Here is a 71,127-nt window from a genome sequence, read left to right as displayed (position 1 = left end):
ATATTCCCACTTTGATTTAAGCTGGAGTTATTAAATTTTGGTTGAGTTTGATTCGATTTAGTTCGAGTTTAAAGTAAATTAAAACCCCCAATGTAAAATTAAATTTACCACCCGTAAATTAAAACAAAGAGAGATTTTTCAATGCATTTGCTTTAGCAAGTTATCTGGTGGAGGGTGAGATGGTGCTGAGGCCCTGATATCCATACTGTGTGTGTTTCTGGGGAGTTGTTTCAGATTAATTTGGACCGGGGGCGTTATTGCAGCTCATCTAGTGGTTGAGTTTCACCCAAGAGAAATCCAGAGCATGTGCCCCCAGATCCCTTTGTGGGCATCACCCATAGGGAAATGGGGCTGGTCAGTACTGTTGGTTTGAAAGGACATGTCTGACCTGGACTAAGGTGTGGATGCTGTTGCCTCCTGGCCACTTCAATGGCATTTGGTGAGCAGGTCTGTGTGTCAGAAGGACCTGTGAGAGCTCCTGGTCCCTCTTTGCCCCCCAGTCTGGGAAATGGCCGGTACTGGCACTCCCACATGAGCAGGTGTTGAGATCCTGGGAGCTCCCAGAGCAGCCCATTCCGTTTCTTTCCTTGAGGAGAAACTTTTCAAAGTTCCTGATATTTCTTCTGTGAATTGAGAACACATTGTTTTGCTTTCCAAACGTGCCAGTTGGCTTAATTTTTCTCTCAAAGTTAAACTGGCCTGTTGAAGTTCAACTGGGTGACCCATGATAGGAAAGGGCTGCTTACAACCCAAACCACCTCAAAATAATGCAGCCTGTAAAAGCCGTGGTTCTCAGCTTAGAAATGCACTTTTCACCATTACAGAAATGCGGGCACCTCGCTTTTTGTCATGTGTCAGAGGCAAGGAAAAATTCCCACTTCCCAGGTTTTGCTGACAAACTTTCTGCACCTATTCAGATAAAGTGATTTGAGAGCTGTCTTGAGATGCCCCAGCAATTGCAGGCTGTGAATAGCAGCTCTATTAATATGCAAGTCAGGACTGCCATTATGGCACAAATCATGGAGAGAGCTGAAAAAAAGTTTGAAGAGTTGACTTGTGAGCATTGAGGGGCAATCACTGCCCACCCCTGCCCCAGCACAGGTCCTTCCACAATAGGATCTTCCCTATATCTGTTGACAAACTTTGGCTAATGTTTCTGCCCGCTAAAAGGTTTCCTGCCAATACAGCAACATATTGCAGATAAAACCTAATGAGCTGAGTTTAACAAAAAAAATGCCATGTGGCTTCCTTGCAGTGATGCCCATCTGTCGGCTCAGTGAAGCAGCAGCGTGCTGCAGCTGCACTCCTGTGCTTTTTATCAAATCAGAATAAAGCTGTGCACCCCAGAGTCAGGTGTGATAAACAGGCCAGCAAATTGCCTTACATGGGTGTCACACAGCTCCTTATCTGCCTCACTTTTCAGAGCAGCACAACCAGATGGCTCCTAACGGTGGGTGAAATTTGCTCCGTTATGTTTCTGGCATTGAGCGAGAGGGATGCAGTCCAGAAGTCCACCACCAAAACAACAGATATTTAAATTGGACTGGGACTGAGATTACAGCCTGCAAGCAGAACTTTTGAAATTGAAGCAGATTTCATTAATAGCAAACAAAATGCCTATTTAGAGTGGGTCTGGTGGAACAAAGAGGACACAAAACAATAATAAAAAAAGAGCCTTTGGGAGCAGCCTGGCAGAACAGTGAGGGGTTTGGCCTTGCTCCAGCCTCCCTCCCGCCTGGTGCAAAGCCCAGTGCAAGGCAACTGCCCTTCCCACACCTCCCTTATTTATCACAGGGGCAATGGGAATAGGGAAGGCTCTTGGGTGGGGGCTGGAGGCACCATTTCCCACCAGTCCTCCCTGCCAAGGGTGCAGAGCACATCATTGCTGCTGCCCTCGGAAGGAGGGTCAGTAAGAGGGCTTGGGGATGTGGAGCATCTGTCTGTGATGGCAATCCCTGCTGAGAGCAGGATGTCACAGGCTCAAGGCTTCAGTTTCTCCCATCTCATCTTTTTCCCAGTACATTTGTCAGAGCAATCCGAAGTTTAAGAGTTTGCTCTTCCTTTAACTGGCTGCTAAACAAGTATTGGTGCTTTTGTCTCATCTGTGGTTTTGGCATCAGTTCCAGATTTGAGGAATAATCAGAAAGTGTCTAGATTCAGGGTAGAGGCAGTTCTTGATTGGAAAATTAGGAATTAAGACTTTGTCAGTGTGTGGTCTGTGCTTTTGTAGGTGAGTTTTAAGTTCGGTTCATTTAAGTCTCAGAGCCAATTGTGAAGCTCATTATTTGCTGCCAGCATGTATGTGAGCCCCTTCTATTGCTGGGAACACGCAGCAGATTTGCATGAGGTTTTGCTGTCACCAAGGGAAGTGTATGAAATAAAGGAGATTAAATTGTTTAAAAATGTGGCTACTGATGAAGTTCTTCAGCCACATGTTGTTTTGGTGAATTTGGGCTTATCTGAACGTTTGTTTTGTGAGCACGTGCCTGTGCTGGTGTCTGCTTCCTGAGCTGTCACCCCCACAGCTGCACTAACATTTCAAAGTCTAAACCAGGAGCTTCTCAGTTGTCTGCATGCTGGTTAAACAGAAAAAAAAAATGTCATGTGTAGAAACCCAGCTGAATAGAGACAGAATTGGCACCTTTGTCCCCAGGTTGTTAAAAATTACCTGAGCCTACCATAGTTCTGAAGATCAGATTATTTGTACTCATGGGCATTTGCATGGAGGTAGATGGTTCATTTTAGGCACAGACATCTGGAAAAGCTGGTCTCTCTTGCCCCAGTGCACTCTCTATAGGCCTCAGGAAAAGAAGCCTCTGCTGAACATGAGCTAAGCAGCATTAAATAAACTGTAGAGATGTTGAAGATTGGTACTGAGACGAAACCCAAAGATACCCAATTCTTGTGCATAAGACATTTCAGGGTTGTGCTTCTTGTGAATTGAGGCTGTTGTTTGTTTTGTGGATGAGATGGTGAAGGCTGTATCCACATCATACAGCTGAGGCAGGACAACCACTGCTCAGTGTGAGAGCCAGGCAGCCCTAACTCACCTTCTTCTTCTTCTTCACTGTGCTGTGGCTGCGTCCTGTGGATAGAACAAAATGAGAGTGTGCTTGCCTTGGAAAGGGTGCCAGAACTACCAGGGAAAACTTTCTTTCTGGTGTTTTATTCATGGCTGCAATTTCTTCCTTTTAGCCAAGCTGTGGATGAGAGGAAGAATGAACAAGGTGGTTAAATATAGCACAGGGGCTAAAGCATAACAGACTGTCCAGGGCTCCAGTCATAAAGGAAGAAAGAAATGACTTCAGAGAGGTTTAAGCACTTTCTTGCTATAGAAGTTGTACATGATGTCAAAGAGTGGAGAGTACTGAACAGCATGCTAGGAAAGGGAAAATCCCGGGATGCTGACCCAGAAAATTATCACACTGCTCAGTGGTTAGCTCAAAATGGAAGAGGAGTTTCACAGCTCTTTTTCCTGAACTGGTGACAGCTGTGACAAAGCCATAGGATGGAGTTACAACTCCAGCTCCATCCTGAGCGTGTGCATGTGTGTGTGCCTGGGGGTGAGGGAAAGGCACATCTTTGTGCAGCCCCAGGGGTGTCCTGGAGGGAGAAATCTGCAGGTGAGCACACGGGGTGGGTGGCACTAAAGCCAGAAATTGGGCCAGGTCTTGTCCCACCCTGTAAATCTCTGCTCAGACTTCCAGGGTTAATTTTCTCATGTCAGCTCTGTGCCTCCTAATATCAGGAGGCATGAGAAAATCACTCCTGGAAATGCATATGTAACCCTCAAATGGAGGGAAGGTGTCTGGATGCTGTTCCAGGGCTGTTGTGGAGGGACAGGTCTGTGGGATGTCTGGCTGTGGACAGCTTGTGTGGCTGCCTCAGGTTCTGCAGCTCCTGATCCACCTGTGCAGCTCCCAGACCTGGCCAGCAGCTCCCTAGAGATGCTGGCAGCATTAAACCTTCCAAATGCAAAAAGAAAAGCTGAGCTGCACCCAGACAAGGAGCTTCTTCCAGGGCAAAGGGAGAGGCGGGCAGAGGAGGCTGAGCTGGGTGTGAGAGCTGGCAGTGGGAGGTGCAGGGGCTGTGTCTGTTGATGCTACATCTCCCTCCCCTGAGCATCCCCTCACTTGCTGCCTTCAGGACATTGGCACAGGACTTGGGACCACTGCAGCTCTGCTAAACCCTGTTGTTGTGCAGGGGATTTATGTCCTGAGTGATCAGAAAAATCCCCAGAGCAGTGGCTGCCTGTGCTGGGAGCTGTGTGGCCAGGAGGGGGGAGCAGGAGGTGCTCGGGATTGCTGGGTTAGCTGTCCTGGAGGAGAACTTCCAGAGCAGCCAACTGTGAGAAAACAGTGGAAATAGCTTCCAAACCCTTGAAATGAAGCATGCCCTGGGTTTTGGAGAGGGGAGAGGAACTCGGTCACCTTGTTTGGTCAAACAAAGGCCGTGGGCTGAAGCAGGAGAGGAGTGACTTCTCTCTTTCCCTGTGTGCTGAAAAGCTTTACTTCATCTTTGGTGTCACTATTAAACAGTTCTGTGATGAATGCAGGAGGGTCCCTGTGGTGAAAATCAGACTGTCCCCTCCCCACTGTGCTGATTGGTGCTGTGTAAAGACCCAGACTTTTCTTATTGCAGAGACGTGGTGGGAACTGAGTGACTACAGAGGAGAAAATGCCAGAGCAGCAAGGAACCTGCTCACCCTGCTGCCTTCCTCTCTCTCTGCAGGAAAGTAAGTGTCCTCCTGTGAACAGAGGATTTCTAGAAAATTGGACATTGAGAGTGAACCCATTCATCTGCTCTCACCTGTTTATTAAACCAACCCCATAGCAGTGATGATTAGCGAAATGTTTAATTGAAATATGTCCAGTACCATTCTCTGTAAAGAAACTGCTGTGATAGAATGCTACTTTTGCTGAACACATAGCAAAGCCATCATAAGACCTACTGAACAATTTAACCCACATCCATTAACTTCTACAAAACAATTCCCCTTCAATATCCGTCCTTTATAGAGAGAAAGAAATGCTGGACACCAGTTTAATTTCAATTTGTATGTCTCCAGATCTCCACAAAAGCCATTTGTGCCCTGAGTTTTGTGCCTTTTATTAAGAATGACTTAGTGAAAAGGAATGTGTTTCACATTTAGTGACCCTGAGCATTAGAAATGGGTCAAGAATTGATTTTTTGGTTACCTGACTGAACTAGGGACGTGTGAGGAAAATGCTTGTGCATTGATACCCCCAACTTTTTCATCTTCCCACAGAAGCGTAAAATAAAAAATCTAAAAAGGATTGCATTGGCCTAAGCATTTCTTGGACATAGAACAGAGTGTGTTGTTCTGAAAATGGGAAAATGAATGGCCTAGAAGAAAAAACCCATGTCATCTCCTGCTTCTGGGAGTGAGCAAGGTCTGATCCCCTGCTCACTTAACTCCTGAGCCTCTTGGGTTGGTGAAAACCAGCAGGGCCTTGAAACAAGAGACTAATGTACAGTGCAATAAAGAGACCATTAATTGCTTGTCTCTAGTGATTCACCTGAATTTTACAAAGGAGTAGAAGTGCCAGCAACAGCAAAACATCTTTGCCAGAGCTTTCGCTGGCAAAAGCTTTGACAAAAATGGAAATTGCACTCATAATACCATTTTTGCAGATTGCTTCAGTTTTTATTTGAGAAAAAATATGGAAAAGAATGTAATTCAGCTGCTAAAACCTAAGCTTTTCTGATTTTACGTAATAATTCAAAAAATCAATTTTTGAGTTTTCCAGCACAGCTTCAAAAATGTACAAACTTTTTTAAACATAGCAAAGACATTGGCTTGATTTGTTCCCAAGAATTTCTCTAAACCAAGTCATAGCTCTGTAGGTTCTTATGTGCACTGTGGCCAGAGTGCTCCTGGGTTTGTACTCATGGAATCCACCACAAGGCTTTTAATCGTTTTCAGCTTAGAAAGAGTGATAGAACTGCACATGAAGCTTTTGTGCTTGCTCTCAGATGAGCTGGAACTTTTCATAACACTTTCTGCTCTGTTTTCCAGTCCTGCCAAATGTAAATAAACTCTTTGATGTTGCCACATGAAAGCCCAATAGTTTACATAATGATTCTTTGTTGTTGCCTCTTTGCTGGTTGCCTGTGAAGATGTTTCCCATTGCCTGAGTTCAGGATGTCCTCTGAAAGGCCGTTATGGGGTACAATTATGTGATACATTTCAGGAGATTTTCCCTAAAAGACTTTGGAAACTTTGAATCTTGGTTATTGAGAGAGGAGGTGTCACAAACAAGTGTCTTGAAAGCCAAGAGAGGTGACCTTGAGAGTGTCACAAGGATTGAACTGTCCTGTTTTAAGAGCCCTGTGTCTCCCTTTGAACTGCTCTTGTGTACTGATGGCTCTGGTAATTTTGGGAAGAGGGCTGATGTTAATTGGAGGTACATGAACAGAGAATGACTTTCTTTGCAGGAGTAAAGCACTGAAAAGGGGAAGCCTTGTTTGCTGCTCTCTTACACAGTCCAGCACATTGCTGGATGGCACCAACCTGGGCCCTGCCCAGCTTCTGAACCTTGGTCCTTCTCCCAGAGCCACACGGCCCTAAAACCAGCCCTTGTTTGCTTAGAGGCAAGTCATGAACTCTTCCAGTGCATTTTCCCTCTGCAGGGCAGAGACAGCATAACTTCCAGATCTAATTTACCAGGACTACCTGGTGGGTTCTACCATGTAATTCCAAGAACACTGAATTTGCCTATTTGTCTCTTTCCAGCAACTGAGTTTCTTTTTGCCAAGTCTTCCTTACTCCCCAAAGCCTGTTCTCCAGCTGTGTTTGTTTAGCCACACTGATACAGCTCTGACACAGAAGTGGCCATTGTATGAGATTATTAATGCTGTTCCATTTGCATGGAGAATCTTGTTTCATTTCAGCCTCACAGGTCCATTTTTCTGGTGCCTCTTTGTTTATTTATTATGTAGAAAGCTGCAGTGTTCAGCTGTGGGCTATTCCCTACCTTTTTGCCCATCCCTCCCTGATTGTTTTAAGCTGTAAGATCCTTCCTGCTGCTCTGGAATATGTTCTCCTGTGTTTGCAGTTCCTTTTGGCTGTGTTGGAGCATGAAGGAACACAGTGAAACACTAAATAATGTGAGGTCAAGGAGTCAGTCAATGGAATTGATAGGAGGTAGACAGAGAAAATCAGTATAAACCAGCTGCAAAAGGAGCAGAGGCTGGGATTGACAGAGAGCTTTTAGGCATTAGGGGAGTATGGCCTTACAACAGTTACAACAGGATTAATTAGTTTAAGCAGAGATTTTGATCAATTTATGTGCACTTTTACACGGAATACCTCTCTGGCAGGAGAGAGTCTTAGCAACCTAGAAGGTCTCTCCCAGCCCTAACAGTCAGTTATTCCTTAGGGAGGAAACATCAGATTTCCTGCCTGACCCACTCGTGCTTGCTTTCACTGCCTCAGTTGATCAGAAACACCGATCTCCACGCTGTGGGAGGAGGGGCCAGCAGGATAGGTGAACACATCTGTCTCTGTGGAAGCGACTGCTTGGTGAGATGGTCTGTGCAGTTGCTTGAGGTACCACGGGATTCCTATTCTGGTGGCATCTACTGGAAAAGACTGGCTAGTCTGGAAGGAAAGTCTGTGAGATGGGAGTCTGAGTGGGCAGGTGGAGTTACACCCTTCAGGTTTAGGATCTGTGTTGAACAATGGACCAGGCTGCTGATGAAAATAATCCATTCCCTACAGGTTATTCTTTGCAAGCAAACATCCAGCTTGGTTTGTCACCAGCACACAGTGCCTAAGGGAGGGCACAGCAGTTCAGTCCTCTGAAGGGAATGAAGAGCAGGATCGAGTGCAGGATATTCATCAGCTAGGTTAGATGTAGAACACTGTGAGTGAAAAGGGAATAAATGCCAAGGGGTTAGTTAGCAGGCAGGGTCAGCTCGGTCAGCTTGGCCTGTCTGGTTGTGCTGCTTGTGCCCTCAGCCCATTTTCAGTGCCTGCACCTCAGGACTGAGGGGAGCACGCTGGGGAGGGGCCAGATGTCCCTGGCACTGACCAGCCCTGCCTTTTGTTATGATTCCAGCTGAAGAAGAAAAGCAACTGGTGAAGCAAGACAAAGATGTAATCCTTGGTGAAAGACAAACCCACCATCTCACAGAAAAAACGTGGCATCGCATGCTCTGGTGGAGACTTCAGGTTGGCCTAATTTAATCAAATATTCATGTTGTGGTTTTCCCTGCTCCTGCTGTGATGGCAGCTGACATCGATCACCAGAAGCCTTTGACAGAGATAATTGTCCTTGTTGAGATTTGCTTCTGTTTCAGCAGCCCCCTTTTCACACCTTCACAGATCTGCACATTTACTCCCATGACTTGGTTTCAGGAGCCTTCATCTGCCCGGGTTCTGGTGCGGCACGAGAGGTCTGTGCAGGCACATGTTGATGTGGACACGGAGCACATCCCCACGGAGCCAGCCTGCAGCATCCTCTGGTGAGTTGGATGTGACAGGCATTAACATGTCACGGCATCTTTTGCACAGCTGACAAGTGTGGCACTTTTTGAGAGCTGAAAAAAGGCATTCACGAAATCCTGCATCGTATTACTGGCTCTCTGCTGCCTTGTCAGGGTTGTCCTCTCTCGTTATTCAGAATCAAACTGTGTGCCTGCAGAATGTGATAAACTGTAGCACTTCACACATCTGCAACAGACTAACTTGATTACAATAGTTTAATTCTGTTTGATATCAATCAGCTCTGTACACAGTAAGATTAATTATTGCTGTCACTTTGTCAGCTCTGTAATAAGAAAACATAGATTCTGAATGACAGATGCAAATTTGTTGGGAGGAGCGAGTTTGCCTCCCCTGCTCCCCAGGGAGGGAGAAAACCTGCAGAAGGTGAGCTGACCTGGGAAGGGATGGCAGGCTGGAGCGGGGTTATCACCTGCTCTGTGCCACAGATGGGTGCTTGTTAGCATCTAAACCAATCCCTCTCTCCTGTCAGCCCACCGGAGCATCTCACAATTACGTTTGCCCAGGCAGACTAATTTTGTTTGCAGGTTTGTGATGGTGAGGATGTAAACTAGATGCTGCCAAATGTTTGTCTAAAGGGGACTCTGCTATTATATTTGCCTCTCTATACATCCTTACAGTGGTTGCCTCTGATCTGGAGTGGGTGTAAAATGCCACCAGATCAGAACAGCAATGATTTCCACCTGCTCTGTGATGCTATAAATGACTACCCAGGAAAGCTGGACTGAAAAGCTGCCTGCTGCAGCAGAGGTGACAGACGTGGCTCTTATTTTTGCTTTGTTTTTGTGCACTGGTGCTCTACTGCAAAAGCTATGTCGAGTTATAGACTAGTATTTAATACTCCTCCTTCTCTAGTGGTACAAGGTGCTTCAGTTCTCTTACTGCAGGGAGTGAGCTGGAGCACCCACAACCTGCTCCAACCAGCACAGGGTGTGGAAGGCCCTGAGTCAGAGTAGTGGCCACCTCTTGACTGTTCCAGCTTCCTCCCTGGGGCAGGGAGGGAAGGTGCTTGTTTTGGTGGGTGGCTTTGACAAAGGCAGCCTTCAGGGAGTACAGGTGGGAAAGGATCAGGCTGTTATTTCACGACATGAAGTGTGGCTTTCTAAATGCATCTTGTCTCTCTGGCTTTGTGTCTTCTCCTAGCTTGGCCTGTTGCCCCTGCACGAAGCTGAGCTGGATGATGATTGCAGGTCCTTTCCAGTGAAATGTTCTGTTCTACTCTAGATCCATCCAGCACTAAGACTCCTGTTTTATCTTGAAGCAACAGCGTGCTGCAGTCTTCCCTGCCCAGTGACACTAGCAAGAGGAATGATGAATTGTGCATAATTCCTGTTTCATTTCCTTAATATACAGTGCATATATCACTGTGGTGGCAGGTGGGCCATTAAGGACTACCCGAGAGCTGCCTCCAATACATCACAGACATGAAAGGATGGTATTATGAGGACTTTAATGTCGTTTGATGAGCCCCTGGAATTGTTTGTCAGACTCTTGTTTTGGATTGGTTTGATGTTCAAGCCCGCTGCTGATGGTTCTATCTGCCACACCACTTAATTCACACTGTCCTTCTCCTCAGCCTTTCCTACCTGATGTCATGCATTTAGGGAAAGTGAACGATGATAAACTGCAGCAATAGATTTAACCTTAACTGTTATTAAATGATTGCTCTTCTCACTGTTTCAGCTGTCGGTGATCAAATAGATGCTTGCTAACGATATCTGCTTTTAAATTATGTGTTGAATCTCCTGAAATTCATCGGGGGCAGTGGTGCTAACATTTTTATAGCAGTAAAAAAGGACAGCTAGGTGGGAGGAGGGGAATAAGCACTTGCAAATCATATAGCAGAACAGCACCAGCTCAGTAAAAAGCCCCCATTCCTGCCAGAGAACTGAGCTATGGGCCATGAGCCCCAGGGCTCAAACAGGGCTCAGGTTTACAGGGGTTTCTTTTCTCCTGCTGTGCCTCTGAAGTCACTCAGCAGTGCACTCAGGGCATGGGGCTCAGCTCAGCAATGTCTCTTTGCTGCATCCACTTTGAACATGCACTGTCTTGTCTGGGGGACAGGCAAGACCTGGAGCTGTCAGCACCTCTGCTCTGAGATGGCATGGTGTTTGGGATGCAGACTTTTCTCGGTATTTCTCATATGTTTAACTTAATTTTGGCCTTAGATAGACTGAGAACAGGTGGCATTGATGAATCTCATACAATCCTATGTGCCTGCAAGCCCTCAAGAAAATGGTGCTTCCCTGGAGGTGGCTGGTGTAGGAAAGCAGGAGATGGCACTTCTGCTGGTAGCTGATAATCCTGCACAGTTGAGACCCTCACCACGAGGTTTTGAGGGCTCAGAGCCCTCAGACACTGCCTGGGCTTTGTGCCTCACTCTTATCCATTCACGAGCCAGCAGCTAACAAACCCAATTTGCATGTTTTTGCTGTGTTTTTATGGTTTGGTGGCAAAAATATTCTTCTGGTGTAGGTTTTTATTCAAAAAAATAGCATAATATTGTTTTTTATTACAAATAACTTGAATTAGCCAGACCTACAACCTTGCATTGTCCTTAGCTAAAATTGACAGCAGCTGTTTTTGTGATGGGGCTGTCTGTCAAACGTGAACCCAGTAGAGAGACCCTTCATCTCATTATTCCAAAGCTACAGAAGACTCATTTTCGCTTTTGATTCAGGTTGGACTTGAATAGGTGACCTGTCTGAATGGGAAGGACTTCCAATTGCTTCGGTTGCTCACTTAATAGTAATTTTGATCTTGCTTCCTTTGACGTATTTCTGCTGCTAACCTTTTGTTAATGACACTTAATTCAGTGTTTTTCTCAAAAGCCTTCCCTGCCTTTGCTGAGAAGCACCTTGATACAAATCAGCCATTGTTGTAACGGGGAGATGTTGAAAGCAATGCTTGATACTGCGGGGCAGGCTAATGGCTCAAACCCAGAATCACTACAAAGTGTGGGTGTCTTTTTTCGCAATCCTTTTCTTTTCCTCCCCGCTCAGAAAATCACACAGAGCGTATTCTCAGCAGTCAGGCGTGCAGGAGGGGGAGGAGGTATTTATCACAGCAGCCTGAAGTGCTGGAAAGGGACCATTTCAAAAGGACAGGGGATAAAGAGCCGTGAATCGATATTTTCTGCGCGCCTTCTGCCGCTGTTTGTTTGGATCCATTTGTTCTGCTGACATATTTCCCATGTGGCTGGGAATGCTATTTCCCCTGATAGCATCGGCAGTGACGTGCTGTGCTCTCTGCACAGAGAGGGGCAGCGCAGGCTGAGGGTGCTGCTTTGGCAGTGAGGGGAAGGCCTCGCTTCCATCTCCCAGCTCTGCCCCAGGGGTGATGATTTCTGCTGGGTGAGAGCCCTGGGATTGCACGTGGCTCGAGGTCTCTTCAGTGAGTGCCATCAAGGCCTGGCAGGGCTCCTGCTGACACTTTGTGCCAGACAGGGGTGGGGAGATGACACGATCACTGAAAGGAACTTCTACACGTTTTTAAAGCTGGACAGGACATCATAAGCCAGAAAGCATCACTAATTTACTGGGTGACTGTGCTTGTAACAGAGCCCACTGCTTCCTTCACTGCCCACATCTCCTGGCTACTTACTCTTACTGCAGAAAATATATTCCTTAAGCTTAATACAGCTCTCCACCTGTTGATTGCAGTGGTGTAACAAATGGTATCTATTTATTCTATCTATTCTATCTATTTATTGTAAGTATTTAATTATAATTATTTAGATATTTATTCTATTGTATTTATTTATTATATTATTTATTCTATTTTATTTATTTGTTATATTTATTGTATTTAATATAGGATTATTTAATATGATTATAATTATTTAGTATTATGCACTTAGAATGCAAAGGACTATAAAAGATTAAATGTTTCACTATGGACTGATTTGGTCACACTTGCAATAATGGAGGGTTAATTTTTTTAATGTTATATTCATATGGATATATCTACATAGATACATGTACATACCAGCTTTGGGCTGGTGCTTTAACAAACCCACAGCTCCCATGAGAACATGCAGACAGGTTTTGTTATGCTGCAAACTAGAGTTTGATGTGTTGTGTTAAACTTCTGTTTATCTGACTTCCTTTCAGTGCATGTTCTGAGAAGATGACACTTCTGCTAGAAACTTCCCACTCAGCCAGTAATTTTAATGAATGACATACCATTTTATGTCAAAAATGCATCTTGGTCTCTGTCATCATTACTGGCGTATGGAAAAAGCAATTATATTCTCTTTCAAGGCTCAACAGGAGCAGCCTTGCAATGAATCACAGAACTATTTACGTTTGTGGGGAGCACAGGAGAGAGTGGAGTGGCTATAGAAAACATTTTCTCTGTTTTGTCTGCTTTCAGTGACCTAGAAAACTATTTTTGTAGCCTCTCCATAGTTACCAGAATATCCATTTTTCTTTTTATCTTTTTTTTTTTTTTTTTTTTTTTCTCAAAGCCTGGCACCTGCAGGAGGTGATTTCTGAGCTCTCTGAGCATGGGATCAGTAAATGGAGAAGAGCACATCCTCTCTTTGTAAAAATGTGCAGTTTCCTGTAGTTTTTCCTATTCAGGGCCTGCTCAAAGGAACATGCCTTTCAATCATAATTCTTGCTATTCAGGAGGTGGTGCTGAACAAAGCTGAGGTTGGATACCGACCTCTTAAAGGGAATTCTTCCCTTTCCAACACAAAGCTGGTTGCATTCCAGTTCAGACCAGCTGCTGCTTCTACTTCTTGAAAGATGAAGGAGCAGATACCAACATAAAAGGATTCAAACTGCCACGTGCCATTTGCCATTTGCTTGAATCTTGCTGTGCACGTTCACACAGGAATTGTGGATCTGGGCCTGCAGAGCTGCGAGGGTGTGGAAACAGATAAAGAACCTGGCATGGGGAGGTTCAGCTTCAGGAGACTTCTCCCTTTGTCTGGATTGTTGTTTTTATCCTGTCCAGCATCTGCTCAGTAAACTGTGCAGAGCAGAGATTCGTTGCTAAATTACCCTCTTCTCTTGTGCTTGGTGCAGCAGAGCCCTGGGACTGGGCGTTGTTTCAGGTAAGTGTCCCAGACCGGCTGCAGTGCAGGGCGTGTGGGAAAAGAACCTGGAAGCTCTCAGCATTTACTGAGGTGGAAAGTTGTAATGTTTGGGTCCAAGGCAACTGCAGATTTTACAAATTTTAAAATTACCAGCCAGTTTTCTCTGGCACCCAGCCCATAAATTAGCAGTGTCAGTTCACTGCAATGAGCTGAAGTTCTGCAGGCTTTCCAAGGCACTTCCCAAACACGCTGAATTCCAAGCACAGGATGAGCCTCCTGTTTGTAGCATTTCTTGGCATTATCTGAAGCTTGTTCTCCTAAACCATTTTTGACAAGTGAATGCAATAGAAAAAATGTAGTTCCAGTGTGTATATCGAAAGCAGATGCAGCAAACTGAGTTCAGTGGCTCAGAAGGGGGCAGCTGTTGCAAAGCTTGACATTAGAAGATGAATTATGAGGAGCTATTTCTGGCCTCTGGCTAAAAGAAAGGTGGGTGATGGAAGATTGACTTGAAAACAATCACTTTAAATGATTTTGGAATTGTATGAGCTGGAGATGTGCTGCATTTACACTGATGGATGAGTTCAGAAGCTGACCTAATTCCCCTTATTATTGTCATGTGGGCTTTTCTTTACCTATTTCACTTACAGAAGAAACATTGAAAGAGAAACTAAAGAATTCCAGTCTGTGAAAGTAACACATATAATAGGATACCTGCTACCTATTTTATTTAAGTACCTTAGTTGTTTAAGATTACTAAGTATTTAATTTATTTTGTCTAATTCAACTCGTTCCACCGTAGCACTTTGTTTATTTTTAATTTATTTTTTTCACATAGAAGTTAACTTCTTTTATAAAGCAGCACATAAAAGTTCACTTACAACACGGTCATTCTCACTGCACTTCAGCAGAAAATGTTTGAAGAAAACCGTGTGATAGGTGGTTAGATTCAGCTGAGATTTTTTGCTGTAACAGTAAGTAGTCCCTCTGCTTTTCCTAATTATGCATTGCAGCAGTGAGTTTTGGAGTAACATTTCCACACGCCTTAAGCCACACTAATGAATACACATAAAGAGACGTGATTTGTTTATTATTGTCCCCGTGTCCTTTTATTTACAGTAAACAAAGCTTATTTCGTTGATGTTTCCTCCTGCATTGTTTTCCATTCACTGTGTTGTTTTGTAGCATCTGCGTGATGATTTTGATCCTGGGTGACATTTTCAGCTGATATATATCAAAGAAATTGCAGCAACGAATAAAGCTATTTAAAAGCTTAGTCCCTCTGTTCTAGACTTAGGCATATGTCAGACTGGTAGTGTTTGAAATTAGGAATGCTATGCTAGCTCTGCTGCCGCTATAATTCTGCCAGCAAAATTTATCCTAGTGAAGATTTATGGCTTAGGAATTGTTGTTTAACAGGAAAAGAGAATGGTTCTGACCACATAAATATAGAAGAGTATGTTCTTTGGGTTCTGCTTTCACTTCAAGAGAAACATCTCTGAAGCCAAGTGGATAGGTCTCTGATTTAGGAATAAAATCTGCCCTGCTGAATCAGTCTTGCAACAGGGAAGGAGCAGCTTGCAAGATGGAGTGGCAAGAGCAGAGGAACTAATTGACCTGAAATATAATCTGTTAATGCTACTTATTACCATGGAACTACTACAAAGCTGGACGGGATTTGATATTTTTTTTGTAATGTCAGAAGACGACATTTAAAAGGTGCTTGAGTTCTAGAATCCTTTTAAAAGCCTCCTGCTTGTGTTCTCATCTCCTGATAAGTTCTACCAGTGGTTAGATACAAATGGTTGATAGAAGCAAAGGTGTGAATTTAAAATATGCTCCATATAAAAGCCTCCTTGGAATGCTTTTGCCTGTTGTTATCACTTTTCTGCTGATGTGCTGCCAGGAACTTCCATACTTATTTTTTCTTTCATTCTGGTATGAAGTCAGGATTAGTCTTCAATAATGCCCATCAGTGTTCTTGCTAGCTCACTGCTTCCTTTTATTGTGCAACGTGATATGCGTCATCTGCATCTAAATTCCTGCCGTCCGTGGTGAGCTTGGGATGAGCACGCCGTTAGGAGAAATGTTCGAGGCGTGATTTCGATGGGAAAGGGCCGTGGATTGCTTTAGTCCCCTCCTGTTTAGGACAGCAGCTGGTGACGGAGCAGGACCCCGCTGCGGCGGGGCTGGGATGGAGAAGGGCGATGTCTGTCCCTCAGAGCCCTGGATCCCACTGCCAGACAGGACTAATGAATGGACACAGGGAGGGAGGGAGGCAGAAGGACATCCGAGCCACTCTTAGAGCGTTCAGCAAACCCACAGCCTAACACTTAGAGGATTTCATTGACGTAATGTCAGAGGTGAATTATAAGGATAACGAGGATAGCTTCACAGGTACTTACAGCTGCTCGGGAAACAGCACAAAGGTGCCTAAGTGAGTGTTTTAACGAGTGGGACTTAAGGACTTTTATCCTGAATGGATTATTGGATGGAGTTGGTTTCCTGACACTTAATGAAAGACAAGAAATGGATCATAAAGAACCTTGAAAGTGAAGCTTCTGTTTGATGCGATAGAAAAGGGGGTCCAGAAACTCAAGAGGAGTCTGAGATGTTTTTGTAGCACGGTTGATTTGATGGATGAGGGGGGACATAACCAGGTCTGTTAAGGGGAAGTGAAAAAAAGGTCACTGTAACTGAGGAAAGGGGAAAGAACCCACTCAGGAAACTCACACCTTTGGATGAGTAAGAGAGGGTGTCTGCCAAAATGTTACCTGAACCAGTTTAAGAATGGCAGGATGTGGGACACAAAGGCCAGGGCAGCACCCGGGTGGGATGATAGGACTGTGCCCAAGAGAAGAGGTAAGGGAAGGAGATAAGGCAGCAAGTCTGGAGGGAGAGTAAAAGCTGTCTTTGAAGTTGAGCTTACAGTTTTTGCTGTGTTGAGGTTGTCTTAGTGCCAGAAAGGAAGGGAGGAGAGAAGGTTAAGCCAGGGATACAAACACAACATGGGTGGGGGAAGAAGGGTTGAAGGGGGGAAATAACTGAAGAAGTAGGAAGAAAATTAGAGAGTAGTGAGCAGAGAAGCCAAGCAAGATAAGACTGTGGGTGGTGAATGATGCCAAAAATCTGGGCAGACTGAAGAGGATGAGACTGGAGCTCTGATTGTGAAGTTTGATTTAGATAAGGCCACTTGCTGTGCTGGTAAGAGCAGTAATCATGAGGGCTAGAGGCTGGTATCTCTGTGCCTTTGGCCCTCGAATAACAACACTTAAAAATCTCTTTCATTTTTTATTTCTGTGCTTAACTTTATCTCTAAAACCTCCTGCATTTGTGTAATTCCTTTCACCCTAAAATATTTTACAGAGGGGACTTTAGTTTGGCCAGCTGAGATTTTGGACTGAACCAAAGCAGGTGTCAACTTCTGGACACTTTGACAATGCAGAAGAGAAAGTGGGAAGTGGCACCAGGTCCTGCAGAACACAGGGGTGGACCTTCCTGTGAGTATTGAACTGAAAGCAGATGAAGAAACCATGTGACAGAATCTCATTAAAGCCTTCCCCACCGTGCCAGCTTATGGGGGGAAAGAAGCTTTAATGGACAGTATTTCCCCTCCTGTAGCCTTGGAAACATAATGATCCACTTTAAAACTCGAGATGTGATGAATTCATGCATTACCTTCCAACTGTGGATGCTATTTTTCCGTTTTCTGAGAAAACACAAAGAATGAGGAAGTCGATATCCAGCATCCAGCACCAAACAAAGCCTGGGCACCCACTCCTGTTGCTGCATGCTGGCAGCTCACCCCAGCCCAGATAAGTGCTGTGCAGATTATTTTCCAGAGTGTCTTAGATGTGAAAGCCAATGAAAGACGTAGTGGAGAAAGCTTTCCTACTATCTGATTAAATAGTGCTAGAAAGACCTATTTTTGAAACAGCAAGAGAGCTGCTGCTCAACACCTGAAAACACTGTGCAAGACAGGAATCGGGAGCAGGGCTCTGTAGGGTAGGGCAGCAAAGCATTACTCTGTAAGAGAGGTGCTCCTTGTTCTCTTCCCCTTTATAGCTGATTTTCTTTTGTGCAACGCTTCTTCCTTCCCAGATTTTCCCCCGAAAAATTCTCTTGTGGTTATACCACAAATGTATTCTAAACCTTCCAGTAGCCTGCTGCTCACTCCTGGTGAGGATGTGTCAGACTCACATGGCCATTATTAAAGCAAGTTCACGACTTTCACCATTCCTGTTTTTCAGTTCTCCTGCATTATTGCTCAGGAAACGCCGTTCCTCTGTGTTCAGCCCTGCAGATGACTGGCTCCACCTCTAGGCCAACTGCAGTTGGCTCTGCAGGGTGATCTGCCCGATGCTGCTTGTGAGGTTTGTCTTTTCATTTTGGAAAAATCAAACTGGAATGTTTTGTTGCAGGGATGGCTCTCGGTTACCTGCACAGTGCTGCTGTTACACTTGTGGAGAGTCTAGGGAGTGAAAGCTTTCACTCTATTCATTCTATTATGAAAAACTCCCAAATGCTTTCTAAATGTTATACCTAAATATATTGGTAATGTCCCTTTAAAAAATGTTCCTCACTACTGAGAGAATCCTTCTGGCATCAGTTAATATCAAAATACTTTTCATTTTGTTTGGTTTGGTTTGGTTTGTTGGTTTTTTTTAATGACTAAAGTTCTTGTGCTTTTGTACCCAACACAGCTTTGTATTTGCATTCTCAGCTGAAAAAGGGGAAAGGGAAACCTGGGTTTAAGATTAAAGCACAAAAGCTTTGGCAGATTCTCTGAAAATGTTACTTAATGCATGTACCCTTATTTTACTGGAACCAGCGTTCTCACATACTTTCTGAGAAACAAATTAAATACTTAATGGTTAAAAAAACACAAGATCTGCTCTGAGAAGTCTAGAGTTTCCCTTTTCCTTTTAGTCAAGAAGCACTCGTTTGACAAATGGGGCGCTCTTAGAGAGCTTTCAGGAGGCTGCACACCCGAGCGGGGGCGGAGGCTCGGCAGCAGATTACCAGGAGATAATGGAGCAAGTCAAATGAGAAAACATGATGAAACAGCAGAAAATTTACATGCTGGTTTGCTTCTTCCTTCTGCACTAACAAACCCAGGGCTTCTGTGTTTCTTTCCCAGGGCTGCCCTGTGAGCACGTGTGGCTGGTGACCTTCCAGCGTGGCATTCACTGCCAGGGTAGCTCAGGTGTGGCCAGAGCATCACGTGTATTGGAACTGCACACTTCAGGAGAGGCCATGGCTGGCTGGCTCTGTGCATCCTGCACTTTCAGATGCCCGAAGCTTTCCCTGCTGGTAGGGAATTGTCTTCAGTTTTCTTCTGATTTCATAGTGCAGAAGCACTGGTAGATCACACTGCAGATTCTTCACCTGTGTGGGAGACAGGCTGCAGGTTTTGTAAAGTACTGAGCACATTTTCAAAGACTCTTTTGCGTTGCTCACACTGGCCCAGTGCTGTCCAGATACATGAGGCTGGCTGACCAAAGGCCCAGAGAACAGCCAAAGTGAGGTCACTAATGAACTACAGGCAATACATTTTATTATTTAACACGAGCTCCTTTTGATATTGGCTTATGGGACAGAATAGTCTGGTCATGCCCATAGTTAGAAGGATTAACCCCTATCACGTGCCACAGAAATGCCTGTAGCACAAATATGCTGAAAGAACTGTGCTTTGTGCTGTTAAACCAAACCCAAGCTCGTGCGAGCGAAATACATGTCCTGTGTCCCAGGATACACACACCACCCAGCCTGCTGCCCTCAGGGCTTGGCTGGGGCACTGCTGTCTGTGCCTGCCTCATGGCACAGAGCATCCAGAGGATCTGGCCCAGGGAACGTGGCTCTGCAGGGCTGCCTCATCTGGCTGTTCCCGTGGGCCAAATTCTGAGCTATTCTCATACGCAGGGACTGAGTGACACAGATCCTGAGATAATCCTGTTCAATAATTTATGAGGGAGGAACATGTCAGGACTTGGCAGAGAAAGGTGATGGGGCATGCACAGCATAGCACAGGTATGGAGTGAACCTTCAGCTCTGAGCTCCAATAGAGCTTGTGGACAAAAGGACACAAGCTTATGGGAGCCTGGGTGAGGCTGGCCATGTTAATTATAGCAAACTACTGCACTCAGGGCTCTCACACCAGGCACAGATGATGGTGGGAATGTGACCACTAGTGGGGAAGCTGGAAAAATTTCAGTGGATAAACTACTGTAGTCATTGTGCTCTTAATGTCTCACTGGTGGTGGAGTTCAGGCAGAGAAAGGGGAGCTGGTTTGAAGATATATTTTCGTTTTAAACAGCTTCACACAGTTCTGGATCGGGTTCTGTTTAAAAGGCTGGGGAGGAGGAACACAGCCTCGGTGCAGGACAGAAGCAGGGATGCACCTGAACCTGATGTAAAACTTTCCTATTTACCCTAAATGTAAATTATTGGGTACATATGCACCTAGGGGGACCACAGAGCAGCCCGTGGTGTGACTCTTCTGTTTGTTTCAGGAGAATGTGATCTGATTTGACTATGCATTTTTGTATTTTTTGTATTTTTGACCGTGTGTTTTGTTGTGCCCTGCAGAGCAGCTGCATGTCCAGCACGGGACAGCCATCCCTGGGGTGCCTGTGCTGTGATCAGAGCTTACATTTACCCTGCTGTGCCCTGCCCGGGTGGCAGCTGTGCTGCTCTGCTGCACCAAAGGCACTGTGCTGGCACCCAGCAAGAGCACCCTCCTGCTGCCTTGGTGGGGGAGCTGGGATTTCCTTCGCTGAAGTAGAGCTTCTCCCTGTGCAGGATGGCAGGGATTGTTCCTTTTCAGGTAGCTGATTTCTGCCCGTGCTGTGACACCTTCTTCTGAACTCTCAGAAATCAATACGGCTGGTAAGATGCATTAACAGAATTTTTCCCAAGGAATTATCACAGAAGCTGTGGTACTTTTTATTTGTGGATTTTTTTTAAATATTTGTTTGTTTAGGTGTTTTTGTTTGTTTGTTTGTGGGGTTTTTGTTTTGTTTTTAAAGTATTATTTATTTTTATTTTTCCTGGGGAGAGACCAAGTGAGACACTGGAATATAATGAGAGACACTGTATACAGTCAGTGTTTGCAGAGTGTATATAGCCAAGAAACACTAAGGGCACTCTCTCCACACCACTGGCACATTTTCAAGAGAATTTTACACTAACCAGCTTGCCCTAAGTGGTAATTTCTGTTGGAAGGGGTATGCCACAAATTGCCAGACTGCAGAGGGACTGTCGGTTCTCTGTGCTCAAGCAAGTCATCAATTGTCAAACTGTGTCTCAAACATAATAAGCACCTAAGCCTCCTTTTTGGTTTATCTGCTCTCTGCCAGCACTCTGCAAGGGGCTGTCTTATTTGCCATTGAAAGAGCTGTGCTTCATGCTCCTCCTGACAGACTGCTATTTAAGTCTCTGCTTAGCATTCATATTTCTTTCTTGTTGGAATTATTTTACTTGGTATTTAGAACCAGAGCTATAAATCTGAAGAGCGTTTTACGTGCTGTGTTAGGGTTTGATTGAAATCCCACTGAAATCAATGAAAGCTTTCCCACTGGCTTCAATGGACTGGGCGCTTGGGAAATGTGGGAAAATGGTCTGTTTTGAAATAAGAATTGTGCCCATGCCATAATGTTTATTACCAATAGCAGGGAATAAACCAAAACATGTCATGTATGTCTTTTCCCAACATGCCTCATATATCATTTATCTGCTACCTACATACACCCAGCTGGGATACAGAGTGCAGAAAATAATACCTAATAATTCTGCTTTATGAACACAAATGTGTGAGGAAAACAAAATCCCTTATCTGATAGATACAAGTGTTCCTATGAAGTTGAAATGACATCCAGCAGAATCAAGTGTCACAGCCTGTTTCTTGAGAACCTGGAAGGAAAAGCTTCCTCGCAGTCTCATTTCTATAAATTTGTGTGTAGGAAATACTTCTTTAATGACTCACACTTTCCACGGACGGGTACTATTAGCAAATCTTGATCTTCCCTTTTAATTTGTGGCAAAGCTGGTGGCTGTGACCTGCTTATCAAAAGTGCTGCGCCAAAGAAAAAAATAGCAGAGATGAAGACATAACAAACTCTTCTGGTAGTTGTCTGGGTAATTACCCACAGATCCAGGAGACTGAAAGGAAAGTGTGACATCTGCATGTTACTTTGTCGGCGGAGTTGCTCCAGTCTGCTGACGAGCTGGTTACAATAAAGACGAGTCTGAAGTCTCCGGGGATGGAGTGGAGACGTGAGGATCCTCTGGTCTTGTCAGACCTGCATTTTTAAGTGGCATCCTCGGCTAATAGTGGAAATAATTATAGTTCTGCTATTGCAAAATGTAATTTTGCCAAGGCAGTATTTAAAGCCTGAGTCAAATTTTCACATGCTGACGAGGAAAAAAGGAAACAATGCTGAGAGGTCTCCACAGTGCCTGCAAAAACAAGTGCTGCTGCAGTGATGAACCGTTTGATAGTGCCTTTATCAGCGTGCACTCGTATTTTAAATAGCATGAGCCATAAATGGCTGTTGCAGCTTGTCATTTGCCTTATGGGAGGCAAGAAAGAGCTGCTTGCTTGGTTCATAAGATGAGCTGGCTTGTTGCACAAGGCAACGGAGGAGACTTTGTGCAGAAATGCCTGGTGAAGTATTTCCTAAGCTTTTTTGGATTCCTGCCACTAGGAAGTGCAGTGAGTGCAGTCACAGTGCAAGGAATGTTGTGAAAAGGGTCAGAAAGGCAACACACCTTTAAAGATCGTGGCAAAAAAAAAATCCCAAACCCAGCCCAAACCAGGGACCTCAGCAGGTCAGGAAATTACAGAGATGGTAACAAAAATAGGTGTGTGCAACAGGAGAATATGAAACAGAAGAAATTCTAGAACTGAAAAATGCTGGGTTTGTCTTCCTTTTCCACTGCTCTTAGGTGTTTTTATTTATACTTTTGAAATTAGTAAAACAAAGATAAAGCTATGCTGATATGGGTAAGTTTCTGATTCCTCCTCAGGTCACAGTGTTTTCAAATACTGGCAAACAGTCTGAGTGGGAGCAGACGAGCAGGAGGGTGCAGTGGAGTTGCTCTGAGTGTTGAGAACACAAATATATCTTTCTTGAAGTAGTGAAGTCACACAAGCTTCATTTCTTTGTGATTATGGTGTTGCTGCTTTAGCTTTCCAGGTTTAACATCCATTATAAATGACTCTACTGACACTTGCATTATATTGCCCATCCCACTCAGCAAATGCAAAGGTGCAGCAGAAGTGAACAAAAATGTCCTGTCTGTTCTTTTTCTGGCTGTGGTTATGGTGTAGATAGAAATAAATCAGCAGCCAAAGCAGGTGAGCTGAATGTGCTGAGCCCACAATCCAAGATCTGTGAGTGATGTGCCAAATCAGCTCTTGGACTCCTGAGACAAAACTGTGACTCACTGGTGTTTACCCAGATGGGAAAGGGAGAAGACTCTCAGTTGGTCTGAACACACCACTGGTGTTCACAGTGTGATCTTCACATCTGAGAAAAACTCTGTGCAGTTAAAATATGTACGAAAAGCCCCATGCAATAGGGACAAACTGTTTTAATCACTTGTCTTTATCAAAGCAACTTGAGACAGTTCCACAGTGCTGCCACTGGGAAAACAGTGGCATCTCCTGCTTATATAAACCAGGACAATTTTGTTTCATGCTAAAATACAATTTGGTGTTTCAGCTTGGAAAACAAATGACACACTTTTCACTTTTTATGAGATGTTTTGGAAAGAAGCCACCTTTGATTCTATCTACACTTTTCACTTTTTTTTTCCTTTTCTTTTTTTTTTCTGTTTGCTTGCCGAGAAAGAGCAAAAAAAACCCACACAATGGAAAATTATTTTCAGTAGAAACCCACTATTCATTTCCATTCTTCTATTGCAGCACCCAGGTGCAGAAGAAGATAATACCCAAAGTAAGTACAAATCGGAGGCAACTGGACAATATTACCATGGAATCAAGAATGTCAAAGGATTGGAAGGGGCCTTAGAGATCATTTAGTCCCAACCCTGCCACGGACAGGGACACCTTCCACTAGACCAAGTTGCTCAGAGTCCCATCCGAGCTTGAACACTTGCAGGGATGGAGCATCCACAGCCTCCTTGGGCAGCCTGTGCCAGTGTCTCACCACCCTCACAGTAAAGAATTTCTGCCCAATATCTTCATTAATACCTAACCTTCCTAATACCTAGCCCGTTTCAGTTTGTACCCATCACTCCTTGTCCTACCAGCACAGTCCCTGACGAAGAGTGTATTAAAAGATACTTTGTAAACGTTGCACTGTTTATTGCAGGACCAGGGGGTTGTACATTATCGGTGCGGGCTTTTCTGCATTGTTTATTGCAGGACCAGGGGGTTGTACATTATCGGTGCGGGCTTTTCTGCATTGTTTATTGCAGGACCAGGGGGTTGTACATTATCGGTGCGGGCTTTTCTGCATTGTTTATTGCAGGACCAGGGGGTTGTACATTATCGCTTTTCCATGGGAATGGGAACATCGCAAGGGAGCGGCGTGTGCGGGCACCTGACAGGCCACAGCGCGGCTGGGCTGGGAGGGACACTAAAGGGACCCTAAAGACCCGTTCCAACACCCAGCCGAGGCAGGGACAGCTGTGGGGGTCGCTGCCGAGAGCGGGAGGGGCGGTGTGAGATCCCAATCCCCCTTTATTCCATCCATTCGAGAGCGGGAGGGGCGGTGTGAGATCCCAATCCCCCTTTATTCCATCCATTCGAGAGCGGGAGGGGCGGTGTGAGATCCCAATCCCCCTTTATTCCATCCATTCGAGAGCGGGAGGGGCGGTGTGGGATCCCAATCCCCCTTTATTCCATCCATTCGAGAGCGGAGAGGCGGTGTGGGATCCCAATCCCCCTTTATTCCATCCATTCGAGAGCGGGAGGGGCGGTGTGGGATCCCAATCCCCCTTTATTCCATCCCTTTTCCAGCCGGGCCTTCGGCCTCCCCCGGGCGCCGCCAGGGGGCGCTGCCGGCGCGGGGCCCAGCGCTGCTCTGAGCGGGGCGCGGGCCCTGCCCCTACCGGAGCGTCCGCGCTCCGGGGAAAATCCGCTGGGAAAACTCGCTGGCGGCGAGGCACCGGGGAACGCGAGGCACCGGGGAACGCGAGGCACCGGGAGACGCGAGGCACCGGCGGGGACGGACGGCCGCTCGGCCGCACCTCCCCGCCGCCCCGCCCCGGCGGACTACATCCCCCAGCGTGCCCCGCGGCGCCGTGCGGCGCCCCCGCCGCGTTGCGCGTTGCGCGCGGCCCGAGCGGGGCTGTCCCGGCCGAGCCCGGCGGGGCTGAGGCGGCCGCGGGCACCGGGCCGGGAGCGGGCCGGGCATGGGCGGGAGCTGAGCCCGGCCCGCCATGGACGAGCACGGCGGGCGGGAGGACGGCATGAAGGAGGAGGAGGAGGAGGACGGCGGCGAGGCCATGATGGACGACCAGAACCACAACAACTGGGGCGCCTACGGGCGGTACCTGCTGGAGGAGCGGCTGCTGCCGCCGGCGGGGCCGCCGCGCCCCGCGGGGCCCGAGCACAACGGCGGGGCGGTGCGGGGCTGCGAGCCGGCGGGCTCGGCCGGCAGGGCGGGCGCGGCCGGGGCCATCGCCGCCATCAACATCAGCGCCTCCACCTCCAAGTTCCGTGAGTCACCCGCGGACCCTCTGCCACCCTGCTCTGCCCCTGCCCCTCTGCCCCTGTCCCTCTGCCACCCTGTCCCTCTGCCACCCTGTCCCCTCTGCCACCCCTGTCCCTCTGCCACCCTTGCCCCTGTCCCTCTGCCACCCTGCCCTTCCCCTCTGCCACCCTGTCCCTCTGCCACCCTGTCCCTCGGCCACCCTGTCCCTCTGCCACCCTGTCCCTCTGCCACCCTGTCCCTCTGCCACCCTGCCCTGCCCTCTGCCCTGCCCCTCTGCCCTGCCCTCTGCCCTGTCCCTCTGCCCCTGTCCCTCTTCCCCTCTGCCCCTGTCCCTCTGCCCCTGTCCCTCTGCCCCTGTCCCTCTGCCCCCTGTCCCTCTGCCCCCCTGTCCCTCTGCCCTGTCCCTGCCCTGTCCCTCTGCCACCCTGTCCCTCTGCCACCCTGTCCCTCTGCCCCCTGTCCCTCTGCCCCCTGTCCCTCTGCCCCCGTGTCCCTCTGCCCCCTGCCCCTCTGTCCCTCTCCTGCCCCTCTGTCCCTCTGCCCCCTGTCCCTCTGCTCCCTGTCCCTCTGCCCCTCTGCCCCTCTGCCCCTCTGCCCCCTGCCCCTCTGCCCCCTGCCCCTCTGCCCCTCTGCCCCTCTGCCCCCCTGCCCCCTGCCCTCTGCCACCCTGCCCTCTGCTCCCTCTGCCCCCTGCCCTCTGCCCCCTGCCCTCTGCCACCCTGTCCCTCTGCCGCCCTGTCCCTCTGCCGCCCTGCCCTTCTGCCACCCTGCCCTTCTGCCACCCTGTCCCTCTGCCACCCTGTCCCTCTGCCCCCCTGCCCCTCTGCCACCCTGCCCCGGCTCTGCCCTCCCCCTGCGCGGGTCTCGCCCCGAGAGCCTTCCCGAAGTGAAATCGGATGGCTTAGGGCGCCTTGGAAGGAGAAAACAGCGTTTCTTGCGCGCACCCCAACTTCTCCTGCCTTGCTGCCACGGTAGAGCTTGGGCAGGGTTTGGCACTGTTGCTTTTCCTGAAGCTTTTTCCTTCTGACTGAAAAAGCCCGGTGTGAATTGGAGGCCTGTTGGTGTGCAGAGCCCGTGGAAGGGCTGTTCTGCCCTGGTGAGGGACAGCTGAGCAAGGACTCGTGCCTCGTTCCGTGATGCAGAGGCTGCCTCGGACAGGTTATCCTTCATGCATCTTTCAAAGGGACCAAATCCAGTTCACCTTCCTTGAGACTTTGTTGGGACTGGGAGCTAAAATGTGTCTGTATAGGCCTGATGAGAACAACTGAGTGTTAATTTACTCCCCCAGAATAGAATCACAGGCTGGTTTGAGTTGGAAGGGGACCTTGAAGTTCGTCTGTTTCCAATCCCCTGCCGTGGACAGTGACACCTTCCACTGGACCAGGCTGCTTGGAGCTCAGTCCAGCCTGGCCTTGAACACCTCCAGGGACTGGGTTCCTAAACATCCTTTGCATGTAGCTTTTAGTAGCAATAGCAAACTTTTCCACTGTTTTGCTGAGCTAAGGTTGAGGGAAAGGAAGAATATTTTTTTTTTTTCTTTTTGCTGTACGTTTCAGTTCTACTTTTGTTTCCAGAAGTCACCCCTGTGGGCGAAACAGGCCTTGTTTTCTAATGGACTGTTGGAAAAGTTGGATTTGGGTTGTTAGCATTCCTAGCTGTGTAATTGCCACGATGAAACTGTGCTGGGAAGCACAGCTCTCTGTCCTTGCCCTGCCTGCTTTCCCCGGTGCTCGCTCACCTGTCGGGCTCCAGAGCCGATCAGGAGCTTGAAGCTCAGGCCTCTGGGTCCCTGCTCCTCTGGCAGCCTGGGTCTCGTGGCTCTGGGACGTGGCCAAGCCTGGCTCCTTTGAAGCTCTCTGAGCTCCCTGGCACTCTGTCTGCCTTGCCTGTCAGGCTCCAGGTACCTGGGCGGCTCCTGAGCACCTGAGGCCGCGGCAGTGAAATGTCGTTCAGCCTCGCTGACCCACGCTCTTGAACTCCCTCTTGGTTTGTCCTTCTCTTTCAGAGTGAGAAGGAGTTTTCAAGCTGGATCTCCACCCGAATGGGAAGGTGACTTTCCAGCTAATCCACAGTTTATGTCTGAGGGGGAGAAGAAGCTGCAGAGCACAATTTTGCTTAGGGTGTGGTTTTGGGGCTCTTGTTGTCGCTTCTCCAGCACTGGTATCCCAACACAGTATCTTTCTGATGTTAAGTATTGTTTTAAAGAAAAATACTTTCCCTGCACAATACAAAGTTGTCTAATCTTTGTTGGTTAGAATTTTGTGGTTTAGATAGTTGTGATGGGACATGTGTGTGAACAGAACAAGTCTGGTGAGGTAGCATTGACTGAGGAAGTACAGGAGCTGAGTTGGGATGCCTCCTGTTCTCATCCTGGCTCTGACAGAGCATCCCTTAATATCCTCTGTGTCATAAAAAGGAGAAGGGTCACTTTGGCTGTGATTTATGGTGTGTGTGCTGGATCCCCTCCTGCTACTCTGTCTCAGTTTTGGCAGAATGTGTAGAGAAGCTGACTGTCAGTCTTAGGTTTGATGGGAACTTTGTCTGTGTCTCTGCTGCACGAGGAAGTTCTGCAGTGGAATGAGCAAGGACTCGTGCCTTGCTTGCTTCATGAGCAGAGGCTGTCCTGGACAGGTCATCCTTCATGTCTTCCAAAGGGGCCAAATCCAGCTCCCTTTCCTTGAGATTTTGGTGAGACTGAGAGCTAAAATCAGATAGAATAATGCATAGTTCATGTAATAGCTTTCCTTCTAGTTAAAGCAACTTAAGAAAATCTTCAGTGTTGTGGTAGACTTACAACTAAATATTTACAGTTGGTCAGTTTCAGTCATATTTACATTTATTTGTATTTACATTTGTAAAGCTGTGGTGTTATGAAAAGTATTTTTCAAGGGTCGTGAGGGAGAAGAGTAAGAGCTTTAAATACTTTAAGAAAAACTCTTCCATAGCAGTAATTGCAGCATAACTCAGTTGTTGTGAGAAGTGAAGAGTTTTCTTCTTGTTTCCTTCATCCTTTTCAAGCAAGGATGGTTATAAATGTCAGTGATGCCAGTTCAGTGCCAGTCCTGTTTGGGACAGGCACATGTGACTGTGTGCATTGGCACATCCATGGAATCTGTTGCCTTCCCTGTTGTGTAACGCCGTGCAGTGAGTGTGTGTATCCCTGCCTGTGCAAATGGGCTGATGAAGAGAAAGTTCCTCTTTCTAACCAGTCTTATTTCACCTGAGAAACACATGATAAAAATAGAATAGGATTGAAAACAAGCACGGGGCAGACTCCTGAACTTACTGAAGTGTGCTGGGATGTGCCAGGCAGGGGGGAGAGCAGAATCTACTGTGTAAACGTGAGCATGAGGGCTGAGAAGAAGCAAAGCACTGAGCCACAGTCTGCAGATTTGCCTTAGGCATCTGCCTGAGGAGTTTGCACACTTTGGCAAAACATTTCAGGATTTTAGGGTGCGCTGCTAATAAAGCAGGAGAGTTTTGTATGTGCGTGCCACTTAGTGAAATGCGGTTTCTGAAAGGTGCTCAGCTGCTTATTTCATTTTTAGTGTCAGAATAAATGACAGGTAATTGTCAGACTGATGTCTGCACACTTGGCAGTGGGTCGGATTAGCCATCCTGCTCTGTGCCCTTGCTTTTTAACTATAGATAAGGGTGTTTTTTATATGTGATCATAGTAAGAATATTGAGTAGTTTTTCAGCTTGTCTCATCTAAGTCAGTTACTTTTATTTTAAAATTAATATTCTGTTCTTCACAACCTGTGCCATTACTGTTTCAGCCTGTGTTTTGAGCAGTGTGTGAAGTGTTACTATCCATTTCAAGGGGATGTATACCTGCTCTTGGGTTCTGTTTGTTTGTTTTTTAATCTTAGTGGGGTTTGGTGTTCTCATTGAAGTTGATATCGGGGAATTGGGGTAGCTTGGAGCAGGCTGTGTTTCAGTTATGGCTGTGATACTGAAATATCTGGGTTATGAGAGGAAGCTCATGCATATTCTTTTTTACTTAAATGGTTTCACTGCTGCATTTGACTTCAACGCTTTTTCTTTTGAACTTTTTTTGTATATGGAAAAGCAGCAGTTGCTGCTCGAGCTTTACTTGTGAAGTCTTTTATTCTCTGGAAAATACTGACTTCCTTTCTGTTTTATCAGGCTGATTGCTCTCCCACCCCCACCCCAAACTTGCTGCAGTTGGATAAAATAGTGCATTCTAGCATGTTTGGTTACAAAATATCAGTATCACTTCCCAGAAACCAACGAAATTTCAACAAAATGAAAGTGGGCTTTCCTTGTGATAAGGGAACAGAAGCTGCTGGGCTTTTACATCCTGAGTACCTAATGTAGGGATAAGCATTTAAGCATGGCATCCTAAAAAGATGGAAAAGTAAAAAAGGAGTCTATGAAAGGGCAGCCTGTCTTTTCTTGCTGAGGATCTGGAACTTGTTCTGGCAGACTTTGCAGTTGGAAGGTCCCATTTTTAAGCCATCCTTCACTTTTTTTGTTGTGTAAGCACTGCTAGAAAAAGGGGAGTTCACTAACTGGTGACAGTTATTAAAATTTTAAAGTAATTTGTTTTTTGGATTGGAAGAATAAAAATAGTGATTATTTGGTGTGTAGTCTTGGACTTTTAGCTATATAAATATTGTGGTTGGCTCACTTTCAGAACTCATGTGTGGAAATCGAATTACACAGTACTTGTTAGAGACTTTTGAATGAGTGAAGCTTTTCTAGGATTTATCTGAAATTCACTGTGAATTTTTCAGTATTTTCTATGCAAGTCTCCCAGGGCTGTTCATGAAAGTGTTTTGCCCTTTACCTGTGCAGTGTGTCTAATGGGCAGGCCTTCCTGTCTGCAACTTCTTTCTTTGTCCATACCGTAAAAAAAAAAATAAAATTAACATCTCAACAGCCTTAAAAATGATTTTTCAGCGTTCTCAACTCTTGCCTGACTTACTGCTCCTCTCAGCCAGCCGTGGGTGTACATTCACACAGCCCTAGCACAGACGTGGGGCTGTGACAAGCCAGGCAGTCCTGGGAGCAGTCCCTGGAGAGAAGGTGTTTAACCTGCTGGGACTGAACGTGGGCTGGAAAGACAGAGATTCAAACCCTTGTGTGGCTGTGGAGTCACCTGTGCAGGAAGGTGCAGCTGGGGAGCCAGGAGGAAGATCAGGGAGCGAGTGGGGAATGCAAATTTAAACACCTCCTGGTTTGCCCTGTGTCGATTCTTATCTGGAAAAGGAGTATTACTGTGCCTGCTAGAGGGGAACTGGAAGAGGGATTCAGAAAAGTTGCCTGGAAGCCTAACTGCTGTTCAAGGGAAAGGGAATTGCATCAGCTTTTAGACCAGGGGATCTGCTGGTCCCACCAGAGACTTGAGAAAGGAATAAACCTGCTGGGAAGGAGGATTTAAAAAACTGCCAGTCTTGGCCAAAGCTTATTCTCCTGCATGTGAGGACCCTGTGCTAATGTTTGATTGTGGGCTGCCACAGAGTTGCATAATTTATTAATTTGAGCTATTCTTTTAAAATAAATAAATAAATAAATGTAATAACGATAATAATAATTATTATGTTGTGTTGTTGTTATTATGGTAGTAATCCCAGAAATTTGCTTTTTCCTGCTACTTAGGCCCCAGAGAAATATCCAAGCACTGATTTGGCAAGTTTTCTGATTTGCCTTTATTTTCTGTAAATAAAAAGGTACAAATTCAAGCCTGGGCTTGAGTTTTAGATGAGGTTCTCTTAGTGGAAGTGAGCTGTTGCCAGTTTTTTTGGCCAGCTTATCGGTGTGATTCGAAATTGCAGAGCATTTACTTGCTTCTAATCTTTTAGATGAAGTCACTAAATGCAGTTTTGTCCCTTTTCTTGCAGTGATGAATGTTATCACAATTGAAGACTATAAGAGCACATATTGGCCAAAGTTGGACAGTGCCATAGATCAGCTTTTAACTCAGAGTCCTGGTGACTACATCCCTATTTCCTATGAACAAATATACAGGTAAGGAGATATTTTAAGTGCTGTGTTATTTTTTTTCCTTCTTTAAAGTGAAATGTCTGTTTTACCTTGCAGCCTATGCATATGTCTTGCTTTGTATCCTCGAGGAGGAAAGCGGGAAGGTTACGTGAAATAAAACATTGTTAAGTGGTTGGAATGAATGGATAATAAATACATAAGCTGGTGTCCTATATTAACAGAAATAAATGCTAAAGAATTCAAATGCATCAGTGCTTAGAGCACCAACATGACCCTTTGTCTCTGTGGTTTGAAACTTTGGATTAGGGAACCAGATAAAAGAAAGGCAAGTGTTCAGTTCCTCTTAGTTCCAGCTGAAAACTTTAGTAAACTTCCTCTTTCCAAACTTTTGGAACTGCTGTTACCAGGGCTCATGTATCATCATGTGTATAAATAATCAGAGGGTCATTTGAATTTAGAGAGACAGCTTTAGTACAAATAACCAAAATCCTTTCCCAGCTGGAAATCCCCAGTGTGCAAACTGTTTTCAGTAGGAGCTAAGCTCTTGAAAGTCATCTCTGACATAGCAAATCTGCAAAATTAGTGGTTTCATACCTTGAGTAGATCTACACCTAGTTATGGTTTGCGGATCACTGCAGTCCATCCTTGTCACCTTTTTACTCCTCAGAAGGTTTAATTATTGAATCAGTAATGGGTTTGGGGTTTCTCTTAGATAACTCCTATAAATCTGGAACACCTGATGCAGGACTGTACCAATATCCATTGCATGTATTTTACTATTACTAACACAAAAGGTTTTCTATAGTTTAGTGTTACTGGGAAAGCTGGCATGTCAATTTTCTTTTAAAAATTACATCTGACTGTAATTCTGACACAGCTTCTAGGCCAGTTCTTTAGTCTGAAAAATGGGATGTTTCTTGAAGTGGTTCAAACAGCTAGCTTTTTTTTTTTTTTTTTTAAGTAAAACTGAGGTGAAAATACAGTAGGTTTTTTGATCTTGATGTTGAGTACAGGAATCGAGGTTTGCATAATGCCAACTCAAAACACATTATTAGATACCCAGACTATTATATTTGCCATGGTCAGTGATAACTGTAGGTGTCTATTCCCCAGCAGTGAAAGGTAGGAGACAACTTCCAAGGGGTATTTCCTATGGATCAGTTTACCTGTGAGGTGTCAAAGTGTCATTAATGACTGTTTGCAGCTTTGATCCAAAGCCTGCCTGTGCACAGTCACTTCCTGTTGCAAAATGTTGGATATCCTGGCAGAGACATGTGAAGGAACCTCTGAGATGAGGAGAAAGTGGGCAGTTAGGTTGTACTTCTGGCAGCCTCCACTGGCTCCCAGGTGCAGGGCAGGCAGTTTTCTGCTCCTCAAGGCAACTTAGAGGTATCAGATATTCATCCCTCTTGTCTGGTGCTTACCTTCCAATGTCCTCTGGGGTCTCCCTTTTCCTGAGGTGTTTGGTTATGCTGGAGAACTGACAGGCTGGTGACTGCTTTTGGGTGTTAGCAGGGGGAGGATGATTCACAGGGTCAGCCCACAATCAGGAACTGAAAACGGGATCTTACAATGGGGAAGGAGCCTCTAAATAGAAGAGAACACAAAAAATAAGATGTAAACACGCCCTGCACGCCCATCCAAAGGCTGGTGTGTGGTTACAGAATGTATTATTACAGGAGCAGGTGCAGCAGTAGTGTGGGTAACACCCAGCAGAAGGGTGCTTTAGATTTCAGTTTGTTACATGCAGATGAAGCAGTCAGCTTGTGGAAGTGGCTGTATTTGGTTAGTTAGGGAGCACACAAACGTGGGGCCATTTGCTGTGCTTGCCCAGCTGGCTGATTTGTCAGAGATCACAACAGCCAGTCTGCTTTTATTGTCACTGTTTCTCTCTTTGATGCAGATGAAATTGGCTCTTACCAAAAGCATCATACCAAAATGTCTTTGGCACTTGCTTCTTCCGAAATAGGATCTGCTATCAGTAGACATTATGTGAAAGAAAAAGGACAGCTTTGACTGGTATTATTTAAATAATATCAAATTGCAGATGATAGTCAGTTATTTTTTAAATGCAGTTATAGGAGAGGTGTGGGTGTCTTTTGTTTTTTAAGAAATAGCATGGTTCACCAAATGAGCAGACTCTGCATAGGGATCAGTGCTGTATTTTGGAGTGTTTTGAAGTTGTCAGAGGGAATAAATACAAACTTCTTAAGAGTTACTGCTAATTCACTTGTAAAAGCTTCCTCCAGAAGACTTTCAGAGTTGCAATTGTTGAATGAGAGCATTGTCTTGGTCTCTGAAGGCTTGAAGTTGGTGCCCAAGCTCTCACTTGCATTAGAAAATTTCAATAGCCCACTGATGCTTTGATGCCATCATTGTAGTTTGCCTTTGTCCCCCCTTCTCAGTAGAGAATTGGAAAGTCACAGTTCCCCTGCAGGACCCAGTGTTGCTGTCTTGTAGCTTTAGGCTTTTGGTGCCATTAAAAGCCTGCACAGTTCAAGTGTTGGACTTGCCCAAGGTAACAGGTGAAGCCCTCCCGTGCCTCTTGATTTTTGGCAGCTAGATTTCAAAATGCTGACTTCAAAGAATTAAAGAAGAATAAAAGCTGCTTGGTACAGATTAGTGTTTGTGTTAGTCCTGATAATGATGATTGCCTTAATAACCTCTTGCTGAAAGTAATACATGTGTTTGTTTTACAATGGTTGTAAATATGTTTTCAATAAATAGCTTTATTTTGCAGATGTTATATTGCAGTATGAGAGCATAAAATGTTCTTAAAAAAAACCAAAAGTAACACTGAACACCGCAGTTAACACAGCCAAACCATGGAATGTAGAATTAAAATTTTATTGCTTTTTTTCTGCATCTTTCTGTATTATGGAAGTGTAGGATTTTTTAGAACTGAAGTAACTAAGAATGGAGTAATGTGCTTGAGTCTGTAATTTTAGAACTGTTACTATTTCCTTTTAAAACTTACCAGGGTTTTGATGCAACTTCTGACTGCTTTTCTAGAATAGTCATACAATCATTAAACCTGCTTATTTTAATGGGCACTTAATTTACATAGGAGAGACAAAAGCCAGAATTAGGAATGTGCTGTTGACAGAATTGTCCTGGCTGTTTGGAATTGCACTGTTAGGAGAGCTCACTGTAAGTAAAAATGAGAGTGGGGATGGGGAATGGGATGAACACCCTTGAGAATCCAGAGATGTGAGAGTCTGCTGGAGCTCATGCCAAGCTTAGGACTGTATTTAAAAGTTCAGTAATCTCTCAGTTAACTCTGTTATCCTCTAGATTGCAAGTGGTACAAACTCTTTTGAAGTCTGTTCCCCCCACTGCAGACTGTTGTGAGTTCACTGTTTGTTCTGTGTTTGTTTCTGCAGTTGTGTGTATAAGTGTGTGTGCCAGCAGCATTCGGAACAGATGTATAGTGACCTAATAAAAAAGATAACTAACCACTTAGAGAGAGTCTCAAAGGAGCTGCAGGTAAGAAGCTGCACAATCTAATTCTGTCTTTCCTGGGTTCTGGGAGTGTGTCAGAACAGCATGTAGGTGGTCTGTGGAGGAGATTGCCATTAAGGCTGATTTACAGTAGCCTACTAAATTGGGGACTACTTCATTCACTGTTGGGCTGTCAGAATATCCCCTGCTAGATCCAGTTGCATGGCACTGCATTGGCCTTGGTGACCTGAGCCATGTGGAGAGCAGTGCCTAAACTTGAATATGTAATACAGAATCAAAGCCTAGAGAATGGGAAACCTACAGCACAATCTGGGATGTAAATGCTTCGGCCAAACAGGATTTGTGCACGGGGGTGAATGTCTGTCATTGCTGTGTAAGGCTGTGGAAACTATTTATGGTTCTTGTGCACCACAGAAGGGAATATATAAAGGGAAAAAAGTAAAACTAATTAAATATGGGTTGTGAAATATAAATTAGGAATTATTGCATATGAAGTTTTGTGTTACAGTTTATTCTGCATTTTTCTTGCCTATCTCTAGATGTCAGTGGTTTACAGCAGTCCTAATACTTGTATATCCCTCTCCTTCTCTGCATCTTATTTGTGCATCCATGACTGTGTGCATGTGTGTTCCTTGTTGAACATTCCTTTCAGGCTGGAGTCTCCAGGCACGTATGTGAAGTGGTTATTGCTGCAGCAGCAACACTGTTTGATTTTTCCCTACAGCTTTTGTCACTTCCATGACAGATGTCTGAGTTCTGTACTGCCTTGCAGTGCATGAAGTGGAGATGCCAAATGCAAAGGAACCCTAAACTACAGCAGCTCCCTCAGTGGTTCTAACGCACTGATAATTAATTTCTGTCAGTCAAAAGCAGTTTTACTGCTTCAGGTACTTCTGGCTAAACGTGCATTCCCACAGCACTGTGATCTCTCTCGTGTCCTTTTGGTTTCACTCTTTTCCTCTTGTGGCTTTCCTTATAAAGAAAAATAACCCCCCAGCATTTAATTGGCATGGTGTTTGACTAAAACATCTTGAGCTAGGTTCTTTCTTCCTTCCTCTTTTCCATTCTCTTTGTTCCTCATGGAATGACAGCCTTGCTGTTCTGTAAAAATTGGTTAGAGTAGATGAGCACAGTGTTTAAAATAAAGCCTTTCCTTGGTTCTGCTGAGCTGGTGCAGCCTGTACGTTTTTCTTGTGAGAACTGTGATTCATGGCAGCTCTACAGGTTTGGCCAGTTCTTCTGATACATCCCATGGTAATATCCTGCATTTGCTGTAAATTTGGGAATACCCCAAATTCTTTACTCTATCTTAGTCCTTCACTGTTTCCTCCAGAGTTCCAAAACTGAGGCAGCTCCTTTTAAAGTTTGCTTTAGCACATGTGAGCAGTAAATGCTTGTGCCTAAAAGCAAGGCTGCCTTCTGAACATCAGCTCGTTGAAAGAATAATTGAGACAACTGTTCAGTGCAATCTGTGGCTTGCAAAAGGCTCCTTGTGTAGGTCAGACACACCTGTAGTATAACATGATACCATCTTTGAGTGTTGATATGGGAGTTTTGTCTGACATGAAGATGACTGCTTTTGGGGGGTAAAGATCTTTTTTGAACTGCTTGAAGTAAAATTCGTGTGCCTCAGAAATTGTTCTCTAAACAAACTTTTAGCTATGGGTTGGGAAATTTGCTTTTAAGAAACTACTGCAATGTATTTTATTATCCTGATACTTCTTTGATCTTAATACATTTTGGTGACATTCAGTTGAAAATGCAGTTCCAGATCTTTAGCAACAACAACAAATTACTTTGTAAATGTTGGTTGCTTGGAAGTTTCTGCTTCACGCAGGCAGACAATAAAAACCCCTATATATGTGAATTCTTTTACTGCACAATATGAGGTATTTTGCTTTCTCTGACATGAGCTCATTCTACCTGCCAACAACATTTAAGGGAGTTGCAGAGTTCTGTTTAGTTGGCAAGGTGTGTCTTGATGCAAGATAAATGTTTTTTTTTTTACATGCAGAGATGCAAATGTAGCCCAGCAGGAGTGCTGGTTTGTGTGGGAAAACGTGATTATAAACTGAACTGGCAGGCAAATGCAACGTCTTTTCCTGGACAAGCCAAGCAACTTCTTTGTGTAGAAGTGCAACAAGATAATGGCGAGTGGGTTGCAGAATATCTGCATGTGACCAGCATGCCAGAGTCAGTTTGCAGTGGTGGCAGAGGTGATGTGAACATGTGGATGGGCTGATGTGTCCCCTGCGTGTCAGACACTGGGTGAGAAGCAGTGAGTGGTGCTTGCTGAGTAACAGTGTGTTTAGATGAGGTGAATTACTCATCAGCAGGCCATCAGCTTTTTGATGTGGGGCCTCCTATATCCCGAAACATTTCTAGCTCCCTCATTACTATGTCTGAGTAAATAATCCTCTCTTCAGACTCTGTGGGGAGACTCAGAGCAAGGATTGCCTTCCTTCCCTGCAGTCAGTGTCTGAACACCTTCCCTGCATTACTTAAGACTGAGTTTTGCCATGTGGAGCTATGAGTAATTGAGAACTAAATTTCCCTAATTCTTGAGTTGATTGGAATTTGGGATTTTGTCTGCTTAAAATAGAAATGTGTGGCTGCAGAAGATACAAATTGTTTCTTGTTGTCCTCGTCTGTGAAGTATACAGGCAGTATACAGATGATTTTTCTAAGATGTTGTATTTGGAAACATTTTATTGATAATAGAAATAGTTCATTATGTTATGGTTGAAAATAATGTCAGCTATTTTTGTGGGTAAGTGCTGAGTCATTCAGATGCATGAGATAGGGTGGATACACAGGCATATGCTTTCAAATTCAATACACCTCTCTTTAAAATAACAAAACTGTGTTTGCATTAGGCACCAGTGTTTCTGGCCTATCTTTTTCTTATGTACTCTGATAAAAGGAATTTAAAATCAAGTACTCTACCCATTACATACCTCTTCAGCAAAAGACACTGGAAAGTACTCAAAGCACTGACAGTCAGAATGCACTGTGGCTTTGAGCTGGCCTGTTTCAAAAGGAGCTTTTTTTTGTGCAAGTGCAGTGGAATATTCTCATTTTAGTTAGAATAATTTCAGAACTTCCTTTATGAAATGACTGAGAGCTGAAAACCTCTTATTTGTCATGTTGCACCTTTTTTTATTTAGATAAAAGAGAAAAAGAGATCTGTTGTTTTCTGTTTGTGGTGGTGGGTTTTTTTATAATTAAGAACTATATTTTTTTACATTCTTTTTTTACAACAAACATGACTGAACTGGTGTTGGAAGATGCCAGCTGGTGTTGGTAGATAATTTGCATGTCTGCTGTTTGGCCCCAGGACCTGCAGATTTAGAGTCTTTGTTGTGCAATGCCAGCAAGTTTTCCTGCCTGATATTAATCCTTACAACTTCTCAGCCTTCTGTCTTGTCAGCTCTCAAACCAGTCGGTGCAGTGTATGAAAATATCATCTCTCCTGTTGTTTCCTTGGGACAGTATGCAGTGGAGTGTGGGGAATGAGTGTTCTAGGGTGCTCAAAGAATCACTGGAAAGGTATTGGAAAAAGCAGGTTTAATGTCGAAGTGAAAGTGTGACAGAGTTCATTCACTCTACCCTCTGCTACAGGGGTAAAGCACACAGAGAAAAATCAATCAGTCTAAGACTAAAATCAACACAAATTATCTGTGTGGAGGCTGGGGATAGGAAAAGGATAAGGGTAAAAAGGAATAAGGGAGACCCTCCCTTTAAGTCACAACATTCAGGGTGGACCTCCTTGCCAAACTTCTCCTCAGACTTGGCCAGCAGTTCAGGTCCAAGTACAGCGAAAGTGAGAGTTGGCTGGCTCTGAGAGGCCCCAGAAAGAAGGAGGTGCAGCCTGTGGTGGTCCTGGAGAGCCCAAAGGGGCATTAACCACCACATCAGGTCCTGTCAAAGCCACTCCACTACTTAGAGGACTGCCAGACCTCTGGGAACTGAGTTCCTTGTAGCATGTCACTGCCAGTTGTCATCTGTTTTCAAATTCAGGTTAGCAGTATCTGTTGTGGACAATCTGTCCCTTCCTTGCCTTTTCCTTTCTTATTTTCTGTCTCACGCTTACTTTCCTCTTGTCCCCTGTGATAATGTGGAGTTTTCCTCCAGTGGTGAGGAGCCTGTCATTCCCTGCCCCTGCTCTTTCTGAAGCACTAATCTGATGAATACAAATTCCTTATTCCAAGCTTCAGATGAGGTTCTCAGCTTCCTGACAGACAGTTGTGTAATGAAGCTGAAGTGGCCTGTCACGTTTGTGAGCTTTGTATGCAGTCAGGGGGGTAGAAAAATGCATCCAGGTAGTGCTTTGAGGGACTGGTAAAACTGAACTCCTCACTGTGGGCTGTTATGTGCTGAGTGCCATCTCATAGCAGCTCTTGATATTTACACTTTATTTTGCTCCAGATTGTTTCACAGGTGTATTTTGCTTTCCTTCCAAGACACACTGCTGATTACATGACCTTTATGTGGTGCTATATTGTAATTGAACAGTTATGCCAGCCTGTAAAATACAGCTTTTGACATCATCATTTGTGGCTGCTTTTTGTGTAAACTGAGTAAATCAGGTTGCTGATAAAGGTATGGTTAGGATTTAGTCATGTACTGATGGGAAGCTGGTTATTTGCTCCATCCAGGGGCAGAAACCCATTCTTATTATGTTGTGTGGGCTCAGTCTGCCCTGGTAGCTAAATAAGAAACACAGGGAGCCTACTTCACAGGTCATGCTCATCTCTTGGAGCACAGAAGTCACCCCGAAATTACCTCTTGTTAATTTGAAATTAGGTGATTCCCTGAAATAATTTTGAAAGTTGACGTAGTTTCTCAAAGATTTATGTAGAAAACAAATCTACCTCCTTTATGTTCTGCCTTTAGAGAAGGTCAGAAATAGAGGTGGGGATTGGAAACTGAGAACTTGCATTTCCTGGCTCTTCATTCTAATTATGTAAATCATTGATGTTTCTTAGAGTCTGTTTGGGTCATCTATTAATATCAACAGTTCATTTTTCAAAGAGGGGACTCAAACTGGGCATTTATCTGGTCCATAATATTTAAATGGGAAATAAAACACTCTTAACCATTCAGAGCTGTAGGCATTTATCCATCAGTTTTGCTGGGAGAACACTGATTAATTGTGTGTGAAAAAAGTCTTTACTGCTGTGAATCACAGTGAACTGAATCAGATCAAATTTGAACTCAGATGGCATTAGAAATGTTTGTGTCTTCCTGTGTGGCCATGAGAACGTTGGCTGCCAAACTGAAGAAGATACAGGGGTCCCCATATTGCCAGAATTGCAGGCTTGACTAAGAGGACACAGTCGGCCTTTCCATGAATTGTGCTTTAGTGTGGTGGCTGGATTTTGGGAAGGGTGTTCATAATACATGTAGAATAATGTCTGAGGAGTAGACCTGGGCATCACCTATATTGCAAGGCAAGGGAAGCAAATTTCCTTGAGAAAGAACAAGGGCTGGTTTAGAAGATTCAAAGCACCTAGTTGAACAACAGGTTAATTTGTGGAGCCAGAGCCATTCCCCCTCTCCACTTGGCAGGCGTGGGAGAGGCGCTGCAGCACGTGCTGGCATTTTGGCAGTGAGCGTGTTCCCAGCAAAAGGGGACTGCCCATTCTGTGTGGGAGTGTAAGCTTTCCTGAATGCATGGCTGATTGTGCCACACAGCTATTCATAAACAGATTACCTTGGTGTTCCTCAAGCACTGTTGTCTCTGCTCCTTTCTTGTAAGCCTTTTCTGGTTGTGTTGAGCCAGCAGCACGTCTGCTGATTTCCTTCATGTGTTCAGCTAAAGAATGATATTCACACTGTTTTTCAGGCTGAAAAAACCCACATCTTTTTCATGTATACAGTTTCTTGACCACAAGTTCATTGAAATGCCTAGATATTGGATTTCAAATAAGGGAAGGGTAATTTAGTATACTTGATTTCCAATGGCTTGTTTTGTTTGACTGTGTCTTATCTTGCATGTCATCCTTTCTCAGATGTGTTTTCTTGTTACTTCTCATTTCTCTTGGTGCTGAGATGTCCACTGTGATGTGTAAGGAGATTTAATATCAGCTTTTAGACAGCAACCATAGTATTTTATGCTGAGAAGCAGTTGACTCACAGCCAAGCTGAAGATGATAAGCAAATGCAGCTTATCAAACAAACAACCTGAAACACACCAAAACCCAACCAACAGGCAAAAAAAGGCCTCCCCAAACCCTGAATTAACATTTTGATAGAATTGAGGAGGAAGATCCTCTTCCTTCCTGGAAAACCTTAGGCTAGCAGTGTGTATTTTTTCTTTCTTTGAATAGCTTCTGTAATACATCCCTCAGGTAAGATAGGAGTAGATTTAAAGATTTAATAGTTGCTGGGGAGTTGTAAGAAGTAAATATCATGCTTAATTCTGACCCTTCCCCCTGTAATTAAAACAGTTGGGTGTATGTGTTCTCTTTTTCTGGACTAGGACAGGGAGTGAAAACTGTCAGCCTAAGCAGTTGGGGTTTTTTGGTTTTGGTTTTTTTTGTTTGTTTGGGGGTTTTTTGTTTGTTTTTGGTTTTTTGTTTCTGTTTTTTGGTTTAGTTTGGTTTTTTTTGATTTTTTTTTTGTTTTGGTTTGGTTTGGGTTTTTTTTTGTTGTAATAGCTGTATCTGAATAAAGATTTTCAATGTACTCTAATGATGGCCATTTAATAAAAAAATTGCAGCAACTTCTGTTTACTCATGAATTTGATGCCATGCACTGCTTTTTATTTTATAAAAGTCAAGTAGTTTCTATAAAGCTAATCCAGTTACTGTATTATAAATGTTAGTGCAGAGATATGGAGAAAGTTCCTGTGCTCAAACAAGTAATTGCTTTCAGGCTGGCAGTTTGGAGCAGCTGCACAGTAACATTGGGATGAACAGGAGCAGATGGTTCTGTTCCCCCCACACAGATTACGATAAATCAGAGCTGAGCTGTGAAAATACTATTGATTTCTCTTTGGCTTGGGTGTTTTGGTAGTTTACAAGTCAAGCAGTAGTTGAGGTGAGTTTGATTGTCAAGCTTGCTTTTTTTTTTCCTTCCCTGTTGGTGGTTTGACTGTCGAGGCTTGACATGAAGCACTATCAGGAGAATAAAACTGAAAGGGGCTGATAAAGCAGTTAACACCATAATTTCTGTTTTGCAGAGGTTAAAACCAAGGCCTGATATTTGCCTGACAGAATGAGTGCTTCCTCTAAAGCTGTCAGGACCTTTCTTAGGTTGTTTTTTTGTCTGTATCTAGAGCAGTTGTTTCCACGTGGCTGCAAGGCAGTGGTGATGGTAACAGCTTCCAGGTATCCTTGCATTCAGGCTTTGACTCTGGAGGTCATTCTCAGGAGGCAGCTGGGTGGGCAGTTGTTGTCCCCTCGTAAAATGTCTCTCTTAGTCTCTGTGAGGTGAGCTGGCAGAGTTTTTATCTGCAGTGGAAGAAGAAGATCCGAGTCCTTAATGTGCCCTGTAAGAAGAGTGGCAGACTGAGGGGATCCATTGCCTGCAGTCTGTTCCTGGGATTAAATCACACACTGCCCAGACAGCTTCTGTCTCTGTTTTTCCTTGTTGTTTTTTTTTTTTTGTTGTTTTGTTTTTGCTTTTGAAATGAAAAGGGCAGTGTATCAGTGAGAGAAGAGTGGTGCACTGTGTCAGGCTGCGGTCTCCTTTTGTCTGACGTGTTCTTTGAAGTAGAATTTTCCTTTTTCTTTAATCTCAGAAGCTGTATGCCGAGTCTTTACAAATCCCAGGGAATAACCATATTTAAAGTTGAGGTTGAAAAGGAGTGAAGCAGGAATACATACTGCTTAGAAATGCAGATTTCATTGCATGTTATTTGCAACAAATTATATATGTAATTATATATGAAAGGGAGTCCTTGGAGCTCATAGCTACTTTTATACATTGTTGGCGTTTTCAACTCAAATTTGTTTGGCCACCCTTGAGAACTGCATCTGCAATAAGATTAAAACCTTGTGATCAAAATGAGGAATAACCATATATAACCTTTGGCAACTGCATATGGAATAATGCTCTTTATTCCTTTGCCAGTTTTGCTTTCCTTTCTGAACTGTCTGCTCTGTATTGGTGTTTGCTGTGAAAATTACCCACGTGTTCATTAAGCATATTAAGAAGGAAGGCAAAAGAAGCTAATTTAAAGGCAAAAAACCCACTTTCATAAATTTAGAATACTTAATAGAGCAAAATATCAACATAAATTTGAACTGTTCTCTTAGGGCCCCTGGTGAATGTCCATACAAAGGCTGAAAACTCTGCTGTGTGAAGATAGCTATAAGTTCTGATAAGGTGGTTGAGGTGCAGCTAAGCCTGGAGTGTTTTTCATGCCACAGATGCTTTGGATTTAGGAAAATCTTTGGACTTGTTTTCTTGCAAGGTCCCAGTTACTGCTGTATCCTCTGTCCTCTTCGGGCTTGGTGAGTGCCCGAGGGAAGGCAGTTTTGGTTCCCAGCAGCAGCAGCACTTTGCCCGTGGGTGTGTGTAGGTGTGTGTGTGTGAACAGCAGGACCTCAGGCAGCCACCTAGCCCCTCTGAAAAGCCCAGAGCAGTGGGTGTGTGAGAGCACTTGTGAATGCTGCAGTGCAGCTCCCCTGCATGCCTCCACATAAATATTGTGGCAGAAGCACTGGTTAGTGCTTCCCATTTCTCTGCTTCCCTTCTCAATTTAATTCAGCTTGCTGCAGACCTTTTTAGCTTCCTTATCTCCTTCTTTGGGAAACAGGGTATTGTACACAGAAAATAGCCCTACAAAGCCTATCCTAAAGTTGGCACTTTGGGGTTTGTGCAGCAAAGCTTGGCTGGGGGCTCCAGGGGGATGCCGTGTGTTGGAGCACAGCAGGAACCTTCCCTAGGCCTGACCTGGGCCGCAGGGCTCTGGATGCAGAGCTCTGTCTGAAGATCTTGCTTCCTCACAGTGCCTCCAGCTCAGTCCCCTGAACACTTGCCCTGCCCTAGGTGACCCAGCAGAAATGTCAGAGTGTTTTCTCTCGGATGTGGAAGGTGTGGAGGGCAGTGCTCCCTGGAGCTGCCGGGGGTGCCCCTGGCCAGCTCAGGCAGAGCAGCAGCTTAACCTCTCCTTCCCTTCTGTGGTGTGGGGTGAGCACACACTGCAGCACCTGTTCACACCTGGTTAGGGGTTCCAGGCATGGCAGGGAGTGCTTTCTAAGTGAAGGTCTGATCTCTGCTGAGTGTTTTTATGTGCGTGTGCTCAGTGCCAGTTTGTGACAGGAATTCCGTGTTTCCTGCTGAATGGACCTTGTGCTGGGCACTGACACAGTCCTAGGCAAAATCCAGTTAGTGAGGGAAGATTGGTCCTGCTGCAGGGAGGTAGAGCAGAAACTCTGGAATGATGTGTGGCTGGCTTTGTGTGGAGCTGGTGTATCAAATGCTTTGTAGGTGTTTGAGTTTGCTGTGAAAGCGTAGCCCATGCTGTTCCAGATCTTTCTCTTGTTCAAATTACAACCTCACTTTTACGGTTTCTTGCAGGCCAGCCCTCCAGATCTCTATATTGAAAGATTTAACATAGCTCTTGGACAGTATATGGGAGCATTGCAGAGCATTGTGCCTCTTTTCATATATATGGTAAGTTTTAGAACATTCTTTTCAAATAAATATATCCATACGTAAGATGCTGGCTGGAAGTGACAAGAATAAAATGCAGCTGTAATGATTTTTGACATGTAAAACTTATGATTCATGCCTGGTGTTGCTACCTGCCTAACAGTACTGATCAAGTTGTATGGGGAGAGAGAGGAGAAGATGGCTTTCTTAAATGTAGAGTTTTGTAGTTCTTTCCTGCCCTAACAATTCTTTCCTGGGAGTGGGAAGAGTGGGTTTTATTGTGATCAGGAAAAAAACCCCATCCCAAATAATTTATTATTTATATCTTTTTGAACAGACATAATTTATTGGCTTTTTACATTTTGGCTTCTTAGTTTGGGCAGATTATGGAGATGAGGCTTTCTTGCTTTTAAATAGCACAGATTCAGATAAGACAGGAAGAAACATATATTGGAAATGTTTTTGTCATTTGATAAAGCAGTTTAGAGTGTTGAATGGATGAAGACAAACTTATGCTCATAGCACTGTCAGGCATACTTGGAAAGGTTCAGAAACCATTGGTTTTAAGAGTTTTTGTGTTGATTTTATAGTTTATGAAGTCTTTTATACCTCTGAAGATGTTTATAATTTGAGGGTTTTTTTGTCAAAGTGCCAAGATTTTTATTGATTGGGGGATTTTCTGTGGTAATGAATAACTTAAGCTTGATATTTGTCCTTGCATTGACCTCACTTAGAAATAATTTAAAAAAGACATATTTGTTGGGAAAGAAACTTTTCAAAAAAACTTTAAAGTGATTTACATTAAATAAACCTCAAACTCTTCAAAATGGCCCTCTTTGGTAGTTTCTCAGAGTTTGGGAAGCAGTATCTTTTGGAGGTTCTCCTACATTTCAGTGACTTCAGGTAGCTTGCTACAGTCTTTCAGTGTTGCCAAACAGATTTGTTGCATTAAGAGAGGAATTTGCCTTTCTGGAACTGGGTGACTCTGATCTGCTCTTTTATCTGGTTAATACAGAATGGCATCCAGTTGCTCCAGCATCAATTTTATGCTAAGGGATGTGTTCCTCTGATGATTTTTTAGTTGTTCTCTTGCTTCCTGTTGTGAAATGCTGGGGTAAAGTAGGAAGAGACTTTTTTCCCTGTTGCATCCAGATATTTTTGGATGGTACCCACTTTGTGACCTGTGTGTGCATAACTTGTTTATTGCAGGCTGATGTTTAAGTGACCTCGTAATTTAATATCCATTTTCAGATGGAGATAAGCTGTTCAGGTGTGTACTCAATTGAATGCTCATTTCTGTGATGTTCTTCCATCACAGAGGTCGAAATTTCTCCTCCACAATTAAGACTGCAGTAGCTAATAATGAAAAACTGTTCATGACAGACAGAGAAACAGGTGGGTTTTATCAGTACAGGGTTTTTCTCCCTGACCAGATGAGGTATAATTGGCAAGTAGGTTTCCATATCTTTCCTTGTACGCTGTTAGGATGAGGTGTTTGTGTCTGCAGGTGAGGAGTGCTCTGCAGCCCATTCTTTATATTAGAGTTTGAGTCTGGTACCTGAACATAGTAAATATGATTAATGAGTAATAAACAGACCTGTAGAATGAATGGTTAGGTAATAGTTTTCTTTTTGAGATCAAAGAAAAGTGAAAGTGCTCTATCTTTTGAAAGGAAAAGCTTCCTTGAAGCATGACTAGTGACCCGTTCAGGCTGTAGAACTGTTCCTGCAAATGCTTAATCATTTCAGTGGTTTAATTCAAGTTAGACCTGAGAGTTATCATAGAATAGTTTGGGTTGGAAGGGACCTTTAAAGGCCATCTGGTCCAACCCCCAGCAGTGAACAGGGACACTTTCCATTAGACCAGGTCATATCTGACCTTCAGTGTTTCCAGGGATGGGGCATTCACCACCTCTCTGAGCAACCTGTGCCTGTGTTTAACTCTCACTTAAAGCTTTCTTCTTCTATCTAGTTTAAATTTGCCCTCCTCTAGTTTAAAACCATGACCCCTTGTCCTGCACTACATGCCCTGCTAAAAAGCCTGTCCCCATCTGTCCTGCAGGCCCCCTGGAATCAGAGCTGTGACTTACCTGTTAGCTCCTGTTGCTGCCAAACACAACGCTGATTTGGCTCAGCTGTGTAACTGGTTTACAAGGCTGATGGCAAATTAACTTTCACTGAAATAAGTTATTAATCAGTGTTGTGCATGATGAGGAAAATATCTCTAAAGAAGTCAGGATGAAAAATGTTTGTCTCTCTTAGTTTTTCTGTAGGCATTTTCAAGTACTTTTATGTACAGATACTCTGGCAGTCTTACACTGTAGTGTCTAATCAAGTTTTCTCTCATACATACAGCAGCAGTTTCCTCTATTTGGACAAAAAAATGCAATTAAAAAACAGTTGCAAGAGGTGAAAGCCTAATTGCTCTACAGTGTAAATTGCAGCTTTGCAGTTACTTTAATAGATACTTTCAATGCATTTTTAAGTGAGGAGGACTAAGTTGTTGAACTCTACCTTTATATCAGAGGTGGCAGAGCTTTCCTTTCCTGTGATTGCTTTAATCAGGAGTTTCCAAGGCTGTTGAATTGCACTTCAGAACTTGGTTCTGAAAGGATAATTACGGTGCTGCTTTGGAAAGCTTTTAACATGCATTTCAGTACTTTAAAATCAGTGAAGCTGAGGAAAAAGTGAAGCTTCTCTGTGGAACTGGAACATGCCATAGTGTTTTGTGTTGGGCTGAGTCCTGTGTGTTGACAGCAGCAGCAGCAGCACTTTCCTTTCCTTTCCTCATATGGGCCAAACCGGATCTTGATGGGGGCAGGACAGGGCAGGGGATTTCTTCCCCTGGCTGTCTTTGATGACCAGGGGGTGTTTCTCAGCTGACCTTGGGGGATGGCTGAGAGGGCTGACCTTGCAAGTGAGGGAGTTTCCTTCTTCCTTCTTTTGCTGGCAGCACTTTCTCCTTTCACGTGGTAATGGGGTTTTGTTTTTTCAGTCTCATGCTGCTTGCTACAGCAGACTTTTCAGAAAGGCATGGAGACCCAAAGTACTTTGGTCCCTCTAAGATTCTGTGGGTTTAGGCTCCTTCACAAGTTCTGGAATGTAACAGAAGATAAAGCAAATTAAGCTGGAAGTAAGCTTAGTACACAGTGCTTTATTCCTAGTGAGTAACTGTTTGCTTTGTAAATGTAAATGAGGCTATTCTGCATGCTTAGAGATTGTACATATCACGTTATACTACACACATAAATGAATAAGAACCATATTTCCACTTCAATGAAAATTAAAATCAGCATTTAGATAACATATTTTTTTCTTATAGATTCTCAATTGCTCATTTTACTTAGAGATGTAAAGGAAAATCTGTTATATCTTGGTGCATTATGTGAACTTAACATTTGTGAGTGCTGTGGTTTATGGATAGTTAAGAATTTTTTCATTGCCTCTAAAACATTATTACTCTTACTGGGTGGTATTGCACTTTGTTGGTTATCAGCTAGAGGGCATTTTGTGTGTGTCTGTAAACACAAATATGTGTGAGTATGCACATGTGGATGAGATGATAAGCTCTCCCATATACTGGTTTTTCTCCTTTCAAGTATTTATTGATCTCCTCTTAATAATATTAACTCAGCTATATCTCTTAAGATTTGCCAGATTGCTCTGTGATACGGTGTGGAATTGTTTTGTAGAATAAGTGTTTGTATCATACCTGGCTTTCTCAGTTAGTGGTGTCTGCTTCCCTTTTACCTGTCTCTTGGACCTTTAGGTGACTTGAGATATTTCCCAAGAAATGCTGGTCCAGCCTAGGTAGTGGCAGGTTATACAGAAAATCTTCTTGGTTTTCCACTAACAAGAATGGGGAAGGTGACAGCTCTTCTGCCATCTCCTTTCACCAGTGTGGACTGGAAGCAGAGTACTTATGTCAGATGATTTTTCCACTGTCTATTTAAGCTCCCACAAGTGTACCATCTTTTTGGAAAGGTGTTTCAAAGTGAGCAGATGTGAAGAGTGTTTTACATCTGTTCTGTGTGTAAGTACTGTCTTGTAGCTGCTGGGTCGTTTTGTGTGTGTGTTTGTTTGTTTGTTTGTTTTTATTATTATTTTTATGTTACTTTTCCTCTACTGAAACTTAAAAATATAGGCTAAAAGGCAGCATCAGAGTTGCACCCATTGTTGCCAGCTCCTTTTAATGTCCAAAGGTGTTGAGCCTGGGAAAGGACTCGAGTGAGTTCTGTCCTTAGCTGGGAGCATCTCATGTGCCAGCTCCTCAGGGTTAGTGTTGGACACTGTGTGTGACACCGCTGTGTTGCACCTGTGGGTACTTGGGGTTATGTGGTCAGGAACCTCGAGGTGGGAATGCTTTAGGAACATGGTCTGGTGAAGGACTGGAGCAGGGTGTGTGTCTTAACACTGCCTTGGAGACACAGATCTCGAGCTGCTGTGGGTTTCTGTTGCAGTGGCAATTCACCACTGACCAAAACCACCACAGAGGAAGTCATCTGTTCCTCATGAGACAGGTTATTCTGTCTGCAGAGCATTTCCCTCAGTCTCTGTTCAAAGAACAGGCCCAGGTGAGGGGGAAACAACTGAGTTATAAAATAGCCCTTGATAAAACCTCTACAGGTAAGGATGGTGTTGGGGGAAACCACCAGCAGGAAGTTTACTAAGTTAAAAGAATATCTTTCTAAGGTTGTTGTCCATCACTGCAACAAACCTAAGCTGCAGCAGGAGCATGGACTGAGCCCTCAGATGGCCTTTGTTTCTAACAGGTTCAGGTTTTATTACACATAAGTAACTGCTGCTGAATGCTTGCCTTGAAAATTGAAGTGGTTTCTGCATGGACAGTGCTGTGGTGTGTTTATAGTTCTGCTAATGGCCAAGGGATTGGGTCTCACACAAAGATGTAAAGATTGCTCTAATGGTGTTCTGAGAGTTTGTTCCAATTTTGTTAAATGCTTCAGGAGAACAACTTGATTTAAAATCTGAAAAAAAAAACCTTTCTCCCTTAAGATATCCCTTCCTCTAGTAAATCTGTCAGATAAGGGTTCCTGCATGTTATTTTTGGGTTTGTTTTCTGTTAGATAATCTGTTGAACTCTTACACAGGTTGTCCAGTTGAATTCAGCTGTCCTACTTCAAAGTTAGCATTTTAATGAGAGGAGACTTATCTTGGAGCAATTATTTTTTTCCCACCATTTAAAACACATCTGTCAGTAAAATTCAGCAAGAAATCTTACTAATAACTGCAGGCTGGGAACTGAGGAGTAATACTAAATAGTGCATTAGGTATAGGGGCTCTGAAGGAACTCATTAATAGAATTTTCTTTGATTTTTTTTTTCTTCAAAGAGGTAAATTTATTATTAATGCTGAGTAGGTCAAGATAATGGAATCCTAAAAATTTTAATGTAGTTCAGTTTTGTCCAGATTTGTATATATCCCTTATTTCCACAGCTGATTAATTCTGAGTAGCTCTCCTTTGAGATTGTCGATGAACCACTGAAGTGGATAGTTGTACTGATGATTTATTATTGTAACCTACCTGTTTTAATGGCTTAATCACTTTTAGACACTGGAAAAAATACCCAAGTCATCATTTTACAGGTGAAATATTCTACAGCTTTAAAATTATGACCTGTTTTTGTTCAGGGAAAAAAAAAAAGTTTACTTTATTTGCTGTTGTGAGAAACAAACTTGAAAACTTCTGTCTTATTTTGCAGAATAAATTTTACATAGAAACCAAGCTTAACAGAGACTTAAAAGATGACCTTATAAAGCTGTTTACGGAACACGTTGCAGAAAAGCACATTTACAACCTAATGCGTAAGTAAACCTGCTGAGTTTTTCTTATGATGGGAGTGTGGAAAGCCACAGTGCTTTCAGAAATTGCAGAAATCCACAGCAAATAGGGGAAAATTGCAAATGAATACAAATTCCTCTAGGGCACGAGGAAATGTGGCACACTTCAACCTTTTTTTATTTTTTTTTTCCCCCAAAAAATGTGACTTTCTACAAAGTGCTGGTTGCCTTGAGATCTGAGGGAACAAATGTTTACTTTCCTGTATGGCTTGTGATTATGACATAACGAAGGCAGATCAGATCTGCTGGGGAATAGCATAGCCATGAGGAATCCCCAGCCCTGGGCCTCACATTTTAATCTGTGCTAGAGAGAGTCAACAGTGTCGTGGAACCCAGTAAGATCCTTGCTGCAATGGGATCGTGGAAAATTCAGGTGATATCACCTTAAAATTAAATAACTTTTGTGTGTGCATTTTTCAGGCAAAGAATTATTTTTTTTCCCAGTGACAGTGCAAAGGTAATGCTGGTCAAACCACTGACATAAGTGATGTCAGATGTTGTTGCTATGTAATTAACTCTCTGTGGTGATAACAGCATATTCAAATAGAAATTGCAGATGAATTGTTGAAAGGAAAAGACCTGTGGTGTTGTGTGTGTGTGAAATCAGAAATACCTCCTCCCAGCTCTGCTAATTGCAGGAGTAAAATTAAAAGAAAACACTGAAAAACAAGAAGTAAGGTGTCACTGACTGTGTTGCTGTATATGGAGTCTCTTGTTTATTGAGTGACTTCCTTGGATTCATTTCAGGCTGACTGTCAATTTATTAAAACTAAGTTATTTAGGTTTTATCTTACTCTGAAGTAAGACTATAAATACTGACAGGTATGATCTAACTGGGATCTGAATTGGTTAAATCTTGCATAAGGGGATCTTTAAATTGAGTTAAAGAATGCCTGAGTAAAGTTCTAAGCTTGCTAACAGCTTCCTGGGAAATAATTGAAGACACCCAGCACATGATATAGCACTGTAGAAGTGCTGAAAAGGTTCTAGTGTTGTATTCTTTTCTGCCATTCTCAGCTGTTCTTTGTGACTTGCTGGAATTCAGACCATAATAGATCAGAATATTACCTTCATTTTTGGAAGTGTAAGGGCTCTATGAAAACAGGATATAAGTCAGTGTTTGTTATTTACTTTACTTCCCAATGTCAGTCTGTGCTGCTGTTTCCTGATGTTTGATAGACTTGGTTGAGCAAAAAAGAGTTTCTACCTTATGAGGGAGAAAAAATACCGTCATGGATGGATATGATTAGGAAATTAAAGTCAGGGAAATTATGATCTATAGAGAGAAATGGAATCATGGGGCTGTTTTTTAAGGAGATGCTGCAACTGCCACTTCAGTGAGAGGAGAAGCATGCCTTCCCTCTGCCTGAAAAAACAAATTACAAAATTGGCTTAATCCGTTTGTGATCTAGACTGGAGGATAAGAGTAGCATCTGCTCTCACTCTTGGAATTTGTTGCTATGTTTTTCTGTCCAGAGTGGGCTTTGTTTACAGTACCTTGTCATTGTATCAGAGCCTGGAAGCTGGCATTTCCATTTAAAAATTGTGTCCAGGAAGGACTGTAAGCACATTTCAGGTTCATCTGATTTTTGAAAAAAGTTCCTGCTGCGCTTCAAAAAGGCAGAGAAACAAAAAAAGCCAGGAGGGCAGTGTGACACAGACGTGTCCCTTGGTGCTGATCTTGCCCAAAGCCCCCCAGGTGCCTGTGCTGGTGCTGCAGGCAGGGAGGTGCAGATTGAGTGCTCCTACCGTGCTCTCCCTGCTGGGAGCACTTCTCTGAGCACTTAGATGCAAAAAGTGGAGTGAGGTGTGAATTCTTTACTTACAGAGGAAATACTGCCTAAGTGAACATTACTTGAACAAGTTCTTCCTGCACAAATGCTGATTCAGTTCCACTTTGGTTTTGATAGAGGAAACTGTTTAAAAACAGCTCTCTCCTGTCTGGAGTACATCTCATCAGATAAAGTAAATACATAACCAAAATTATACCATGCACAGATCCATGAACATGGTTGTGTCTGTGAAACACTCTTGCACTCACACATTATTTATCAAGTCAATGCTCTTCGAATTAAGGAGGGTACATTTGAACTAAGTGAATATAACCTGATTATTTTTGTTACAAAGCCAGAGCTGGCTCCTGTAAATAAGACTTCTGTATTCGATGGCTTGGGAGAAGTTGCTGTGTGCAGAACTACTTAACTGAATATGACAAGCAAAGATACAGCATCTTATTTAGAAGGAGCTTCAGAAATGAGCACTGGGAGTAGGAGGATGCAGATAATAACCCCATGTCACTAGGGAAGGGGTGGTGGAGAATGTTGTTTTTGTTCCAGCTACACCTAATTCCACCTGCTGTATGGAACCACTGTCTCTTCTGGTAGTCCTGCATTGTAATTGCTGTGCCCTGGAAACATCCTGCCTGTTTGCTCTTGTCTAGAAAAATGGCAATTACTACGTGAAAGTGAATAACAGCTCCTGAAACTCTACTTCTAGTACTTGCAGTAGGTAAAAATTCAATGGCAGAGAGTATTTACAACTAGCTGCTGTTCTTCCTTTTTGGCTATTGGCAGCTTAGTGCCCCAAACAAGGTTGCTTTTGTGTCTAACAGAAGGCAAAGCTATTAAGAGCCTACTCTCGTGTCTCCTGGGTGCACGGATCACCTGGGTTCTAATTATGAGATCTTGCAATTATCCCTGCTCTCTGCCCGAAAATGGAAGAGGTGCAGGCTGGAGTCCTGCTCGGGCAGATTGCTGAGGTGCTCAGCACCTCCACCCTGAGAAACAGCAACTAAAACTGGCCCTACAGCTGAAGGCTGGTTTAGAGGGCAGCCTGAGTAGGAGTGTGCTACTGATTTGCTGACAGCGGCGTTTGTGGGGGAAGTAAGGATGGATCAGATTGATTGTGGCACTTCCCAGTAAGTGGTAGCCTTAGCACATCAGTGCAGCACTTCAGCCATTCCTGTGGCTGTGTAGGAGCTGTTTCTTACACATTAGTATTTTGGGAAGTGGTTATTATTGTGTCAGTACTTGTGTGAGTTCACAGCTAAAACACACTGTTAAGAATGTATCACGTATGTTTACCAAAGTAGAAGCTTTTCTCATGGTTTTCCAAGAAAAAGTTCTTTGAAAAAAGTCTGAAGGAGGGAGACCACTCACAGCTTACTTCATTCAGTTAGCAGTTTCTAGTTAGCTACACAGAGTCTTTTCTCTGAAGATTCTTCCATATGACAGCTTTGTTCCTTTCTAGTTAGGTCATTTGGATTCAGATGAGATGAAGAGATCCTGTTGTTCTGTTTTCTTAGTTTTTATTTTTTTAGTTGGAGGGGTATTAAAGTTCATCAGAGGACTGTTTATGTTGGAAAAGCTTTTCTTTTATAAAGATGTCAGGAAGGCTATTTCTACTGCATTGCTGCTTTCTAAAAAGTACCAGAAAAGTTAGTGTGAAAGTTGGAAAAGATTGCCAACATCTCCCTAACTATGAAGTTGCCCAACTGCCCTTTTTGGTTCAGAAGGTAGAAATCCAATGCAAAATTATAGAGGATGAAGCTGGTTAGAGGTTGATAAATGTAGCAGGGGGATGTTTCCTGAGCAGGGGTTTTCCTGGCTGTGCAGTGGCTGAGCAGGAGGGTGTTGCTCTGTGGGCACCCAGCCCTACATGTTTAGCAGATGTGTTTGCTGTGTTGACCTCCAGAAGCCTGTTGATGTCAGTGAGGGAAGGGACCCTCATCTCTTTGGCTGTGTGCTCCTATGACATAATGCCTTTTGTTAATAAATCCCATATCCAGCCTTTGTTTGTGAATACAGAATTCTCTGTTTGAGAAGAGCAGTGTAAAAGGCTGAGAGAAGGACTGTGATTGATGCCAAGTTCATGGCCTGACTGTACAGCTACAACAGAGACCACAGGGTTTATTTTGATGTGTGCTGGTTTTTTACTCACTCTCTATGCCTCAGCCTTTGGCAGAGATAGACAAGAAGAAGATGGATTGGGTTGACACCCTGCTTGAGGTGGCATTTCTTTTCCCCCCTTCAATTTTGACATCTGTCTCAAACAATCTGCGTACGAAAAGCAACCTGTTATTGTCTTGACACACAAACTGCAGAGAAAACCCCCTGAAAAGGGGAGAAAACACTCATCATTTTTAATCTCCACGCAGAAAGCATTGCCCCCACCCTTCCTGTGTGCTGCTGCCCTTCAGACTGACATTCAAGGAGTTGTTCTTTGTGCTTCTCGTTTCCATGTCAGATCTAAGGACTGTGTCTCGTAAGAAAACAGCAGTTCCTTTGAGTGAACGTGTTCTTGGATGTCTGTTTGGAGTTGGCTTTGACAAGAAGCCCTGAGCATCATGATAGGTTTGGGGCCACGGAAGATTGATGAGCACAGGCTGATCTGAAAGGTGTGGGCCCTGTAGGATTTCACTGCATGCTTTAGGCTCCATCTGCATTAGTAAGTGGAGTGGTGTAAAGGGAGCAGGTCTGCAGAGGGTGAAACACTTAGGTGGTGAGGACCCAGTATTGTCCTTTACATGCTTTTTGGAGAGTTTCATTCCACACCTGCTGCTGCCTGGTCCTTTGGAGAGAATTCCAGTTAGCAGCAGTTCAAGCACATCTGGCTCAATCTTGCCCAAAAGGAATTAAAGTGATACGCTCCAAGGCAGCTCTGTCACACCAACCAAGGAACAGTAAGTGGGGATGATCAGTGAATTTGCTTCAAAATCACATTTCTAATCTGAACTAAAGCTTTAATACAGAAACTGCCCTTAAGCATTTTAAATCCCTGTTCTTTTTTCCTTTGAGGCACAGAGTGACTACTGTGATGACAGAACCAATATGTTTAAAAAATGACCTTTTTTTACTGAGGTTTTTTACTGATTACTGACTTTTTTAGTGATTACTGAGTCCCTTCTGTAATATATTGTGTTACTCAGCCCCTGTACAACTTCACTCTGTCACCTTCACAAACTGTTTCTTCCTTTTTAAGCTTAAGAATGACAAAGGGATTAAAAAAAAGGTAGATTTCTTTAAAAAATAAACGTTTCAAAAGGCAGAATTACTGGCCTGTGGAGTGACTTGTTCTCTGTCTTTACAATTAGCCTACGTGTCAGGATAGGTAAAATGAGATGAGAAGATTCCTTCCTCAGGGCCTTAGAACTGGAGCAAGGCAGCAGAGCACTAGTAGAAAATACTGATTCATTGCAGCCTAAAGCAGGGTGATTGCTGTTAGAATTCTTTTAAAACAAAAAACTGGTGTACCCTTTTCGTCAACTATGAAGCTGTGGAAACACCAGCTTCTGACAGATTTGGGGGGCAAGAGGGTTCTGTAGTATAAAGAGTCCTTTTGTGAGATGGAGGGAAGGGATGTATTTATTCTCAGGTTCTTGATTCAAAGTAATTTTTAAAGATTTTTGTGCATCTGTAGTATAGTGAATTTGTTCAGTGTTTGATTTCTAGCTTATTTTACATAGGCAAATAGTTCAGTGTTATTACCATTTACAGGTAAATTTTGTCTCTGAGCTAAACCCTTCATCAAAGAGCTAGCTCATTTTGAAAAGTTGCAGCAATGTTTCTTGTTTTCCTTGTTTCATGTTGATTAAGTCTCAGCACCTCACGTTAAGTTGGAAAGTACAGTCTCAAGTAGTGGCCATCGTGGTTAATCTGCCTCCTTGGCAAAGAAATAGCAAAATTATAAACGTGAAAATACCACCTTATTTTCCAATTATAGAAGTCCAAAAGCATATATATTTCTACATTTATGGCATTGTTTTTCATATTTATTCTTTTTACAGCGCTGAATATTTTCCATGTGATTAAGACTCAGAATTTTTGTTTTGTAGCATTTTTATGAGATACTTAATAAGGCTTTTGGTGTAGGTAATGAATATTTTAAAAGTGATCTGTGGCTTTATTAAATGCCCAGTAGCAAACGCTTAGTAATGAATAATAAAGACAGCTTTTTTATATTATTTCTGATCTACATTTTAAGTCATTACAAACTTATAAAGAATTTAAGTTAGTAAAAATTTATTTTTAACTCTGTTTAAAGGAAAATGAAAAGGCAGGATCATGAGGAGGTGGATGAAACTGCAAATGTGCAGTGCTCTGCATGGGCTGCACTGGACTGGTGCCTGAGTTGTGGAAGCTCTTGGAGTTGCTTTTAATGGGAATATGGTTTATATTTTTTTCAAGTGCATTGTTGAATAATTACAGCTTTGAACACATCTGCTTAGGTCATACTTATGTATGATTTGTTAAAATACCTTACTTTGAAGTTACTGCAAAGGGAGCAAAAAAAACCCATTGTTTTACTGACATGCAAAAGTTTCACTGTCCTGCCAGAAAAGTTACATCTTTGCTAAGCAAAATAAATCTATTTTGAAAGGAATGATGAGGGATAGAAAAAGCCTTTTAGAACAGCTGACCCTTTTGTTTTTGCAAGTCAGTCTGGAGTTACGACCACGTGAATTTGAACTCTGGAACTACTGGTGTCCTGGATCTTGTTCCAGGTGCCCCACTGTAATAGGAAGTAGCTTGAACATTCCTTGAAGGATGAGGTTCTTCAGTGCTCCTGAGGGATAACGGGGTTACAGGGTACCTGAAGTGTTGCAGGTTTGTACCTGTTCATCCTCTGTGCCTCAAAAATCCTTGAGGCTGTTTTGGGTATTGTCTCTTACCTCAGTTCAGGAACATTTCAGAGCTTCTTGTGTCTTTCTGCAGTTAAAGCATTTCATCATGGGAATCCACATTTCTTTGATTCTGCCATGAGTTATTTTCAAGACTATTTACAGGTTAATTAACCTCTTTGCATATTAGTTACTTACTCTGTAGAATGTGATGTTAGTGCATAAACACTGTGGGGGTGTTCAGATATTATCACAGTGCCGTTACCACTGTCATTCAGCTGAGGTTTAGGTTTATTCTGCCTCACCCCCCTCTGTCTTTGTAAATGCTGCAGGTGGGAGTAGGTAGGAGTCTGTGCAACCTCTGTCTTTCAGGCTCTCATTAGTTATGCTAATGAAGCAAGAGGCAAAACCTTGGCATTTGTTAGTCTTAGTCTTTTGTGAGATTGTGAGGTGTAGGCTGGGTTAGTTTACACTGTATGGTTCTTTAATTTTCGTTATTGAGAGATGGGAAATATATGCCATTACTTTGCTATATTGTTGAATATGATACTATCATAGTTGTATTTACTGGCTGTAAATCAGGAGTGGTTTACATTTGCACTGGAGCAGGATATGAATGCACTTGCAGAGACCAAGATAAGAAACGTTAATGTCTGAAGCTGCAATATAGTGATGTAGAAGTTGTTTTTGTTTTAAATAATTTGTTTTACATAGGTTAGGAGTGGAATTTAATGTCTTAATGTACAGAGCAAATTCACAGTTCTCTGGCCACTTTGCAAATCTATTGGTGAATCTTAGGCTGAAGTAGCCACAGTCTAACTAAAGACACACATATTTTATACCACATTGTTTGGATTGTGCATTACTGTCACATTATAAAGCATTATGCCCGTTTTAATCTGTGATTTGCAACGTGGTTGGCTGCCAAGAGGCTGTGTGAAAAATCTTTAGGAAAGAGCCTGTTTGAAACATCTTTAGGGAAGGGGCTGTAAATATGTCATTACGAAACAAATCACAGGCTCTCACACCCTCAAGGCTTCAGCTGAAATGAGCAAGCACTTTTAAGATGGCTCTTTGTAAAATAAATTCATCTATAACAGTTAAATATAACAACTTTGATTACTTGAAGGCTGGAAAAAATACTTTGTTTTAATTTCCCTATGACATGAGCCACTTAAACAGCTTCAGAGAAGCAGAACATGCTACTGAAGATTTTTCTTTTTATGGTAAGTGCCATAGTTGGCAGATGCTGAAGCTGGAACTGGAGATGCTCTGAAGCCTAAAAAAGCAGAGTCTCTACAATGTGAGCCCAGGAGATGTGCCCTGATTATAAGTCTGTAATAACCACAGAAAGGTGTCTGTATTGCTCAACTCCTTTGCAGACAAATGAAAACTGAGAGGTAGCAGTTGGTTTACATCTTCCCAATTTCTTGCACTTCTGTGTGTGTGTTTCTGTAATTCAGATGTAGGAACAAAGCTCACTTAAGTATACATCAGGATAAAGGCCAGCTTATATCATAGTTCAAGTTATTAATGTGCTATTGCCAGGTTTTTCCACAAGAAGATACAATTATTGCCATATTTACTACAGAAGATACCAAGAATGAGATGAAAATGTCAATTTGTGCTTAAAAGAACAACTTTTCTTATTTGATGTTTACAGTGCATGGACTTTCAGTCCATCCTTAGTTCTATGTACAAGATTCGAAATGCTGTAAAGTTGGGATTTGTGGATCTGTGTTTAACACCCTCAGTATGAGAATGCATCTAAAAATAAATTGTTTACTTCAGTTCTCTGGCTGAATACTTAGAGCCATTGCTTGCTGAATTTTACCTAAATAGGTTATTCCACATTCTCATCATACCTGATTTGAACAGGATACTTCTCTTTAAAGGTGATGTTTCATTACTGTAGATGAATTGAGTTGTCAGGTTCAGATTCCTGATCGTTTGCTTTGTGAGGACATCAGATATCAAAACCAGCACAGCTACTGTATTTTTGCTGGAAAAATATAAGTGTGAGAGCCTGTATTTCTTGGTTAGAAAAATTGCTGATTCTCCTAATTTTGTTTCAGCTTTACTTTTGGAAGCTCAGTCAAGGCCGTTTCAGATAACTCCTTCGACCATGGCAAACATTGTGAAGGGCCTGTATACACTACGACCAGGTAACCAGGAGGAATGCTTGTGCTGCTCTCATACTGGGACATGTTTCCCTAAATATGTATTTTCCTACACTTGTACACTCTCTATTTAATGCACAGTTAACAGAAAAAAATGTGACTTGTGTTCTGTCCATCACAATGCTTAAGTTCTGCCCTGGTTCTTGTTGCCCATCCGACCTGCACAAGGTACCACGAGAATACCAGACACAACTAAAGAAACCAGCCCAACCCTCTGCTCTGCAGACAAAGGGCAGATCTGTGTAAAGAAGTACTGAAATGGTGGAAGTTACACTGCAGGTTGCATTTCAAACAGTCAGGTCTTTGGCACGAGGTGAATGACTTTCTCTTCTGTGAAGCCATTGTTTGGTTGGTATTATTTCATGGAAGAGCTCATTTAACTTGTGAACACATCATGACACCTTATGCAACAACAAGTATGTTGAAAGGAAAATGGAGTTGCAGATTTTAATCAATTCTGTACCAAAGTCTTTGGTTCTGTAAGTTTTGGAGAAGTGAGCAGAGCTTTGCTGTGTGTTTGAGACTTTTTAAAAACAGGAAGTGTTCAAAGTATCCATAAATAAATGGTACCTGCTTCCCTTCCTTTTACAGTACTGATAATTTCTTCTTACCTTGCTGTGACTGAGAGAAGGGTTGTGTCTGAGCTTCAGTCTATCTTTGCTTGGCAATCCCCATTTATGGAATAGAAATGAGGATGGGAATCCTTTACAAAAACCTTCAGTGCAATATTTAACACGTAAGCCAGGAATGTGGCGGACCCTCCATTTACAAAATGCATGGATAAAGCACTTTCAGGGAGAGCCAGGTGACTGACTGTAGGTTATCACATTTGCTCTAATTGCCTGCTTCTCACACTTCTCAGCCTTTGACAAGGAGTGTGGGAATTGGGATGTACCTTAATGAATAAATTTTAAAGCATCCCTTTTTTCCTAAGTAAAGATTAGGTTTAAGATAACTGCTACAACCTGGGGATAGTCTGGCTGCAGAAGTACTTAAGGGCCATTTGTTTTTCTCAGGCCTTGTTATACAGTTGCTATCAGGCCAGTTTTGGTCCTTTGCTCAGTCTCTTCTGTGTTTCTTACAATCAGCCTTGGAGCAGTTTTAAGGTCAACTGTCTTGCTCCTGTGAGGCAATGTTCAGTGTAGTGAAATTAAATCACGTTTCTGTCCTGAAGCTGAACTAGTGCAGGTTAGAATTGCATTTGTTCATCAAAGCTTTGGAAGGTCAGGGAGAGAAATGCATTATTTCATTTAAAATGGAGAAGCAGGGTTGTATGGTGATACTACTGTTCTTTTTAGAAGTAAGGCTCAGGTACAGTTTGTGAATGAGTTTCCTGGAGTAAAGGGGTCTACAATTACCTGATTATCAAGGTGAAATTGCTGATCCTCAGTTGCCTGTCCTTGAGAGTGTCCAGAGACTCAGAAGGTCTTGCAAGATGAAGCAAGAACTGAATTTCAATTTGATGATGAGGTTGATGATGAAAAATACTCCTTTATCTAGATGTAAACATCTGATTTTAAGTCTGATTATTTGTTATGCTTTAAGACACAATGTCTGTGGTTTTTAGGGAGGGATTTTGGTTTTTTCTTTTTTTAATTCAAGATACTGATATGTATTTAAAATAAAGTTACATTTGCCGAAGAATAAATTTTGTACAAAAAAATCTCTTCCACATGTTTTGTTGTTGCTTTCTGTCTTTTTACAGAATGGGTACAGATGGCACCAGCTTTATTTTCTAAATTCATCCCAAATGTTCTCCCCCCTGCTGTGGAATCTGAGCTTCAGGAATATGCTGCTCAAGACCAGAAACTTCAAAGAGAGCTTATTCAGAATGGATTTACAAGGTAATAGTTATTAATCTTCAGCAGTGATTGCTCTGGACAGTGCTGCAATGGTAAAAATGGATACACCTAAAAATACTGAAGAAATAATTTAAGAGTTAATAAAAAACTTCCACAACTCAGTATCCATATGAAATATCACCTTATTTTCCATGTGTTGGAGCACTAACAACCCTGCAGATGGTACCAGAAAGTAGATGATTGGAAGGCTTGAAATATTATTTTGATGAAACAGATTGCTTTCAGTTCATGCATCCCTGTGTTTTGGTTGTGCTTCTGCTGCATGGTCATGCTCTTGTTCAACTTCAACATTTACTTTGGCTGTTTGTTTTTTATAAGCTCTCCTTTTGGGGTTTTTTTGATGCTTCTGAAAATGTCAGTTGATGATTTCTCCTTATTCCACTGTCAGAGTTATTTATCCAGACAAGTTGTCTATTTTAAATGGGCATTTCTCTTCTGAGTATTGAACTGGGGGGGCAGAAGGCGGCAGAACAAACAGTAAAAGTCGCCGCAGAAAATGTTCCTCCTGTAGATTGTTCAGGGTGGGCAGTGCCTGCTGCTCTGTGCTGTTCTAAGCTGCCTGGACTGAGGCACAGCCCTTTCAGCACAGCCCTGGCTGCTTTTGCAGTGGGCTGGCAATCTGAGCCCAGGCTGGGCAGACACTGCTCTGTTCCCAAGAGGATGATTTCTTCCTGAAGACAGAACATCTTCATCTTTCCTGTTACCTGTGCAACGCTCCAAATCTGGAGCTGTAGTTTGAACCCCCTCTAGATGTGGGTGTGTTTGCTGTCAGATGTATTTCTGGATTTCAGCCCACCTAGTTTTCCTCAAAGGTAATCTCTGTCTTCAAAGCTTGGTAAATTATTGAGCTTCAAAGCTCTACTGTTGACCCAAATGCAAATAGTATGGTGTAGACTCTCCTTATAAGGCTTTCTGTTGACTAAAGGAATTTTTTAGAGAGATATGAATAAAAATAAAGCCATAAGAGCTTGAGCTAAAAAAGTAGTGCATTTGGCCCAAGAAGTAGGAGTTTGAGACTTTGAAACCAAGTAGGAATATAATGCTGACAAAAGGATACAACGCAGAGAACAAAACAAAAAAAGGAACAATTTAGTTTTGTCTAACTTTCAATCTTGCTAATTCTGTAGGTGGCTAATTATAGTTCTGCTTTTCACCAGTTTCACAGTTCTTAGGGAATTAAACATGAGGTTTCAAGTTGTAACAGTCTATATCCACAAAAAGCAATCGGTCCCAAAAGTGTTTTTCTTCAGTTCCTTGAAAATGAGAGGCTTGTTAGCTTTGGCTGGTTCTGTCAGGAGGAGACTCCAAAAGGCTGGCAGAGGCAGTAAGGGACACTGACCACTGCAAAGGCTGAATGCCTACATGGTACTGTCTTCTTACAGACTTTGTGGGATCCTCAGAATATATTTTAGCAACTCCTATTTGGTGCAGAAAATTCTCTGTCTGTGGGACTAATGCGAGTTTGTAGGAAGCAGTTTCTGCCCTGTGTGATAGACGTGGGCAAAGAGGAGCTGAGGGCTAGAGGATAGTCAGGCAAGCGAGATCTAAGTAAAGGTTTCTGTGTCACATACTGTTTGCAGAGTCTAAATTCTGACTCTTTGGCTTTCTGGAGGATGGGATCTCCTGGGTATTGGACATGTGGAGAGTTTTGGTATGCCCTGTAGGTTTAGAAAATCACCCCCCACCCGCTCATACTTCTGTGTAAGTGCTGTTTCTATGCAGCTTGCTTTCACTTCATGAAATAAAAGTGCAAACTGAAACTTTGCAGAGGAATAGCTGATGGATGGCAGTGTCTGATGAGTGTGTTTTGCACAGTCTGTTTTATAGGGTTGTGCTATCAGTGAGTCAGTGCAGGCTGGTAAACACGGGGGTTATATTTGAGTGTCATCATTAAAGGGGCACAGGCAAAAAGATGTTGCCTCTACTTCAGTTTTATTTGCTACATGGCATTTTTCAGTGGTATTTGAAATGCATTTTGCCTTGAAATGTATTTCAGGATGTAATATGCCGCTTCCTGTGATGAACATAGGTTATGCTTGTTTATGACTTGTCAGAATTTTTCTGAGGTTCTATTCCTACACAAAGAAATGTATAAAAAGGTTTTCTCTTTTATCGAGTAGCATGCCAAGCCTCTTCTGGGTTAGTATTAAATGTCATCTTTCTCCTTTAATTGTGCCAGAAAATGGTGATGTTTTTGCTGCTGCATTTGCTGCTACAATCACCATGAGGAACACAGCACAGTGAGGTGTCTTCAGCAGCATTAATTGCATGTCAGGCTCTAGTTGAAGAAATCAGTTTATCACCACTGTTAAGTACTAAAATCTGCTTAAAGAGCAAGTGTTGTCAGCTCAGACTTGCCTAGAGCCTGATTGTTGGGCTTTGCCAGGAGCATCTTACCTTTTCAGGCTGATAGATACAGAGTTTTTCACATAGTTTTACAAGTTTGATTGAGGAGTTTGAATTGAGGAATACAATTTTATCTGTGACCTAAGACCATGCTGTATATGAGCAGTTTTTCTCATCTTCATTTTCTAAAAAAATATCTTATGACATCAAACATATTATCCTATGAAATCTGTAACAGAAAGCTGAGCTAATTGAATCTACAAAATGTAGCTTATCCTTTTGTTTTAGTAAATTTGGAATCCTGCAGTAGTGTTGTTGTTACTGTGTTTGCATTTTGTTTCTAAATCTCTGCAAGCTGATTGATGGTTGTGCTGAGGTATTTTGCTGCTGTTCTGAAAATCATCAGATGGTTTGGGTTGGAAGGGACATTTAAAGGTCCAGCCTCCCTGCAGTGAGCAGGGGCATCTTTAATTCAGGTTATCATGAGAAACCCTTTGTTTCTCTTCCTTCCCAGAGGTGACCAGTCACGCAAGAGGCCTGGAGAAGAGCTTTACAGTGAGTATTCCCCTAACCCTGCCCTGCAGGTTGGGCACAGGGACAGGGGGGGACTTGTGTGTGTTCAGGGTGCTGAGGTGCCCGAGGCTCCATCCCCACAAGTATCAAGCTGCCTGCAATGTAACCTTGACCATGCCAGGTAAAAATACAAATTTCTTGGATCTAGAGCCCGGCTAGCTGTGCCAGAGCCCCCCAGCCACCATCCTGGGTACTAAGGGCAAGCTACTTCACTTGATTTAAGTGGAAGCTGAGGTCTTGAGGAAAGAGAAAGTCGTTCTCCCAGGTCCCTGCCTGCTCAGGATACACATAACAGGCAATGTTATGAGCCAGCCCACCTCTGTAAATCACCCACTGGTGATGTGTGTCTCTGACTCTTGACAGAATGGAGAGTTTGGAGGGTTGTGCTTTTCAACCTGGAAGCCTTAGAGATGTGTCTGATCCAACTCAGGATCCACCTGCGTTGGGTCACTAAAGGCAGCGTTCAAGTGTTGGGGTCATGCAGCATGGAAGTTCCCTCCTGTTGGTAGCTGAAGCCTCTTGCTGCATGATTAACTGTGAGGTTCTTCACTTTGTTCCCCAAATTTCCTCCAGTGTAGGAGAAGAGACACAGAGAGGAGTTGGTTCCTCTACTCCAGACAGCCCTAATTTGGGTGCAGTCAGCCAAAGGTCCAATCCTCTGCTCGTCTTTCCTGCTGACTAAGCATTTGGCCAGGAAAGACTAGTCCTGTACAATCTAGGTTAGGATTGAAGGACAAGGCCTTGATTGTCATTAAACAGCCTTGGGGGATTGGGGAATAGTATCTGTTGTGGTACTGTTGTTAACTTCAGCTCATTTTCTGGCATTCTTTCCACCAAGTTTCCTCTCGTGCTTTCAGCTGAGGATGTTGGCTTTATTTCCTACCATAAAATGCCAGACAGTTTTATGATGAACTGTTACTGTAAGCTGAAATGAATGAATGGACATTCATATGGTTTATCAGCTTCTCTTTATGCTGTTAATGTTTTGCAGGCAATGCTGTGTTTTTGGGGAATGGGGGCAAGGGTCATAATGTGGAAGTTTAATATGAGAGAATTTCTCGAACTTTTTGTGTAATTTCAGGTGGCTCATCAGCCTGTGCAAGCTCCAGGGGATACAGATAGTGAATATACTGGATCAGCTTCTATTCCTGGCCAGAACAGACACTGGAGGAGCACAGGTGGTATCTGGAGCCTCCTTTGGCACCTGCTGATACTCAAGCTCTGACACGAACTGCGCCTCAAAGAAGAGCTTTGGACTTTCTTCTTTGTGTAATGTCAGTTGCTGCTACAGTTGGGGTGACTTTGAAAGACGTGGTTCCTTGGCCTGGCCTGTCAGCAAGTTCATGTTCTGCGACTTCTGTGAGGAATGCACCTTGAAAAACAATCCTTTCAAAGTGGAAATGGGCAGCCGAAATCAGCAGCTTCCAAAAAGCATTAGAATGGAAGAATCCTTTTTGCACTCTTTTCTTAATATTAAGGACATTCTTAAAACTAGTTAACACGTCAGTGTATTAGTTTTTGAACTTCAAGTTATTTTCTGGAGCTTCTACTTAATAATAAGAATAAAGTTTCATTATTTTGCAGTATTTGTTTGTTAGTTTAAAAATTGTCACCTTTTAAGAGTTGGTCCCTTTGTCACCGGAAATTGGGAAATAGACTCTCCAACCAATTTGGTAGGTTAGGAAGCCAACATCACTGTATTACCAGTGCTGGATGCATGGGGATTGCTCCACAAAGCATGCATACCAGCAACCTAACAGACCAGCTTATGTTTGTGGCACTAATGCATATTCATCACATTTCTGTTGCATATTCATGACATTTCCTGAATACATCCATATATGCTAATTATTTCCATGGACTTATGGATGTGGTTCCAGATCTTCTAATGAATCTTTTCTCCTTGAGAGTATCTCAAAGATGTGGTCAGGTTATAATGTGCTTCTCTTACCATTCTTTGCTCTGACACACAATCCTTGTTCTCAAAAGTTAAGACATCTGCTAGTCCATGTTGATCACTGATACAGGTAAATAAGGAAGCAATAGCTGGCACAAGACTATTAGTCATAGATGTAGGGATCAAACACTGTTTTATTAAGGTTAAAAGAGTTTTCCATCATCTTTCCCCACTGCTGCATAGACTCCTTTTATAAAAACAAAAATATAACTTGTTCAGTAACACCATGTAAATGTATCTTCTGTCAGGGAGTTTTCAATTCCAGATTTTTGTTTTATCTCTTTGTTTTGTTACTTGGTATTTTGAAATCTGTTTTCCTATGTGTTTGTACTCTGTGCCTTCAGCTTGAGCACTTTGCGACTTTATAGACCATATTTTGTTACTGCAAAATGTGTTCTTGAGGAAAAACTTGATGTGAACAAACATGCTGCAAAGTTGCACTTTTCTCTTGCATTAAAAAGGAGGTGAATTTAAGGAGGAAGGAAGAAAAGTTGAACCTGTCACCATCACTAATAGTGACTGGGAAGTTTGTCCCCCTTTGTTTTTCATGTGTATTAGTGTTTAATGCAGGGACCAGCTCTTGTAGAACCCCTCTCACTGACTTTTCTTTGGCTTCAAGAGTTGGACTTGTGGGTCCCTTCCAACTCAGAATGTTCTGTGATTCTGTGGTTCCATAATTGCAATAGATGGAGATGGGAATTCCAGGCTGAATGAAATACTAGGATATGGTTTATGCTGTGCTTTGTAGAAACACTGTGGGCAAAATTCTGCAGTCTGGGGGCTCTGCAAAGGTCTCTGAGAGCACGAGATTTGCACTGGGTTGATCAGCAAACTGCGGTACCTGTCCAAGATCACTCTGAGGCTCCTGTGCTGCCCCTCCTGGCTGGGAGGAGCTGTGGTGGGGCTGTGAGAGTGGGTGCAGTAGAATCAGGGATTTGAGGAGTGGTGTAAGGTGTGCGTGTGTCCCCATCGGCCTCCTGCCTCCAGGCTTGTGTGAGCTGGGCTGGAGATCCAGCTGGACACAGCTCCAGGAGATCAGGCCTCTGGTGTGTGTCTAATCATTGTGATGTAGGTTTTAATCATTAGTGTGGCTAGTGCAGCTCTCTCACCAGGGGATCGACATACTTGAAAAGCAGCTTGACTACGGGGTTTGGGGTTTTTTCATTGCTATGGATTTATTTTTTTATCACCTTTAGTTATGAAGAGAAATGAGTTGGTAGTACAAGATCTTTCTGAAGTGAAATGAGAGTTCGTTCGGTTTTGTCTGGCACAGCTCTGATGCCTGTTTAAAGAAAAACAAAATACCAACACGACTCCTTTTGTACTTGCATGGGTTCATTACAAAACGCAGGAAAAAAATTAGGTGCGGCAGGGACAAAGTCTCATTTTCTTTTTTTTGTATCCAGGCTTCATGTAAGTGAATTTAATTCCATCAGTGTCACATCACCCACTTCGGCAATGCTGTTAATTTGGAGGGTGGGGGGAAAGAGGGGCGAAGATGACACTGCTGGGATTGACAGAGTCAGCTCTGGTTTACGTACGTATTTCTTTGCATATTTGCAAAGCCTGTTTGATTTTTGAGGAGGTTTTTCTTTCAAAATTAAGAGCAAATGCTTTAGTGTTTTTATTTCCATGTAGAAGAATGCCAGCAGTCTGATCTCATCCCCAGGAGTGGAAAAACAAACCACTCTGGGTAGGGATTTTCAGGTGTTGATAGTGTTTGCTTCAACTTTGCTACCAGCTACTTAAGTTGGAGCAGAATTGGGTAAAACCAGGGGGGTTGAAAATGTTGCTGAATTATGCTGTGGAGAAGGTAATGTAGGCTAATGGGGAACAAAAATGATTTGCCAGCTTCTGGGGTTTTAAAGTTTTGGCTTTAAACAAAAACAAAACCTCTGATAGTGTCCTTAGCTTTAAAAATCACTGTCTGCTGAAATGGCAATATTCTTGAGGTAAGAACAGATGCATTAACCTAATTTGGTTAAAGTTTGTTTACAACTTTGTTGCCATCCTAGTTCACATAATACAGTAACCAAGCTCTGTCATCTTTGTCAAGTGATCACAGTTTTAATCTGTTCTTAAAGTGGTTTTCCTGGTTCAGGTGTGTAAATAACGTGTTTTGCTTCACGTTTGAGGCAAGGGTTCTACATTCATTTTACAAAGTGTTGTTTTTGGGACAAACTTCTGGAACAATAATGCCATCAAAATTATCAACATAATGCTGAAATATGGTTTATCTGTTGAAGACATTATCATTGTGACTGAGCATGGAACAGAATACAGCATACTATTCTAAATTATTTTGTTTCTCTGTAAACTTGCAATTTACTTACAGTTGAACTAACTCAGCCAACTTGAGCACTGGTACTGTAAAGCCACAATTACCAACAGCATGATCCTAACTGCAGTATTTAGTTTAACCAAATAACTTGTGGTGAATCCATTGCATCTGTAGCTTACTCTGTTAAGATTAAGCAGTAAAGTTGGTTATATAGATGGGTGTCCTCTCTGTGTTGCACTGGTTCTATAGCCAAACTTGCTACATTAAAATATTTTTAGAATAATTGCATTTCTTGATTTGAGAAGTTGAAGTATTTAAATTCATCCTGCTGACTTCTGTGATGGTTGGCAATTGCCAACATGTGGCCAAGATGTCTTTGATACAAATAATAGGGTAGAGGAGCTCCCTAGAAAAGCACTCAACTCTTCTTCAGCTATATCCCTTCTGCAATGGTTGGGGAAGTGTTTACAGATGAGTAGGTTGAAGAAGAAGTTTTTAACTCCTGTCATTTGATAGAAATGTGATCAGCCAGGTTAATCCCTTTTCATTTTTTCCCACAGACAGTGATTGTTTACTTTCTACAGGATAAAAAACCAAACCAAACCCCCAGGAGCTACAAAGGCTGTGTTTTGAGTGACTGAAAATGGTTTTTGTGTACACTATGACAACCCTAGTGAACAGACTGTTTTGTAGAACTATGGAATAAAAACCAACTGCTTCAGTTTGACTCCTGTCATCAAGCCGACTCCAGCAGAGAGGAAACAAAGTTTGGGGTTTTTTGGGTTTTGATTGCTTGCTTGGTTGGGGTTTTTTTGTGATGCCTTGAGGTGCATGAGGTATCCTGAGGTAGCTCAGTTCACGCTGGGGACCTTTAGGGTCAGTTGACTGCAAAACAAAGGTACTGCTAGGGAGGAATGGCCACTGCTTGGCTTGGGGTGCTTCCCTTTCTGCTCTGCTGGGGCTGTGGTGACAGTGTCATCGTCACTGTGCTGATGCCACTCGGGCTGAAAAATCCTCTTCTGAGGGATGTCTTGTGTTCACAACTCATGTAAACTTAAATTCACAGCTGAGTGCTGTAAAGGGCTCGTTACTGACAGCGCTTTCCCCAGTGGAGTTTGCTTTGCTGCCTCCACGAGAAGCCTTTAAATGCACGCCAAAGATTGCTGTCTCTGTGGAGGTGTTTGCAGGATGTCATTCCGAGCTGCAGACTGTGCTCCCAACACGGTCACTGGGCAGGGACGATGCAGGGGGCAGGTTCTGTGTGCCCTGCAGGGACAGGTACCTGTGCCTGGCTAAGGGGAGGAGCAGGCTCTTCCCTCGGTCCGTGGAGCAGGGGCTGCAGCCCTGCAGTGGGGGTGCTTTGCTGGGCTGTGAGTGGGACCTGCCTGTGCTGTGTCACCTCCTGTCACACCGTGCCAGTGCTGTGTCCCTGCTCCTGTCACACCGTGCCCGTGCTGTGTCCCTGTTCCTGTCACACCGTACCTGTGCTGTGTCCCTGCTCCTGTCACACGGTGCCTGTGCTGTGTCACTGCTCCTGTCACACCGTGCCCCTGCTGTGTCACTGCTCCTGTCACACCATGCCTGTGCTGTGTCACTGCTCCTGTCACACTGTACCTGTGCTGTGTCACCTGTTCCTGTCACACTATGCCCGTGCTGTGTCCCTGCTCCTGTCACACCGTGCCCGTGCTGTGTCACTGCTCCTGTCACACCGTGCCCGTGCTGTGTCACCTGTTCCTGTCACACCGTACCTGTGCTGTGTCACTGCTCCTGTCACACCGTGCCCGTGCTGTGTCACCTCCTGTCACACCGTGCCTGTGCTGTGTCCCTGTTCCTGTCACACTGTACCTGTGCTGTGTCCCTGCTCCTGTCACACCGTGCCCCTGCTGTGTCACTGCTCCTGTCACACCATGCCTGTGCTGTGTCACTGCTCCTGTCACACCGTGCCTGTGCTGTGTCACTGCTCCTGTCACACCGTACCTGTGCTGTGTCACTGCTCCTGTCACATCGGGCACGTGCTGTGTCCCTGCTCCTGTCACCCCGTGCCAGTGCTGTGTCACCTCCTGTCACACCGTGCCCGTGCTGTGTCACTGCTCCTGTCACACCGTGCCCGTGCTGTGTCACTGCTCCTGTCACACCGTACCTGTGCTGTGTCACTGCTCCTGTCACACCATGCCTGTGCTGTGTCCCTGCTCCTGTCACACCGTGCCCATGCTGTGTCACTGCTCCTGTCACACCGTGCCCGTGCTGTCCCTGCTCCTGTCACACTGTACCTGTGCTGTGTCACTGCTCCTGTCACACCGTGCCCGTGCTGTGTCACTGCTCCTGTCACATCGGGCACGTGCCCGGCACAAAGGCTGGGCTCAGTCCATAACTGGTACAACTTTCGTGAAGTCGAGGTCTCAGTCCTGTTCAATCTTTTATTTCTAGGCAAGACAAGGGAGAATTTTCAGGTATAGTCAGATTTTTCCTTCTGGAGGTTTCTTGGGAAATACTCTCTGGCTGGAGGAGGAGAGGGCTCTTTCCTCCAAGGAAAAGGGCCATGGGTCTGGGTTTGTGACTGGGTTTGTGACTGGGTTTCGTCTGCTGTTCTCCAAGCACTGTGGTGCAAGACAGTCAGTCACACCACTATGCCTGTAGCACTGGGAGCCTTTCATTCTGCATTTCATCTGGGATAAACAGTGATCCTTTTGGTAGGCTTACAAACTTCAGGTACTGGTAATTGTGACAGGCATGAACCAGGGCTGGACTTCCTCTGGCAGGTGTCATTCTGGTAATTACAGGTCAGGGAAAGTTACTTTGTCCCAGAGGACAGTCCTTATTTTAGCACAGACCAGTGTGACACTGGCCCAACACGGTATTTTTACACCTGTAGTGCCTGTTGACAGGAAAAGGCCAGAAAATCTGAATTTCAGCCTTATCAGCACTGAAATAGAGTGGTTGTGGATGGGGACCAGTCACCTGCGAGGGGAATCTTCCCTTCTGTCAGGAGGGCAGAAGATGAGCATTACTGCATTACAAAACAAGACAAACTTGCTGATTTGGCCCCAGTCGAAAGCTCCTTGATAAAGTGCTTTGTACTTTGCTAGAGAGAGTGAAAGTATTAAACCAATGTATCTTGGTCTAACTGGAATGACTGGTTTAAGGGGATTCCAAA

The 71,127-nt window shown here is 43.5% G+C and overlaps 1 protein-coding gene across 2 annotated transcripts; it reads left to right on the top strand.

Moving 5' to 3' along the window:
- The first annotated feature begins 24,903 nt into the window (after positions 1-24,903).
- On the top strand, positions 24,904-68,256 carry CACUL1 (CDK2 associated cullin domain 1). 2 transcript variants are annotated; one of them, XM_050338460.1, is made up of 9 exons: positions 24,907-25,264; positions 31,127-31,253; positions 34,613-34,715; positions 44,223-44,318; positions 50,017-50,119; positions 58,850-58,939; positions 60,660-60,798; positions 63,677-63,717; positions 64,817-68,256. In XM_050338460.1, the coding sequence occupies exons 1-9, from the start codon at positions 24,985-24,987 to the stop codon at positions 64,855-64,857; spliced, it is 1,020 nt and encodes a 339-aa protein (XP_050194417.1). In that variant the 5' UTR covers positions 24,907-24,984; the 3' UTR covers positions 64,858-68,256. The 2 variants fall into 2 exon arrangements, with proteins under 2 accessions (XP_050194423.1, XP_050194417.1); XM_050338466.1 differs by lacking the exon at positions 44,223-44,318 and having other exon boundaries at positions 24,904-25,264.
- The last annotated feature ends 2,871 nt before the right edge of the window (positions 68,257-71,127 follow it).

Source organism: Myiozetetes cayanensis, unplaced genomic scaffold (assembly GCF_022539395.1).
Source record: "Myiozetetes cayanensis isolate MyiCay16 unplaced genomic scaffold, myiCay2020 scf10, whole genome shotgun sequence".
Taxonomy (NCBI): Eukaryota; Metazoa; Chordata; class Aves; order Passeriformes; family Tyrannidae; genus Myiozetetes; species Myiozetetes cayanensis.
Note: the sequence above shows the minus strand (reverse complement) of the source record. Positions and strands in the feature narration are given on the sequence as shown.

Coding starts and splice junctions, on each gene's coding strand:
- CACUL1 (XM_050338460.1), top strand. CDS start 24,985: ATGGACGAGCACGGCGGGCGGGAGGACGGCATGAAGGAGGAGGAGGAG. Junction 31,254..34,612: donor TCCTATGAACAAATATACAG/GTAAGGAGATAT, acceptor TTGTTTCTGCAG/TTGTGTGTATAAGTGTGTGT. Junction 34,716..44,222: donor GAGTCTCAAAGGAGCTGCAG/GTAAGAAGCTGC, acceptor GGTTTCTTGCAG/GCCAGCCCTCCAGATCTCTA.